Consider the following 60406-nt stretch of genomic DNA (forward strand, 5'->3'; position numbering starts at 1 on the left):
GTTTTAGTAAGTGAATATCTCTGAATATAAAATAAAATATTTATAGGAACAAAGTAATAAATCCATAGGTATTAAATAAAATCAATCTGTTTCATTGTGGAATCACAACTTCTGGGAGTAAGCCTCAGGGCATTCAGGTAAATCTTAATTGTTTTTATTTATTTTTAAAAAATTACCCCACCTGTCTTCTTTAAAAGGACCCAAGATAGCTTGCATCATAAAAAAACAATATTTAAAGCTAAAAACAATAAGTATACAAATATTCAAAATGAACAAGCAAATTAAAAAGGAATAAACAAACACCACACTAAAAAGGTAGACAAAGGGCTTGATTACACTTGCCAAAAAGAACCCCAGGTTTTGCCATTATTTGAAAATTTTTGAAAATTTCCATTCACATGAAGCAAGGCTTACATTGATTCACTTGCCCCAGCTCCATTTACAGTGGGGTCTTGACTTAAGAACGGCTCGAGTTAAGAACATTTTGACTTAAGAACCACTCTCATAGGAAAATATTGACTTGACTTACATACTTAGATTTGAGTTAAGAACTGAAAAAAACCCACGTGGGAGGCAGGGAAAGTGCAAAATTTGAACTTTCAGTTAACTGTTGGCCAGTGAAAAGGGTGCCTGTCTGCTTCCTCACTCCTCCCAGCGTTTAGAGAGTGGATTGGGAGACAGTCTTCAGACTGCCTGGACTGTATTTTCCCTGCCTTCCCTGAACCTTTCTTGACCTAAGAAAAAAAGAAACAAAATATCCCCCCTCTAGTGGTCAAAGGCGGAATAGCAGCTTCCCATTAGTTTCTATGGATGGAAAAGAGCAGATACGGATCAAATGGTTTTCAATGCATTCCTATGGGAAATGCAGATTTGACCTGAGAACTTTTTGACTTGAGAACCGCCTTCCAATATGGATTAAGTTCTCAAGTCAAGACCCCACTGTATTTTCTCTTCGCTGGGTGTGTATTTATTTTAAAATACACCAATCATATATAACTTCATTCCTTATTGTTTCAGCATGTGTGAATATTGCTGTTGATTTATTTCCTTTGCAAAGGGGTTTTGGGGCACTGTGGTCACATCATGGCCATTGTACTTGTACCTTTTTCTGTTTTTTAAAAAAGGGATATTGATAAATAGCTATTAGCAGCTACCACCACTTATCGGCACAAAAACAACATGGATACATTGCTCAGAAGGAGACAGCCTCCCCCCCTTTGTGGGTGAAAGAAGACTTGACTTAAAAAAGGGACATTTCCTCCTTTGAATTTTAAAGACAGAGGTGTTGCATTAACATTTCCTCTCTCTTTTTTAAACCCTGTTCTTCACAATATTTTACAAGTCTTTTGAAACCCGCTTCCTCCTCCTGACACTGTACAAAATGGAAAACAAAAATGAAAGTCAAGAACTGAGAGGGAGAGATATGCTGGAAAATAAGGAAAAGGGGATGAGTGAATAAAGGAGGGGAGGAAAAAGGGGAGAAGGAGAGAAAGCTCAATTCTATCAATATATCAGTTTTGTAATAAAAAAACAGAAAAGGGAGGACCTGATCACCCCAAGAAAAAGTCAAGAAAATGAATCAATACAAATTAAAGAGCAATGTAGCCTGCTATAGCGGTTCAAATAGAAAGAAATGTAGTGATGCAGTTCAGAATTTATTATTTATTTATTTATTTATTTTATTTATATCCCGCCTATCTGGTCGTGTGAGGACCACTCTAGGCGGCTAACAACATAAGAATAAAACAATAAAAATACATATAACCATATTACTTAACAAAAATAAAAAAAATTATTAAACAGGATAGGAGAGCTATAGGGTAGGGAAGAATCGTCAGGAATTATCTGTTGGGAAGGCCTGCCTAAACATCCAAGTTTTTAATTGTTTCTTAAAAATACCCAGCGAGGGAGCCGCGCGAATCTCAGGGGGTAAGTCGTTCCAGAGACGAGGAGCCACCGCCGAGAAGGCCCGATTTCTAGTCTCTTCCTTCCGGGCCTCCCTCGGCGTTAGGCTCCTCAGTCTCACCTCCTGGCTCGCACGAGTGACACGGGTAGATCTTGGTGGGAGGAGGCGTTCCGCCAAGTATCGAGGTCCTAAACCGTTTAGAACAATGTAAATGCTTCCACTGATACATATATCATGTGACCACCAAAAAAAAGTATTGCTATAACAGAGGGATGAAAAGAATCGGTATACAGGCGTACCTTGGTTTACGAAATTAATGTGTTCTCCAGGACGTTTCATAATGCGAAAAATTTGCAAAACAAAATGCGTTTTCCCATAGGAATGCATGCACAGGGGCAGCGTTATAAATCTCCCAGGCGCAATGCGAACTTACTTTGTATTATGGGGGAAATGCGTAAACCGAGGCATTATTTCCAACAGATTTTAGTTTGTAAACCAAAAATTACATTAACCGAGGCATTCATAAACTGAGGTAACACTGTAAATGGGGTTCTTTTCACACATGTGATTGAGCCCTAAAGCAGCATCGAAAACACATTCAAAGCCATCGGCACAACGATCCATTTAAAAACCTCACTTAGGCAGCCAGTCACTGAGGGAAAGCTTGCCAGAAGAGAAAGGTCTTCATTTGCTTGCAGAAGGACAGCAAAGATTAGGCCAGCTTGTCCTACTGTGTGAGGGAGTTCCAAAGTCTGGGAGCAGCAACAGAGAAGGCCCTCTCCCGTGTCCCCACCTGTGAAGGTGGAGGGACCAAGAGAAAGGTCTCTCCTGATGATCTTAACACCCGAGCATAAAAGGAGACACAGCCCTTCTGGACCCTTCTCTGGCGCTTGGCTGCACCAAGTTGTTGAGTTTGTTTTAAGAAAAAACTTTCCCTTAACCATGAAATGGTCCAATATTTTGTTTTTTTATTTTGGTTCAGAATGCATTGTGACAGCACTTAGCAGATGGAAGACTGACTATTATGCCATGCAAAGTTCAATTGTCATGGGAGTTCAAGCTAGTTAGACCAAAAGTAGAACAATCTATATGTAATCATAAAATGAGCCCGTGTAAACTATTTACAGGAGTCAGGGCTGTCAATAATGTGCTTGGCTCTTTTACAGCCAAGAAGTCTGCACTTCTGTTTAAACTGAGGACACGGAAAAGAAAGGAAGTTTGTAAGATCACCTACATTGCCTCTTAAAGTGGATTCAGATGAAAACACTAGGTAATATTAGGGCTTCAGCGGCAGTACAGTGGTGCCTCACATAACGAGTGCACCGTTTAATGACGAATCCGCATAGCGCTCTATTTTTTGGGATCGCTAATGCAATCGCATTGCGATGTTTTAATAGCCTAAACATCACATTGCGATGATCGGTAAGCATTGCGATGTTTGTGGAACAGCTGATTGGCGGTTCCAAAATGGCCACCGGGTCCCCAAAATGGCCACCGCGTTTCTATGGGGCTCCCCCCCCTGCATTGCAATGTTTCCGGATAGCAACGATTAATCCGGAACGGATTAACATCGCTATGCGGAGCACCACTGTATTTGCAAGACTTGTGTCCATCAGAAATTAGCAAATTGCAAATCAACTAGATATGGTCTTCACTGGCTGGGATCTCAGCCCAAAAAAGAGAGACCAATGGGAATCCTCATGCAACTGGATACTTCAGCAACAAATAATAATGAAGAATCAAGACCACTGGCCAAGATCACCAGTTGCCATCAGCTGAGCCAAGCCTCAGAATAAGCAGCATTTTTTAATGACGACGACGACAATCAATTGCATTTATTTCTGGCAGTTCTTCCAAGGATTGAAAGATGGCCTACATGGTTCTTCTCTTCCTTCTCGTTATACCCTATGCGGCAGGGTAGCTTGATCAGCTGGGATGAAGAACACATTCTCTACCACCCTTCCCAAGTATCCCTGTTCCTGGATAATAAAAAATAAAACCATGTAACTCTCAGTGGCTTCTCCCTGCTAATGAAGGATCTCTGTTTAGATTCTTAGGCATATGTTGTCCAAGGGAAGACTTGTTAATTGTCAGCAGGAAGCAATTTACCTTCAGGAAGGGGTAACTATGCAATAAGGCTTGCTATCCAGTAGTAAGTCACAAATAAAGGAGGCCCATTGAATCAGTGAGGATTTGATGAATCTACTCCTCTATAAGTTCCATTGATTCAATGAGCCTACTCTAGTTGTGACTTAGTAGAGGATGTCATCCCTTATTTCCTGTTGCAGATAAAAACTCCTGGAGAAGATTTTCTAAGAGACCTCAAAACTGTTTGCACTTGCGGACTGCCTTTGGAGACAAAGTTATGGTTATTTTTTACGACGGATGACTGTACGATGACTGGCCAGTCTCCGTGGCCGGCATCTTCAGAGGACAGGAATCAGAACTCTGTCTGTGCTGTTCTGACTCCTGTCCTCTGAAGATGCCGGCCACAGAGACTGGTGAAACGTTAGGAAGAACAACCTTCAGAACGCAGCCAAAGAGCCCGAAAAACTCATAACAACCATCAGATCCTGGCCGTGAAAGCCTTCGAGAATACAATGTCTAGTAATATTTTACCAAGGAGCAATCCATTCCTTACTCTGTTGGAAAGGCTGGGATTGTTTACTGGTGATTGTTCGCAGGAAAGGGTATAATTAAGAAGGCTTCAAAATACTGGCGGATCTGGTAGAGCCAGCAAACCGCCAGAATAGCTCCCCTGCTTTGTTCCCTTGTGCCCATAGTCAACTCTTTCTGTGGGCTGACACACAAGGCCAGGAGAATATAATGGGTGAATAGCCCTGTTGCTAAGGATACCTCTGAGCAGTTTAACAGATTGCAGCTCATTAAACATTCTTCTAGAAGGGGGAGAGCAGCTGGGGGTTACTTTAGGCAGTCAGATGCCTCCCTCTCTGCTTTTACGCCCTTCGACTGACACCTGTCTGATCCTGTCATTCCTTTTGTGAGCTAAGAACTTTTCTCAGCATTTTCAGGGCACAGAAGCAATGGCCATGAATGGCTTATTCCACCTCCCTCTGCGGCCTGCCCTCTCATAATCTGGGGCATGCAGTTCTGGATTTTTAATTTTAATTTTCCTCAGTGCACATACAGGTACTCTGTCTGGGTCATTAACAAGTAAAAGGGGTTGCGCTGCATAATTCATCACAAGTTGTCTTGTAGTGTAGAAGACAATTACAGCAATTTCTTTTTTTAAAGGATATGGGGCAATGGAAGTAGCTTCTTCATTCTCCCCCAAGGGAGGGTGCCAGTAGCAAGGCCAGCCTGCCCTAATTTCAGGGATCAGGTGCACAAGTGGGACTTCCAACAAAATGTTGCAATACCAGTCCACTGTGCTCCTTTCTATATTTTCCATTTAATTTTGCAGCCTCTCGAGTCAGTCAGAATAACAGAGCCACTGAGCTTTCTCTCCCTCACTCCTCCCCTCTCTCATTTATAGACCACCTTTCTCCCAACAGGGGGAATTACTCAAGTTTCATGAGAATTGGGAGGAGGGCTCATTTTTCCTCTTTAATTTTTGTTTCTACTTCTGTCTTTGGGTTACCCTGAAGTTGTTGAAACCTTCTACTAATGGGTAGTCATTTTAGCAACTCTCTGGCTGCTATCCATGGGAAATACTGTACCCTTGCTTAGTGATGGACATGGAGGTAGCTGGTACCTCAGGAAGTACAGGTGCTGATCAGCTTTTGCCTATACTGTATAACAGGGGTCAGGGAACTTTTTTACCTTTTACCCCCTAAAAAATTTATATACGCCAACATTTGAAAGGAAGGATCTTGGTTACATGCGGCCAGTTGAGCACCGCTGCTGAAGCCTCGCCACCTGGGCCTCCTCCTCCTCCTTTACTGCCTGGCGGGGCCATGCTCAGTCCTTGGCCCCGCAGGGGCAGCTCCCTTTCTCCGCCAGCGGATGGCTCCTGGGCGGCTGTCGAAGACCAGCAGGTGGCTTGCCCTCTGGGGGCATCTGCCACCGCCTCCCACTCTGGCACCAGCTGTGGCGGCTACTTGCTGGGGCGGCCGCAGGCCTCGCCATCGAAGCACCACGACAGCTGCCGCATGGAGGGCAAGACGCTCCTCCAGGCCCGGCCAGCCAACGTGGAGGCGCCGCCGAAGGAAGCCATGCGGATGGGTGAGCATTCCTGCCGCCTGACGGGCTCCTCCAGGGACAGGGCATGGGGTGGCGGCCCAGTGCCAAAAAGATGAGCCTAGTCCATGCCGCTATCACGGCTGTGCCCTTCCCCCTCTGCCGCGATCCACCTCTCCAGGCACTGGAAGGAGAGGCTCCTTCTGGCTGGGGCGCTCCAGCCACTCACCCCGCCCTTGCCCTCTGCCATGGCAAGCCCCACTGCCACCTCGGCTGCTGTACGCCGCCAGCCAGGCCCAGTCGCCAGCCACCATCCGCTGTGGTTTGGTTGCAGCCGGGCCGGAGAAGGGGGTGGAAAGGGGGGTGATCAGGCTTCCGGGGAACCCCCCTGGGCAGAAGAGGTGGAGGAGGAGGAAGAAGAAGAAGGAAAGGGGTTAGGGTTGTGTCCTCATTAACCCCAGGATTTTCATTTTTATCCCATTTGGGGTAATTTACCCCTGTTCCCTGACCACTGCTGTATAAGAAGAATGGGCTCCGAGGTTGTCAAGGTGACTGACTGATCAGCAACCAGCTTGATAGAAGCGAGAATTCCCACTGGCCTCCAGCAGTGGTTGGCAATTCTTATAAACAATCAATTTCACTAGCCACTGCTCTACTTGGCAAACACCATTCTTTCATCTTTCCCCATTATTCATTGGTGTGGCTGCTCTCTGACATAGACACCAATGCTGGGTCCAGCAGGCTTTGCTTCTAATGGGCAGCTGCCCTGTTATTCCATGTATCTGAATCCAGTATGGATTATCATGGTTCAGATAAGGGCTTCCCAGCTAAGGAAGGTTAGGAAATAAAATTGAGATGAAAAGATTACTCACACAGACGTCACATATCTACATGCATGCACAAATATTGCAGCAGGTCTCAAACGCCTAAAAATGTTATTAGTCTGTACAACAGGGCAATGTCATTAAATCATTATAAATAAACAAAATTAAGGAAAGAATTCAGATAATAATGGGTTGTTGTCAATACATATAATAATAGATAGCAACAGAATAAGCAGTCATTTTCAGTGTTTAAAGAAATGATTCCAAAGAATGAGTGAACACACACAGAGGGGGGTCCTTCAGAAATAGATGCTTCATCTGGAAACAAAGACATCTCTCAGATATTAAAATCCGGTGTCCTCACTCTGCTATTATAACTTATTCACCATCTGGGAACCCTTCAGTTTTTCTCTTCAGTTTATGAAGAAATTATTTCTTTCATCTGTGATTTTTCTCCTCTTTCCAGTTCTCTTCATGTTCTAGACAACAACTCTCCCCCGCCTTGGTTGTCCTGGTAATCTGCTACTTTCCCTCACACTCTTCTCTACTTGCCTTTCACATCTCGCTGTAGTATATGCTACCGATTTCTGATTTTAAACAGTTTAGGTTGGTCTTCATTCATGTAAACTACAACTATTCCTTTCTCTCATTATGTTTGCTGGTCCTGTGGTCGGTTCATCACCTGCGGGCCTACTGTCTGATCATGAGCTTCTCTGGACCTAGTGAGACTTGTCCTCAAATGGCAGATGTACAACCTCCCTCCAAAAATGTCCTCAAAATCTTCACAGCTTGGTGAAATGTACCAGGACTTGCCTTCTGCTGGAATAGCATTGAGAGGTCACTTAGCAGACTAGGACATTGTGAAGGACAAACATATAAATTGTAAAAATAATATTAATGGTTGACAAGCTTGTATTTAAAATGTTGTTATGTACCATCAAATCATTTCCAGTTTATGGCCACTCTGTAAATTTGTGACCTCCCAAAGATCCAATCATTAATAGTCCTGCTCAGGCTTCCTTTATTGAATCAAACCATCCCATCTTCAGTCTTCATCTTGTTCTACTGCTTTCAGCTTTCCCAAGCATTAGCCTAACATTTCATTCTCCAAAATGTTTTGTACTTTCATAATGCCCAAAGTACAGTAACCTCAGTCCATCCATTTTAGCTTCTAGTGAGAACTCGAGCTTGATTTTTTTTTCTTTTTCTTTTCCTAGAACCGGCTTGTTTGTCTTTCTGGTCATCCGTAGCATTTGCAAAACTCTCCTTCAATGCTGCATTTCAAGTGAATTGATAATGAAATACATACAATGAGAAGGGTTAGGTATTTATATTATTAAAAAATGAGATAGACGGATAAATAAACTTGTTATTTGTCCATTGTTGTCAGGTAGCAAAAGCAAAATCAGATTATAAAGGGACTGCTTTACTGAGTTTTTCTTTTCTTCCTGGATCCCTAAATCATGAATTTAGGGTGCAACTACACAGAGAGGGAAAATGAGAATTAACTTGCATTTTCTCACTGTGAAGTCACACTGGGGCATTCAGGGTTTTTTTCCGTATCAGTGGTCACCCAAGCAGAGCAGGGGGGAAAACCCTTCTAATTGCAGTACTATTTGACAGGCCTGTAGGTGGTGCAGTTCAAAGGAACTACCTTAAGAAGGCTTTTCTTCCTCAGCCACTCATTTTCATGTCTTATCTTGCTGGCCAGTAGAGCTCCTTAAGATGTTAACAACCGACCAATCAGACAAACAGACAGGACTGCCCACCCAAGGAAAGATGTTTAAAAGAGAGAAAAGGAAGTGTCTTGAGATGGGAATGGCTTTGCTGAAAGAGGTGAGTACTGGTCCTGTTCTGATGTGTGTGTGTACATACATACATACATGCATGCACACTCACTCACATGCTTAGTCTTTGCTCGCCCTCCAGAAGCAATAAGTGAGGAGGGAGGTTCTTTGTCAAAATACTACTTTGTGTGTGGACGCATGCATGCATGCTTGCATGTGCATGAATGAGCTTGGTTATTCTGCATTGGTTCAAAATGATCACATGCTTTGAACCAAAGAAAAAGACTTGATTTTTTAAAAGCAGAAAGGTCTCCAATGGGAAGATAAAACTACAGATTGATGCTGTGAGACTGTGGGCTAATTTGCATTTTTTGTGTTGTGTCATCTGATCACTGGGGAAAAATGTGAATGAGCCTGACCCAAACCCACAGTAATTCCTGCATTTTTCTCTGTGTAGTCAGTGTCTTGGTTTTGGGTTGCAGTCTCCATTTACAATACAGGAGTAGGCAATACCTTTATAGACCATTAAAATAATCATACAACCTGCTAGGTTTCATGATCAGGGCCAGCTTCATCAGGCTTGCACTAGTGTCTTATCATTAGTGCAAAGAACTTAGATTTCTTTCATAGTCTATAAAGGTATTGACTGTCCTTGCATTTCTACTGTGTGATGACCACACAGCTCTCTTTTATGTCAACAGAATTATGAGAACTCTCCATTTATTATACTTCCAGCTGTGCATTAGGCTGGCTTTACAACAGCTGTGGTTCTAGTATGATTAGACTGTGCAGTCTCCTCTCCGGTGGTGGGAAAAATGGTTTGGGGGTTGATTAATGTGACCAGAGTGTTGTGATTCATGGCCAGTTTACTGAAATAATGCCAGTGAAAACACATCCTCTCTTTGTTGCATTTGTAGAGAGACAAGCAATTAACATTCAAGGTGAGAGAGAGAGGATAATTACAGTCCCAGGCCTCTCTGTACGTAGATGTGTAAGACCAGGAATCAAGTACTGTACAGGAACAGGAGCTCAGAGTGTGAGAAAAGCCTGCAGGTTCAGACCAGAGACCTATCAGATCCATCTTAGGGATTCCTACTGCAGCTTACCAGATGCCCAAGGGAAGCTTACAAGCCAGATATGAGAGCAATAACCTCCTTGCCCTCAGGAACTAACAGACAGCCATGCTGTATCTGATGCAGAACATGGAAGAGTTACTTTCTTGGACCACAGCTTCCCGACTCTCTCAGCCTGCATGGCTACTTGCCCAAAAAAGTAACTTTTCCGAGCTATGAACACGATGCAGCTGTGACCAACTTTGACTCTTTCCACTCTGAGACCCCACTGACATGCATGCAACAAGCTAATGATGATGGGGACAGGCTCTGTGGCACAGTAGTTAAACTGCAGTACTGCAGTCAAGCCTCGGTGCTGCAGCCGCCATTTTTGCAAAGGGCAGCCAGTCTCCCTTTTTACATGTCGTGGCTGTGGAGGCCAGATGGAGACCTCGGCCACAGCAATTATGGTAAGGGGGTGTCAGCACGGGGGGGGGCTAAAGTAGGGAGATGAAGGGTTGGGGGTAGGCTGTGGGGGTGGTGGCTGCCTATTGGCCTGCTGATAAGTTGATCGGCAGCCGGTAGGCAGAATGTTTTTTTTTTTTTTTCAAATTTACAAAAGACAAATAAAAATGGGAAAATATTCATCAACTCGTATTCATCAGGACTTAAAATTTGATGAATACGAATCGACGACTATATAAAGTATCAGCTATTTTCGTCAAAAAAAGCCGATCCGTTTTTATATTCATCCCCATCCCTAATTAAAACTCATACTAAGAGCAATATTAAAAACACAAATAAAACAACATAAAATAATTCCTTTTAAAAATCCCATTGGTCAACCAGTCATTTAAACGAAAGCGCCTAAAATGAAAGGTTTTTGTCTGCTTGTGGAAGAATAGCAGAGATGGGGGCCCACCTGGCCTCCTGGCGGAAGGAGGTCCGAAGTCTAGAAGCAGCCACAGAGGAGGTCCTCTTCTGTCTTCCCGCCAAGCGCACCTGTGAAGGTAGTGGGACCGAGAGAAAGGCCTCTCTTGATTATCTTAATACCAAGAAGGCTCACAAAGGGAGACAAGGTCCTTAAGACATCTTGGGCCCAAGCCATTTAAGGCTTTATAGGTTTGAACTGTGCCTGGAAATGAATCAGCAGCCAGTGACTGCTGTAACAGAGGAGTTACGTGTTGTCTGAAACTAGTTTTAAGTACGATGGGGCAGTATATAAGGAACATGCTTTGTTTTGATATCGCCTCTTCCTTTATCCCCATCCTCTTCCTCTTCACTTCCCTGCATTCCTCCAGCTTCTTGTTTCACCAGCATAACTGGGTTGCTGGGAGTCCACCTGTCCAGCGGCAAGCACTGGTCACCTCGTCCTTGTCTGACATCACAGTCGGGAGACTCGCTTTCCAGGCAAGCTGCAGTGGGAAGGGCAAGAGGTATGTGTGGTCCATGGGGTCACGAAGAGTCGGACGCGATTTAACGACTAAACAAGTGTGACTGACTTACTATGCTAAGCAACAGGATTTCAGCAACTGAGTATTTTCCAATCTTCTACTGGCCAACTGCAGGAAATGTTTTTGTTTTTATTAGAAAATCAGCTACTTCACATCTAGGTTATTTAAGAACTCTTAGATGGATACCATCTACAGTAAACCTGGTGATTGGTTGTTCCTACTTAGTCATTTGCGGTGAACCTCATTCACAGAATTTCATGAAAGGCTCAGTTGTTTCTCACCCACAGAATTATCATCAAAGGATTTGGAGGAAACTAAAATACAAAAAAGGGCAGTGATCATTGATTTAACAACGGCCATTAACAAACAGTATTCAACTAGTAACATTATCATGCTTGCATAGATCAGCTACTTGGTACAAAAAAGAGTCTCTGTTGAGAATTAAGCCACAAGAGCTAAGAGTGGAATCCCATGATGAATCCTTATTCTGTGATTTCACACAGATCTCTGATTCATTCCTTTCTCATCTTTCTGTCCAGCTTGCTTTCTAGCCACAATATTCATAGCATACATGGAATGCAAAAATGAATGCATGTTGAGAATGTGAGTATTGTAATGCTATAAATCAGTTTGCTAGTCTCAAGTCAAGTAGACCCATTGAATGAATGAGATTTATCCAACCGAGTTCAGCTGTTCATTCAGGTGATTCTTCTCTAATTGGAACAAGCAATTGGATTTAGGCCACCAAACTACAAATTAGTGCCTTGCCAATCTTGTCCTTGATTTTATGGTATCTTGACTGATATGGCAAATGGATGGTATCTTGACAGGTTAGTCTTGACCGATCTTGCATATTGGAATGAAAGTTTCAAAGGAGCCGTATTGAGTAGCCAATGAAATAATTATAATTGGAAGTAAACCTTGTTGCTTTTAACAACCTAAGATAACCACGGCTCCCCCCAAACGACCTATGTTCTCATCTCTGGTGCCACTTGAACATTATTCCCTTTTGCCTTGTCACTTGAGTGGCAAAGTCCGGAGGCTTTTGTTAACCTCAGAAAGGCTCTTGGTAGGAGCTGACATGATTTATGTTTACAAAAGGTTACTCGTCTCCTGGAAAGCGGAGTCACGCCAGCTCTCAGGCTGCTTCGATAGTCTTGCTCATTGTACTCCACCTCGGAGGTTACATGGCCCATCTTTTTAAACAAAAAGGCAGCTGTACGCTTGGCCAGCTCTGGATGGGACCCTTTGTCTGCCATTGGTACCCTGCTCACATTATTCATAGCACTTGAATAAAAATTACCCTCTGCAGGACAAAAGTGAGGGGCGGGGAAATGGAAGGGGGGAAAAAAAGAAGAAAGCCTCTTTATATTCTCTGGCCTTTGAATGGGAGCAGTCACAATGAAGCAGTCCTCAGAAGCCAGAAACAGTGCAAAAGTAAATAAACAAACCGGGATGTTTTCCTCCACAAATAAGCAACTTCCGATGTGCGGAAGACCTGAAACTTGTAGATGTTTGGGGTGGGTGGGTGGGAAGAGCCGCAAGGTTTAAACAGCAAAGCTAGAGGGCAGCAAGTCAGAGAAGCAAGAGAAAAATAAAAGAGCATGTGTGAGCCTGCCATCTCTCTTCCTCCCACCACTAGCTCCTGCTTGCCAAGCTCTGCACGTACAGCCGAAAAACTGCTTTGTCACAGGAAGTTATGCCGTGGAAGGATGCAGAATCAGAGGAAGCATTCGTTCTGCTGAAAGCTCACGAGTGCCCGCCGCCTCCTCTTTACCTTTGGAACATCTAGATTCTTAATGGCCGATTAAAGGTCTCACCTGCTCCTGCATCTGCCTTGGAGGGTGCTGGACTCTCTGAGGGTACATGACCACCTTCTAGGAATGCTTTTGCTGTGGATTTGCTGCTTTGGGAATACAGTATTGCAGGGGCCATCAACCCCTGGTCTGCGGCCCAGTGCTGGTCCGTGGGCTTGGATAAGGATCTCCGCCCCCTGCACGCACGCGTGGGGGGGGGTATCATGCCCACATTGGGCATGTTACACCCCCCGTGAGCGTGACATACCCACCACGCTTGCACGGGGTGCCTCCACCCACACACACAAGGAGCTCACTCCCCCCCCCAGCCAGTCCACAGCCCCAAAAAGGTTGGGGACAACTGCAGTATTGGACCTGATGACTCTTTGGATTTCACCTAAGTCTACAATTCCATGCTTCTGTGACCTCTTAAAACCAGACGGGGCCCTGCTTTACTACACTTGTCCTCCCTCAAACCTAGGGCAATGTTACCCTTTCCTCCAGCTTTGGGGAGCTTATATTCCCACGGAGACCCTGCATTCTAAAACCCCAATATTTTTGCCCCCTAAGTGGCACACTACATGTCCCAGGAGCCTTTGTGAGGAATGCTATGCCACGTAAACTTAATTTTGCCTCTCCCCCTGTCTCGTACCCTGTTTTAGGCTTTACTTTTTAAAGAAACAATAATTGAGCATCCACTCTCTGGTAATGCTTAAAGAAAGTGGGAATTATGTTTAAACAGCCAGTCAGGTGTTTTGAGGCTTCTAGCAGTGCAATGTGCCATATGGGCACACACAGCAATTGAAACCGTTGGGAAACAGATCAGACCAAATAGCTAATCCAGAGAGGGGTCTGCATGTGATTCATAGGCCACGATTTACCCACCAAGGAATCATCTGTGAGGGCCTGTAATTGGGCTCCTTCCTCAGGTTAGCTTGTCTGGTTTATATGTGAACCCTTGGCTACTATCAAAAGAAGAGGAAGACATTGGTTCCTGAGCAACAGCAGCTTTTTCCGTAGCAATTTATGACATAATTAAAGCAATAATAAACCCATAAAATCTGCATCATTGATTTCAGGAGTTCAATATGCTCTGCCACTGTCTCAGCAGGAAATCCAATTCAGCTCCCCCCAACACCTACTGCATTGAATCTGGGCCATTTTTATAAACATCCCTATGTTCTAAACAGTTCTCTTTTCCTGTCCACATTTAAGAGACAATAGTTTACACTTAAAATAATGTTGGCAATTGGCTTAACCACCACTAGGAAGCCTTTCTCTGCTATCCAATTTTACGGTAACTGTATTATATCTGGTGCAGATAATAGACGATGCTTGGCGTTAGGGCCTTGAATAGCTATGGTCAAATTCAGATGGTGGCCAGTCCACATGGCCAGTCCTCCACCACAGGTCAGTGGCTGGTATGGCAGTCTTGTCTCCAGAATCCCAAAGCCTGAGTCCTGTAAGGTAAGGCACAGCAATTTTGGAAGATTCTTCATCAATTATATCAGATTTTTGTCTCTCAAAATTCAGGCACCTAGGCAGGACCTCAAGAATCTGGCCTGATAGTAAAAAAGATGAAATTAGAAAATGGAAGGGCAGCCACATTAGCAACAGTATTTCTCTCCTAAGCTGTCTATTGCATTCCTTGCCCTCTCTAGTTACACGACTGATTGTGTGCTTGGGTGCACAACCAAGAGCATGAAAAATACAAAATCCACTTGTACAATTGATCTGCTATGCACAGTTTTTTTGCAGCAGGATTTCTTCTGCCGTCCCTCTTGGGCTCACTACCATTCATGCTTGTCAAAAAAAAAAAGCCCTGAGCTTTGTGTTTGGGTGAGAAGTGGTTAGCTGGTGAAAGGAGGAGTCGGCTTCTGGGATTTTCCCTTGCTTGGTGTCCCTGTCTGAATGGTAGTGATCACAAGAGGGTATCCTTAATCCAGCTGGCAATGCAAGCATGATGACAAGCAGGCCATTTCCTGGCTTTTTGGATCGTAGATAGAGTAGCACAAGATCCCACATTCATAAACTGGAGGAGTTAGGAATTTTACAGGACACCACCAAAGAAGCCACCAAACCTGGAAAACCTATTTAGCCACCTAAAAATATTCCAAAATATTTCAGCACTACCGGGCCCCTGAAACTGTTACCTTTTTGGACTACAAATCCCCTAGTCAGTATGGAGTTGTGGTCCAATGTGTTGTTTCCAAGCTTTTCAACATACTTTGAATTACTTCATACATAATCCAAAGGACAAGAAACTTGTTGTTTAAAAGCACCACAGTGGATAGTCTGGCTAAATTCTGCTATACACTGCAGCGGCCGTATAGACGCAGTCTGAATTGTAACAGCAGAACTAGGCCTTGGGGGGGGTTGTTTTTGTTTTTTGTTTGTTTAGGGGTGTGTTTTGGGATGGCAGTTGAGAATTTGTCCTGGAGTTGGCAAAGAAGAGGGCTGTACTTCAAGCCTCCTCTTTTTCCATCTCAAGCATAAATAAAAGAGGCCAACCAGGCACTGATTAAAAGCATTTATAGTGGGGTTTTTTTCTTCCTTTTTTGTAAAGCAGTCCCTACATGCAAAGATTCGGTTCAAGGAGCATTCAAATCACAGCTGTCATCTCAGAAACAAGAGTCTGGTGTGGCATGAGAGGGGGGGAGTAGGACACTAGCATTGTGTGAAGGTTGCTATAGCAATTCCAACAGAAAGGGTTGCTTAATAGGCTTTATTCCCAGGAAACCCACGAAGGGAGCGCTCCAGAGGGAGAGAGGAATGGAGAATCAGCCCTAAGCAAAAGCATCACCAGCACGGCCTTTTCATGAATGGCATCTCTATGGAGAATTTTCTGGGCCTGCTTTTCTTTAGCAGGAGACCAAAGAAGTGAAAGCTGAGGTGCTGGAATAGCATCGAGTGGCCATTCAGTTTCCAAGGAAGAGACACAAACACAGAACGGGGTCCGACACAAAAAGCTTCAGGGAGGCGGAGGGAAGAATTCTAGGGGGTACCAAAATCATCAGGAAAATCCACCAGTGCCCGCTATCTGGAGTGGTCTCCTCTGAGGGGTGAAGTGGGTTCCTACTGCTGTTTGGCAGTGCTAACTGAAGACCTGTCTTAAGGGCATGCAAAATTGGCAGACGTAGGGACTAATTTTCTTCCCCAAGACCACAGAGACTGCATAAAAATGAAGAAGGAACAAAAAATCAAAAACAAAACAGGAGCAAAACTGTCTCCAGTTCTGGCACTGTGTGTTCAATGTGGGGGGAGAGAATATGCACAATCTTTTAAAAAGGTGAACCACATCTTCTGCAGGCTTCCAGGAATGGCAACTCACCTTTCTTCTGGGGGGAAAAAGAATCCAAGATCTTGAGGAATCTGGGGACAGGCCCCACAAAATCCCCAGGCAATACTTGGCCTACCCCTGACCTCCCTTGTTTCCAGGTACAATTTGGATGTAATGGTTGACCTGTTTTGCTATACCTGAACTTTCACTGTGCTGCAGATCATATCCTGACAGGTAGGTACAGTATTTCCCACAATACATAAGGCATACTCATGCGCTATGTTGGTTTGTTCACCAATAGATGTTTGGATGGCAGCAGAACTAAAAGACCACAGCTTTTGAAAACTGACTGTTCATGTTTAACCACATGTGCACTGAAGGAGACAGATTCTATATCAAGAAAGTCTTGACTAACTAACAGCAATATGTGCCTCTTGGATTACCACAAGAGCATACTGGAATTTATTTATTTTTCCTCTTGAAGTAGAAAAGAAGGCTGGGACATTTAGTAAACCATATTCTGATGGGGAGAATAGCAGAAAGGATGCAAATGTTTTGTTTCCCTCTTCAAGTGGACAATGAGGTGACGCACCTATGATGATAATAATTATTATGTGCTAGGACGAGCCTCGTGGCATAGTAGTTAAACTGCAGTACTAAATTCAAAACTCTCTTCATAACCTGGATTCAAAGCCAGGTAGCCGGCTTGAGGTTCACTCAGCCTTCCATTCTTCTCAGTTTGGTAAAGTAAGTACCCAGCTTACTGGGGGAGGGAGCGCAATGTGTAGCCTGCATAATTAAATTATAAACCCCCTACAGCAGCGATGGCGAACCTATGGCACGCGTGCCACAGCTGGCACGCAGAGCCCTCTTTGTGGGCACGTAAGCCATAAGTAGCTGGATCGCTACCCCCAGCAGCCAAACTTGAGGAGGCGGCTGCAGCCACAGTGGTAGCATCCTGACAGGTGGCGGGCCAGGATCCAGAGTAGCTGGCGCTGGCGGCAGCAGGCCAACTGAGCTATAGGCAGTGGCGGGGTTGGGCACTACTGGAGGCCAATCCAGAGTGGGGTCTGGAGGCACCTCCATGCCCGGGATTCCCCCTTCCACCACCACTTTCACTGTCACCTGCTGGGTTGTTGTTGTTGTTTTCAGTTTGGGCACTTGAGCTCAAAAAGGTTTGCCATCGCTGCCCTAGAGAGTGCATTAAGCACTGTGGGGTGGTATACATATTCATTCCCTTCTTCTGAGGCCACCCTGGGGCTGTGTAGGCTGCCTCTTTCTGTCAGGAGACATAGCAGAGAATCAAACTCTCAACTTCTAGCTCCACAGCTAAATAACTTCTTGAGCTATCCAGCTGGCCTTAGTAATCTGGTAGCAGATCCCAAAAATTCAGTAGCAAATCCCAAAATCCCCCCCCCCCAAAAGCAAGTGTTACAGAGGGAATTCTTTTAGAAGGGATGAGATCCTTAAATGTAGACCTTTCTCTCAGCATTACAAGAGCTCCTTAAATTGAATTGTTCACTTTCAAATTGAAAATGGTCAAGTTGAAAAGGACAGATGGCATAACTTACTTTTCTAAAACAAACACAAAAAAAACACAAAACCTGTAACTCCCAGAATTTCTCAAGCTACACAGCCACTGCCACACTGTTGGCTGCAGAATTCCGAGAGCTTAAAAAGTAACTCTTTTCATCTGTGTTAAAAAGAGGCTTTCTCACTTTTTCCCTGTGCTTGGACTGCTGTGTGGTACATAGAATAATGAATTCCTGAAGATCTGTAAGAAAGGTTTGAATGCACGCTTTGTACCTCTGGAAAATTGCCTGCCTCTAAAGTCCATTTACCACAAGGCTGTACACTAGAGATGGGGAGAAACTGCTGATTCGCTTACTTATCAGCGGCTGATCATATTGTGACATCAATTGCTTTAAGAAAATGACAGATGGTTTGCAAAAGCCCAAATATTCACTGGCCCACATATTGAAAGATGAGTAAGAGTGTCATGTTGAGTGGATCCTGGGGAGCTGAGCTTTTTGCAAGCCAGCCATCAATATTTTTGCAACACCTGATTCTGCAAGGCAGGTGATTTTCTCGGCAAGAAATGTATCTATTTCTGGCTCCCATGTAGACCAATTACTCTCGGTATTGTTGTTTTGTGACTCAGAGCAAGAATGTTATGGATAGGATCTCCTTAGAAAGGGAAACACATTCAGACTGGCTACCATACTGTGCTAAATCTGTGTAGAGCAGCAGTAATATTCTAGGTATGAGACAGCAGAATTCATGCAGCTGTTTGGAGAATTTATATAGCAATCGCAAGCGCACAGGGGTTGAAAGAGGTAGCAAAATATGGGCTGAGGTGGAACTCCTATGCAAAAAGCACTTCCACAGGTGTGCTGAACAACTAGGTGCACCATGAACAGCAGACTCAGTGGTGCACCCAGGCACGCAGTATGGGCTGCCTGGGTGTAACTTCCTGCCAACCTCTGCTGGGGTGGCTTTACACCAGGCTTGTCCAACCTGCGGCCCGAGGGCCGCATGCGGCCCAGGTTGGCTCATAATGCGGCCCAGTGCAATTTTTTATTTTTAAAGAAATTCCAAAGTTTCAAGTTACACTGCCGGCGCTTGCGGCTGGAATGCGGCTGGGGCATGTCACAACGGTAGGGGGGGAGAGGGAAGGAAGGAAGGAGTAGGAGGGGAGGGGAGAGGGGGGTTGCGTGACTGCATTGCACCGTCCCCGTCAATAGGTGGACCCCCTCCCGGCTCCATAAAGCCGCCGGAGTCAAAGCTGGCAGCCTCTGCTGTCTGAGATTGCAGCTGCCGGTAAACGCGCTTGGAGCGGGGCTGCGGAGGACGGCTAGGGCTGCCCCCCCATGTGGCCCAAACCAAATTTTCATCTTCTAATGTGGCCCAGGGAAGGTGAAAGGTTGGACACCCCTGCTTTACGCTATGCTAAGTGCAACAGAATTTCAGCCATGTTTTAATTCAACTTCTGAAATAGAGAGCTGCTCTTTGGTATTTTGCAAATCTTTTTCAAATAGTGCTATACAAAGATGAGCATGAACTTCCATTTCAGTGGTCCATGCTGGTTCAGCAGGCAGCTGAACAGGGAGGGGTTCAGGAGAGCGCCCACTCACAGGCAACGCCGAGAGGAGGCAGGGCAGAGAACCACGGCCATTGCTTCCCAGTGGGTGCCCGCCGGAGAGGGCGGGGCTCCGAACCACAGAACACCTGTTCAGCCATTCGCCTAACTGGCAGGAACCGCCAAACGGGTGGCCTAGACACAGGGGCGACTATAAAAATGAATTGTGATATTCGTTGGAGATTGCTAATTCGGCAGATATTTGTCACTTCAGATTTGTCAGTTCCAGAGACCACGACGAATAAGAAGGGGTGAATATAACCATTTTCTATTCACCCATTCATTATGGATTCAATCTTTGCCTACGCTACCACGTAGCAGCTGTTCCTTGGGGGCATAGACAGAGACGGAAGGCTAGGCTGCTAGAAAGGAAGTACGGCTGCTGTTTGCAAAGATGATGGGGGCTTCCCTTCAGGCAGCCAGGTTTACCTTGTCTGTCTATGGCCCACCGAACAGCTGATTGGGGGGCACAGAGACAGACAGGGCAAGCCTGGCTGCCCGAAGGGAAGCCCCCCTCCCCCCGGCTATCACACAAGCTCCTTGGGCAGTGGAAAATAGGCAGCCACGGGATAATCTTTACATTGTTCAGGCTGGAGACAATTTTAAAAGGGTGATTAGATAAAGGAAATCAACATAGCCACATGGTATACTTCTGCCTGTTTTGCTTGGTATATATTTGGTCTCTGATTAGATAAACCTCTGCCCTGTCAGTTCTGCTGCTTAAATGGCTAAATAAAAGGACACATCAAGTCTCACAGAGATGTACCACCCATCTTGTGTACAGTTTTTCTGCACTATCCATGGAAGGGTTGTGCAAAGCCTGAAGAAGTGGGATTTCCTCCACGAAAGCTTGCAATCTGTTTGATTTTTAGTGATCCAATAAAAGGTATCACCCAGTCTTACGTTTGGCTAAATAAGGTATCTATAAGGTCACAAACACAGGAACAGTCACATTGGCACAAAGCAAATTCCAAAATCCATAGTAGAAGTTTTTAGAAAACTAACCAAAAAGGTGCAAAACTTCAATGAATTTTGAAATTTGTTTTGTATCGACACAGCTCTTCCTTCCTTCCTTACCTTGCATTTTTTTTATGCATGCCTCTGGCAGGGTTTTGCTCTCCAGTCTTAAGAGAAGAGCAGACTCAGTTTCCCGACTTTGCCCTTCCTCCTGATTTTGCTTCCTTGAGGTCTCACGAACAGAGACTGATGTCCTTTGCAGCAAGGATGGGAGACCTTTTCCAGCACACAAGATGGATTCAGTTTCAAAGAGCTTCTGCATTGCAGAAGTGGGCAGCACCAAAATCTCAAGCCAATTTTGGACTGAAATTCTTGTGCCAGCTATGCAGCCTTAGAGGCATCTGAGCCAAAAATGGAAAACTCAATAGGAACTGGTTAATAGCCAGTTAATTGTCAGCAAATTCTTCCTGAAGCAGATATTGTAGCCACTAATAATTAAACTGTTCACCCTTTAATATTAACTTTCTATTTCTTATTTCAACCTTTTATTTTGCAGGGGGAGGTATACAAAAGCCGGGAAATCAGAAAATGATACATCAATTTGGAAGTATGTGTCCATCTAGGCAATACAAAAGTGGTGGATTGGGACCATGGGAAGACCAGATGCAGCCTGATTCACATTTTACCACTCCACATAACCATAGGTTTGGTCAAAGAGTGGTTCAGCCCAGGAATGATTTATCATATTGGAAGTCTGGATTTGCCGTTTCAGGATTTCATGGGGTTTTATTAATATTATGTACGCATTTGCTCTGGCTGGCTGAGTAGCTCAGTGAATTAATTGGTCGGAAGTTCAGTTGCCCTCTGTGACTTCCAAAAAGAGCATCTCCAAAAGAAGGAGCTGCTTTTGGTATTTTGCAAATCTTTTTCAAATAATGCTGGTTTTTATTTTTATGTCACTCTGCTCAGTCCTTTAGGATAGGATTTTAGGATAGGGTTGGACTAGTGCTCTCTCTCTCTCTCTCTCTCTGTCTCTCTCTCTCTCTCTCACACACACACACACACACAGAGAGAGAGAGAGAGAGAGAGAGAGAGAGAGAGAGGATAAAGTTGGACTGGTCTTGGAAGAATTTCCCTAAACAGGATTTTCTGTTCTATTATATGCAGAGGGTGCCATCTGGTGATGGACGTGATATTCTCCACACCTGATATTTGTCCTCCCTTCCCTTTATTTCTGATATAACCTCTTTCTTATTGTCCTCACAGAAAAGCAGCAGCTTTTACTTAGATGATACACAAAGAGAGTTGGGCTCATTTACCCCCTGGAGATTCGCCCTGGTATCATGCCACATAGAGCTGTGTGTGATTTTAAGATTTCAGACATGAAACTGTTACCTTTTTAGGATGAAGACATTTTCACAATAATATGACAGAACCCAATTTCCCAAATAATTTTAACATCGCAGTAGCCCATAGATCAGGGTGCAACATCTTGAGAGGGGGGGTAGGGCCAATTTTCTGGGCTGCTTAGGGGTCACACATCCCAGAAACTGGCCTCACAGTACTGTAGTTGTTACTTGCTGTCCAGTTGCCGCTGACTTTATGCCAACCCTATGAACCAGAGGTCTCCAAAATGTCCTGCCTTCAATGGCCCTGCTCAGATCTTGTAAATGCAAACCTGTGGCTTCCTTTAGGGAGTCAACCCATCCCATATTTTGTCTTCCTCTTTTCCTGCTGCCTTCAGCTTTTCCCAGGATTATTGTATTTTCCAGACAATCTTGCCTTCTCATGATGTGCCCAAAGTAGGACTGCCTCAGTTTCATCATTTCTGCCTCCAGATATGGTTCAGGTTTGATTTGCTTTAGGAGCCACTTATTTGTCTTTCTGGCCGTCTTGGGTATCGACAAAGCTCTCCTCCAGCACTATATTTCAAATCAATCTCTTTTTTCCTGTCAGTTTTCTTTACTCTTTCAGCTTTCACAACCATATTTGTTCATTGGGAATACAAGTGCGGATGATCTTGGTCTTGGTCTCCAGTGACATATCCTTGCATGGGAATTTTTAAGAGATCCCTGAAAACAGGCATTCCCAGTTATTACTTCAATGAAGTGAAATAGTTCTTTCAGGGCTTCAGTTATCTCTTCCACCACCTTGTTTTTTTTTAATTAATCCTTTTTATGTTGTCATTTTCTTAGTTTAAGTGGATGGATATGTTTAATTTTAATTTTTGTATTGTTATTATGTTTTGTGGATTTCTTTTTTTTTAAGTGTTATTTGTTGTTTTATTATGTTGTGAACTGCCCGGAGTGTCCTTGGTAGTCAGATGGGCGATATAGAAATTGAATGAATAAATACATTTTTTAAAAATACACTCACAGTATACCACTGAAAATCAGCAACGTGGCTTCCCAGATAACTTTTTCAGATTTGCAGCAGTTGTTTAATTTTTATTTTACTTCAGGCCTTGCAGGAAGATTATAAGGTCCTAATAAGAAACTAGTTCCTTTTAATAATTATAGTAACCACCCAACCTATTGTGAATGTTATTATTATCACAATATATCAGCAAAGTGACTTTAAAAAGCTAATATACCCCTTACCCAGAAATTTCAAAAGTGTATTGTAAGAAAGGACATTGTCTTGTTATCTCTTTATGGTTAATATAAAATGTTCAAAGTGCTTCAATTCTATGTTGATGCACTAACCTCTTTCACAAAGTTTTAAGTCCACTAAGCATTCAATATATTTATTAAGTTAGAATAATCACATCCTGCTTTACAACCCTAAGATGCTCTTGAAATAGCTTGCAGAATAATAAAAACACCAGGCAAATCTGGGTACTGTACAGACAGAATTACTTATGAAAATAGTGTATATTACTGAGTTTTTATCACTGATCCTATATCTGAAAGCTATTCTAGAAAAGAAAAATTATAGAACAATAATCTAAAGGAAAACAACTGAGATAAAATATATACACATGCTTAGTACCCATCGATTAAATATTAGCCAAGGTTTCTTTAGTCATTACCAAATGTGAAATACTACAATAATTATGTTATCTGATGTCATTTTCCTTCCCTACTAAACACAGATGCCTTTGCAGAACAAGTTTGAAAGATACAACAGACAACTCATTGATACATATTGTTTCTGATGTTTTTTTGTGCTTCAAAGTGTATTTTGTTGTTTCCTTTAGCTGCTTATCTGTTGCTGTTTATAGAACAAAGCTTCAAAAGAGAGAAACAGAATCTCAAATAGGGTCCTAAATCATCACTAGAATCTATCAACCACCACATCCCTTTATCTCAGAGCCCCGTACGGATGTTTTGCTATGCAGTCTCTGTATTTTCACGCTTATGTCTACAAATGGACTTGTTCATGAAAGCTCACGTTAAAATATAGCAATTAATCTTTAGGGTGCCACAATGTCTTTGTCTTCTTTACCTTTTACACTTTTGTTCTGTTTTGTGCTCCTTGTTGATACACTTGCACAGCCTAATATGGCTACCATTTTGACAACTGCGTATCCTGTAGTATTCCTAACCACAATGTGTTTCTTAAATAGGATTTCTTCCATATATCACCAGACTAAATAGGAGACAATGGCTGAAATCCTGTTGCTTAGCACTCTAAATCACACTAGAATATGCCCATGGAATCAGTGGAGATTTGGTGATTCAACTCTTCCATAAGTTCCATTAATTCAAATGGGCTTACTCTAGTTGTGACATACACAGGACATTATTAAATATTATTGATCATATTAACCTAATCTCTTCTGTGTTTTACTAACCGTGATTCTATAATATGCATTCAGTAAGAAGGAGTAGCTCTATAGAACTCAGATTTCCAAACTAAGGGAGCATGCTTAATGTTTTCACTAACAATGGTTTTAAAATTAGACAAATTTATGTCATAGATATTTTTACTAGAATGTAGAATTCCTCTATACTTCTTTTAACAAATTTATTTGTATTACATTTATTTTTAACTTTAATTTAGGAATTCAATTTTTTTGTTAAGAGGCAGTTTGATGATGGCAATCCAGTTGTGGGAAACTGTGAGGTTTTCTCAAAAAAACCCAAAGATGTGATGCTAAGAAATTTGTGGACTGCTACTGTAGTACGAAAGCAGAAGAAGCCCCATGTCTTACAAATGATTACTTTTTTTAAAAAAAAAGTAGCCACTTTTTAATGGCTATTCCAAGCAGTCACTGCCTCAGCAGCAAAACTGGTGTGACCCCATTGTCATGGTCAGACCACTTCCTGGTCAAGTTCAGTCTATTAGCTTCTTCTTCCCTCTGCAAGGGTGGGGGATCGATTAAGATGATCTGCCCCCGGAGACTAATGGATCCGGATGGTTTCCTGAATGCTCTGGGGGATTATCCGTCTGATATGGTCGGCGCTCCTGTCGAAGCTCAGGTCACCCTATGGAATAGGGAGATGACCCGGGCGGTTGACACGATTGCGCCTAAGCGCCCTCTCCCTGCTCGCCGAGCCCAGACAGCTCCTTGGTATACTTCTGAACTGCGGGCGATGAAGCGAGAGGGGAGACGGCTAGAGCGCAGATGGAGGAAGTCCCGCTGGGAATCCGATCGAACACGACTTAGAGCCCATTATCGGGCCTATTTCGTGGCAATACGGCTGGCGAAACAGCAATATTTCTCCAGCCGCATTGCTTCCTCAGAATGTCGTCCAGCAGAGCTGTTTCGGGTGGTCCGGGATCTTCTTCAACCGGGAAACCCGGTGGAGGTCCCGGACTGCTCATCAGCTCGCTGTGATGAGTTTGCTATTCATTTTGAGGAAAAAATCGCTCAGATTCACAGTGGGCTGGACTCCACTGTTACTGCAAAATCGGAAGATGTGTCCAGTGTGCCGTGCTTAGGTCAAACTTTAATGGATGAGTTTCAATTGTTGAGACCCGAGGATGTGGACAGGGTGCTTGGATCTGTCCGTTCTACCACCACGCCGCTCGACCCTTGCCCATCTTGGCTAATTGGAAGATCTGCCAGGGGGGGTTCGCACTTGGGTCCAGGAGGCCGTGAACGCCTCTCTGAGAGAGGGAGTGGTCCCTACCGCCTTGAAAGAGGCGGTAATTCGACCACTCCTTAAAAAGCCTAACCTGGACCCGAGGCTGGTGGTCAACTACCGACCAGTGGCGAACCTCCCTTATTTGGGCAAGGTGTTGGAGCGGGTTGTGGCCGGGCAACTCCAGGCGCTGCTGGATGAAACGGATTTTCTGGATCCATTTCAATCGGGTTTCAGGCCGGGTTTTGGTACAGAGACAGCCTTGGTCGCCCTGTATGATGACCTTTGCCGGGAGAGAGACAGGGGGAGTGTGACCCTGTTGATACTCCTGGACCTCTCAGCGGCTTTCGACACCATCGACCATGGTGTCCTTCTGGATAGGCTGGCTGGGTTGGGAGTTGGGGGCACTGTTTTACGGTGGTTCCGCTCCTTCCTAGCTGACCGTATCCAGAGGGTGGTGCTGGGGGACAGTTGCTCTGCCCCATGGCATTTATGTCATGGGGTTCCTCAGGGCTCGATACTGTCCCCCATGCTGTTTAACATCTACATGAAACTGCTGGGAGAGGTCATCAGGAGGTTTGGGCTGAGGAGTCAGCAATATGCTGACGACACTCAGCTCTACCTCTCGTTTTCCACCAATCCAGGTGAGGCGGTTTCTGTGCTGAACTCGTGTCTGGACCTGATAATGGACTGGATGAGGGTTAATAAATTGAAACTCAATCCAGACAAGACGGAAGTGCTGTTAGTGGGTGCTTCGCCGGACAGGTTGGAGGGCCATTTCCCTGCCCTGAATGGGGTTACACTCCTCCTAAGGGACAGGGTCCGCAGCCTGGGGGTGCTCCTGGACCCCAGTCTAACTTTGGAAGCCCAGGTGGACTCGGTGGCCAGAGGCGCCTTCCTTCAGCTGCGGAAATTATACCAGCTGCGGCCCTACCTGGACGAGCGGAGTCTCATGACAGTTACACACGCACTGGTAACATCTCGTATAGATTATTGCAATGCGCTCTACGTGGGGCTGCCTTTGAAGACGGTCCGGCGACTGAAACTGGTCCAGAATCGAGCTGCGCGGCTGGTGAGTGGTGGAGCCGCTAGAGATCACATCAAGCCGATTCTGTTCAATTTACATTGGTTACCAGTTGCTGCCCGAGCCCAATTCAAAGTGCTTGTTTTGACATATAAAGCTCTAAACAGCTTGGGCCCTGGATACTTGAAGGACCGCCTCCTTCCATATGAGCCTACCCGGCAGTTAAGATCTAGCCAGGGGGCCCTTTTGAAAGAGCCATCCCTCAAAGAGGTAAGAGGGATGGCTTGTAGACAAAGGGCCTTTTCGGCAGCTGCCCCCAGACTATGGAACGCCCTCCCAACTGAAATCCGTCTGGCGCCGACGTTGATGACATTTCGGCGCCAGGTCAAAACCTTCCTGTTCCAGAAGGCTTTTAATTGAAATAACAACTGTGGGTCCTGATGATGGCAATTTTAATTGTATTTTAATTGTATTTTAATTGTATTTTAATCATCTTATTGTATTGAATTTTAATTATTGTAAGCCGCCCAGAGACCTCTGGGTAGAGTGGGCGGCATATAAATTAAATAAATAAATAAATAAATAAATAAATAAATAAATAAATAAATAAATAAATAAATAAATAAATAAAACAAGTAGGCCATGACATAGCTGTCTTATTTGAGAGGCTATATTTTAATATTTTAACTCAAGAGCTTATAGCTAAGAGACATTTCTGCATAGAATCGATATGTAGTCAACTAGAACCTTATAATACATCATCTTTACCATTCATATCATGTTTAAGCTCATCATTCATGTGTTTTATCATTCATTCATTACTTTTTATTGGGATTTCTCTTCTCCAGAGCAATAATTCAATATAACTAAACCGTAGATAAATTTCAGCCATAATTTTAGATCTCTTAAACCTCATGAATGAGTGGCTGCCCTAGTTCTTTCTCTTTCCTATGTAGAGATAGGATCATCCTGACTGGTTTTAACCTTGAGAAACTGTGAAGGATGATTATAGCCCAGGGTAGTATAAACAGTCCGCATGTGTTATTCGGCTAGGGAAGATGAAAGACCAAAACGAACCTGTCTGGATATGAAGGAGGATAGCCAGGTGCCAGGGAGTCTAAACCTTCGGAAAGGCAGCTTATGCTGTTTTATCCCCAACTTGGATTCAGTTACAAAGATTCAAGTCCACCTCATGCTAGTTATTTCAAATGATGGGCTGTAAAAACCATCTGTAAAGGAGGACCCGGCAGCTTCCAAAGCTCCATAAAATGCTGGATATTTATGGGTTTTGTCTACCTTTGCCACTTGGAAATTTTATGTCTCCTTCCCCCCCCCCCCCCCGTTGTTCCAAGGAGTTCTCTGTAAGGAATTTATGGAGCAATCTTCCTATGTCCCCCACCACTGCCCATTTCAGCTGTATGGGTAATCTTGTTTCTAGAAATGTCTACAAGCAAGGGGCACATACACGTACCCACATACCATATGGGGTCTACAGGCCATATTTTGCCCATTCTTGAGGTAGAATACACATTCAGCCAGTCTACTATCATATTATGCAGTGCTGATAAGACTAGGCAAAAACTTGTACTGTACAACTTCAGGGGATGCTCTGTTGATGGCTTCAGTGTCCATACATTTTTGTTTGACTGCAACACATCCATAGGCCTTCCCTGAGGTAACATTCACCCCATATAATAATTTTTGCCTCAGTACTGACATGGTTCAGGCAATTACTGGCAACTTTGCTTTTCTTCAAGCAGCAATTTGTTTGGAACTTCCCTCTTATCTTCTACGATAGTGCTTTTCTTGGGTTGTTTTCTGGTGTTGGTATAAACCGCTTCAGGATTTGTGCAAATAAGACATGGTTCAGAAATATTTCTGATACTTATGACTAATACACTGTATAAAGTTTACAGTGCACCCTATTATTTCAAAAGCCTATTACGTTGGGTCATCAACTTCTCACATGGATGAAGGAAAACAAGGAGCAGATGTTTATTGTGTGAAAACACTGGTACATCTAGCCAAGTAATGTCAACTCTGACTGGCAACAGTTCTCTACAGATTCAGATAGGAGTCTTTGACAACACCGCCTAGGGTGGCCATATATTCTTCTTTAGGGAGGATGGTCCTCCATTTTAAGAGATGTCCTCCTTTCTGGTGACATGCAGGTTGCCACTTTACCCCCATGAGAGTTTCCCTGGCTGAGCAGGAGAAGTAGAAGCTTTGATTAGTTATTAAATGCTGTGCCTTATTTATTCATTTGATTTCTATCACAGCTTTATCACCGTGCTGTCTCCCAAGGTGTTCACCTGGTCATGATTGTATGGTGAGTAGTAGAGCATTTCCACTTAAATTATTGTAATTATATCTAAAAATAATTATATCTGCACATATTACTTTAAATTGGCACATGCAAATTTAATGCAAAACTGATCTACTATGTTTGGGTAGACTGTCCTCCTTTTTGGTGTTGCTTGACCTCCATGTTCTCCTTTTTGGTGATGGGGCAGTGGCCACCCTAAACACAAAGTTTAACCAGGCTTCTCATTCATGCAAAGTATGTGTTGTATTACTGAGCCCCTTCTACAACTGTCCCACAGCAGAAAGAAGATGCGATCCAATGGTATTATCTTTGACACAGATGGATTCAAAATGACTAAGGGCGCAGTTACACGATGAAAAGGAAACAATAGCTAGATTGTTGTTTCTGTAATAGGGTTAGGATTATGTGATTGTCACATAGTATTTGGCTCAATGTGTCATCAGGAAAACATTTAATCTATTTTATATAACGCATTAAATACTGTATCTTGTTTATCAGTTGAGGGGCTTGCAATGGCTTTTAAAAATCATTCTGAGTGAGGCTTTGTCCTATCCCTGCCTGCCTGCCCGCCCTCAAGCTGGCCACTTGCCACTGTTTTTGTGGTGTTATTTGTTTTATTTTCATTTTTTATTTCTTTCAAACTGGCATATCAGTATTACAGATAGGAAAAAATTAAAACAGATCAGAGTGTAAAGCGTCCTGCAGCCTGTGGAAGGCAGACAGAGGTTCCTCTTTCAATACATTTTCAAAGTGACTGCTACCTCCTCTCCTCACCCAAAAACATCTGAGTGAGGATGGGGGGGGGAGAGTGTTTGTGTGTGTGTGTGAGAGAGAGAGATCGACCAGAGACATTGACAAAGCCCAGAAGCCTCTAGGCTTATGAAGGGGGGAGCACTTTTCTCCTTGCACTAGCTGCTGATTTTTAAAATTTCTTTCAAACTGGCACACCGCTATGTCAGTATTGCAGGTAGGGGGAACCATAAAGGTAAAGGTAAAGGTTCCCCTTGACAATTTTTGTCCAGTCGTGTTCGACTCTAGGGGGTGGTGCTCATCCCCGTTTCCAAGCCATAGAGCCAGCGTTTGTCCGAAGACAATCTTCCGTGGTCACATGGCCAGTGCGACTTAGAAACGGAATGCTGTTACCTTCCCACTGAGGTGGTCCCTATTTATCTACTCGCATTTGCATGAATTTCTTGTAGCCTGAAACCTATGTTCCCAGTGTCCATTACTTGACAAATTCCACAGGTACAAATTACTCCAACAGAAGCATTCACATATACTGAAACAATTCAAAAGCAATTGAGTTCACATTAAAGTTCAAATAAAAAAGACCCTTTATTTATAATTCATTATAAATAAGAGACTGATGAGGGCAAAGGTTTGGATTTTTGCAGATGTTGGATTTTTGCCCAGACAAGAGGGAAGTGAACTGGAGCAACAAGTCCAAATGTAACTAAAATTGGAGAAAGCAGGCTTAAGTAAGAGGAAGCAGGCTAGCTGAAGTCTGTGGCAGATGGAACAAACTGAACACGTAAAAGGAAGCATTCCTGCATGACAACAGATTGTATCTGCCCAGAAAGCTGAGGTCTGCCCTGTTAGAATATAGAAATTTTGTAGGCCTGAACCTGAATAAATGTATTATTTACGAGCTGCCATTGTGCACAGATGTGACTATGCTGAGTCACTTTGAAGATGATGCAATGTCTGGAAATAAGAAGACACCAGGTGCAGAATATGAAGTCATGTGTCTTCTGATTAGACTAGAGATGCCATGTATATGTATAAAAGTGAACAGTGTCTATGTATCATTCTCTTCTCTCTCCACCATTTGCTGCAATCCACTATGTCCGTTTGTGTAATGATGTCCTGCCATGCTGATGTGATGCCTGCCTGTAAATACTGTAAATACAACCGTCTTGCAAAAGAAGAAGAACTTGTAAGTGTCTTCAATAACTCTGCGCATTTTCCTGTCGCCAAATCCTTGACATGCCCCCGTATGCTTGTGACAGCCCAGGTTTAGCCCATTAACACAGCCCACAAGGAAAAGACCTATAAGAAGGATGACCCAGGAAGAGACAGGTGGGCTTCAGAACAGCGCTGGAATGACCCCCATCACCCTTTCTGAGGACTCATCACCCCCAGAGAAGGACCATCTGGATGAGTGAGTATCTTGTTTGAATGTGAAGTAAAAATGAAAGGCCTCTTGGTACCTTTTGTCTTATAGCCTATGTCTTACGTCGCATCGATAAATGTTACGTGAATAGTGCTTAACCCAAAATTATTGGTGTATGGTCTTCTTGTCAGTAGTCTCTCTCTCTCTCTCTCTCCTCTCATGGTCCCTCCTCCCCAGAATATAAAGAACAGGGACCCAATTGGGGTAACACTGTACCTCCATGCTTCATGTAGACTGCCGACTTTTTCGTTCCATGCTGCATTAAAGTTTATTGGTTTGTATAACAGGATTCACTTCTCTCATTTCTCTTTAAAACAGTTGCCAAGTTGCTCCAGGGACTTGGACTGGAGGAGTGTCCTGATGATGTAATGGATGCTAACCAGTTGACATCTTTTACAGTTCAGTTTTTCATCATTTACCATTCAGTTATTGTGACGGACAGGCCAGAAACCACACCTGTCCATCACGATGGAATACTGATTCAGTAGCCAATGGTTGTGCCGGAGGGCGGAACCAGGGAATATAAGAAGAGAACGGAGGACAGTTAAGAGTTTCAGTAAGAGTTAGGATTTCAGTTAGCCAGGAGTTAAGGGTGTCAGTTAGTGATGAGATGGGACAGTTAGTCAGGAGTTAGGGAAAGGGTTAGGTAGTTGGAAGAATTGTTTTGGAAAGAAACACTTGGAAAGAAACGTCCTGTCCCTCCAGCGCTGCCTGGGGGCCGTACTGCAGTGGATGCAGGAAAATGGGCTGAGGCTGGACAAGACAGAAGTTCTGAGGGTGGATGCCCTTGGAGTTGGTGCCCTGGGTGGGTCTCTCACATTTGGGGTGTTGACCCTGGCTGCTAAGAGTGGGGTTCGCAGCCTGGGGGTACACCTGGATCCGAAGCTCACCACGGAAACCCAGGTGGTGTTGGTAGTTCGCACCGCCTTTTTCCACCTTTGGCGGATTGCCCAGCTGCTGAGGCCGAAGGAGGCCCGGAGGGAAAAGACTCGAAGCCGGGCCTTCTTGGTGGTGGCTCCTCGCCTTTGGAACAACCTTCCTCTGGAGATTCGCAAGGCCCCTACGCTGGGTACTTTCAAATGCCAGCTGAAAACATGGATGTACATCCAAGCCTTCCCTCCTGTCAACTACTGATTTCTTTTGCTTTGCTATTTATTTATTCCTGCACTATTTGTTATTGTTGTATGCTAATGTTTTTATGTTTTTTAATTGTTTTGATATTCTGTAAGCCGCCCAGAGTGGAAGAATATACCAGATGGGCGGGATATAAATCGAACAAACAAACGAACAAACGAACAAACGAACAAACAAACAAACAAATAAACAAACAAACAAATAAATAAATAAATAAATAAATAAATAAATAAATAAATAAATAAATAAATAAATAAATAAATAAAAGAGAACTGAATGCAACCGTTACAAAGTGACTGAAACTAAATACAAAGTAACCAGCATATTTCTAATTTAAATGAAGTTTCATGAATTCGTTCGTTTAGTCGTTTAGTCGTGTCCGACTCTTCGTGACCCCATGGACCAGAGCACGCCAGGCCCTCCTATCTTCTACTGTCTCCCGGAGTTGTGTCAAATTCATGTTGGTTGCTTCGCAGACACTGTCCAGCCATCTCATCCTCTGTCGTCCCCTTCTCCTCTTGCCATCACACTTTCCCAACATCAGGGTCTTTTCCAGGGAGTCTTTTCTTCTCATTAGATGGCCAGAGTACTAGAGCCTCAGCTTCAGGATCTGTGAGCACTCAGGGTTGATTTCCTTTAGAATTGATAGGTTTGTTCTCCTTGCAGTCCAGGGGATTCTCAAGAGCCTCCTCCAGCACCACAATTCAAAGGCATCAATTCTTCGGTGGTCTGCTTTCTTTATGGTCCAGCTCTCACGTCCATACATCACAACAGGAAAAACCATAGCTTTGACTATTCAGACTTTTGTTGGCAAGGTGATGTCTCTGCTTTTTAAGGTGCTGTCAAGATTTGTCATCGCTTTCCTCCCAAGAAGCAGGGGTCTTTTAATTTCGTGGCTGCTGTCTCCATCTGCAGTGATCATGGACCCCAGGAAAATAAAATCTGTCACTGCCTCCATATCTTCCCCTTCTATTTCCCAGGAGGTGATGGGACCAGTGGCCATGATCTTAGTTTTTTTGATGCTGAGTTTCAGACCGTTTTTTGCACTCTCCTCTTTCACCCTCATTACAAGGTTCTTTAATTCCTCCTCACTTTCTGCCATCAGAGTGGTGTCATCTGCATATCGGAGGTTGTTGATATTTCTTCCGGCAATCTTAATTCCGGCTTGGGATTCCTCCAGTCCAGCCTTCCGCATGATGTATTCTGCATATAAGTTGAATAAGCAGGGTGACAATATACAGCCTTGTCGTACTCCTTTCCTAATTTTGAACCAATTAGTTGTTCCATATCCAGTTCTAACTGTTGCTTCCTGTCCCACATATAGGTTTCTCAGTAGATAGATAAGGTGGTGAGGCACTCCCATTTCTTTAAGACCTTGCCATAGTTTGTTGTGGTCCACACAGTCAAAGGCTTTTGCATACTCAATGAAGCAGAAGTAGATGTTTTTCTGGAACTCTCTGGCTTTCTCCATAATCCAGTGCAAGTTAGCAATTTGGTCTCGATTGCCTCTGCCTCTTCGGAATCCAGCTTGTACTTCTGGGAGTTCTCGGTCCACATACTGCTGAAGCCTACCTTGCAGGATTTTGAGCATAACCTTGATAGCGTGTGAAATGAGTGCAATTGTGCGGTAGTTGGAGCATTCTTTGGCACTGCCTTTCTTTGGGATTGGGATACAGACTGATCTTTTCCAATCCTCTGGCCACTGTTGGGTTTTCCAAACTTGCTGGCATATTGAATGTAGCACCTTAACAGCATCATCTTTCAAGATTTTAAATAGTTCAACTGGAATGCCATCACCTCCACTGGCCTTGTTGTTAGACATGCTTTCTAAGGCCCACTTGACTTCACTCTCCAGGATGTCTGGCTCAAGGTCAGCAACTACATTGTCTGGGTTGTCCGGGATATCCACATCTTTCTGATATACAGTGGTGCCTCGCTTAACGAGCGCACCGTATAACGATGAAATTGCATAGCGATCCGTTTTTTCGGATCGCTAATGCGATCGCTGAACGTTTTTGTAATGGGGAAAAATTCGCTTTGCGAAGACCGGTAAGCCTTTCGCTTACCGATCTTCGCAAAACGAACCCCGACGATCAGCTGTTCGGCAGCCAAAATGGCTGCCGGAAGCCGGGAAATGGCCCGAAATGGCCGCGCGTAGCGTTTTCGCGCCCTCATTAAGCGAGGCGAGGGCGCGAAAATGGCTGCCGGCCATCCTGAAGCTTCGCTGAACGGTGAGTATTTGGCCTATTTGGAACGCATTACATGATGTTTAATGCATTCCAATGGAAATCGCTGCCCCGTTCAGCGATGCTTCAGCATAGCGAAGGTTAATCCGGAACGGATTAACCTCGCTATGCGAGGCACCACTGTAATTCCTCTGTGTATTCTTGCCACCTCTTCTTGATGTCTTCTGCTTCTGTTAGATCCCTCCCATTTTTGTCCTTTATCATGTCCATCTTTGCGCGAAATGTTCCTCTAATATCTCCAATTTTCCTGAACAGATCTCTGGTTTTTCCTTTTCTGTTATTTTCCTCTATTTCTTTGCATTGTTCATTTAAGAAGGCTCTCTTGTCTCTCCTTGTTATTCTTTGGAAGTCTGCATTCAACTTTCTGTAACTTTCCCTATCTCCCTTGCATTTTGCTTCCCTTCTCCTCTCTGCTATTTCTAAGGCCTCGTTTGACAGCCATTTTGCTTTCTTGCATTTCCTTTTCTTTGGGATGGTTTTTGTTGCTGCCTCCTGGACAATGTTATGAGCCTCTATCCAAAGTTCTTCAGGCACTCTGTCCACCAAATCTAGTTCCTTAAATCTGTTCTTTACTTCCACTGTGTACTCATAGGGGATTTGGTTTAGATTATACCTGAGTGGCCTAGTGGTTTTTCCTACTCTCTTCAGTCTAAGCTTGAATTTTGCTATGAGCCACAATCAGCTCCAGGTCTTGTTTTTGCTGACTGTATAGAGCTTCTCCATCTTTGGCTGCAGAGAATATAATCAATCTGATTTCGATATTGCCCATCTGGTGATTTCCATGTATAGAGTCGCCTCTTGTGTTGTTGGAAAAGAGTGTTTGTGATGACCAGCTTATTCATGAATACCAAATGCAATTCCATCTATGATTTCCTTGATTCTTAAATACTGTATGTTAATCTATTAATAACCAATATTATATTTTACAGGATTGATTCTGTGGTCCTAATTGGTAATTGAGAAAGGATTTCTTCTGGTGGCAGTGGAAGTGAAGAGAAAGTGTCATGCCCGAAAGCAAATCCTCCTGTTGCAACCCCCAGCCCCCAAGGAAGACCCTTGGGAAAAGGGGAATCACGTCACTCCCCATGTAGCCACCATGGAGGAGCCACCTGTGACATGGCCTTCCGGCTCCGCTCCGCAGACATGTGCTCCAGCCGTTCTGTGTAGAAGCCATTGAAGTCCAACCTGTAGATGATGTTGATCATGCTGTGCTCACAGTCATTGGTGCTGTAGATGCTCAGCTTATGCAGAAGGTCCAGGAGATGGGCTGAGAAATTGCTGTCAAACTTGTTGATTGTTGCCTCAAAGCCAGAGGTCATATGCAGGGAGTCTGCATGCTCTGCTAAGAGCTTACTAGCCAGAAGCTTCCTCATGGATTCCTCCTCAAGCTCCTGCTCGGTAGGTGGACCCCCTCATGGTCCCATGCTCCACTGACAACCATCCCAGTTCATTATCCAGCTTCATGCTGTGACAGAATCGCTGCATACAGGTGGTGAACATGACACAGACAGACAATCATTTTGGAGATCTTCAGCAGCTCTGGGTTGGTGAGCATGCAGTCCTTCAAGCAGTTGTCAAGGAAGCTGGTGTGATGACTCAAGATGACGTCAATATTGGAGGCCGATTTGAGATTCTTTTCCAGCAGGTGCCAGGTGGGCTCCATCACTTCAAACATTATGCAGTACTGGATGTTCTGCACAAAGTTCAGCATCCTCTAGCGGAGAGTGAACGGCCCCGCAAACTGCCTTTTCTTTAACACTATGCAACTCAAGGTCTTCGACAGTGCACCATAAAAGGATTGGCAGCAGAAGAAAAGCAGGCAGTGGGGCAAAATGCAGAGAGCACCGTATCTGTGTGTGGACACTGGTTCTCAATCGATCTGCGGTCCCTGTGTGATCATTAACTGTGATCTTGAGGACGGCGATGGGATGGGTCTTTGCGACAAGGGGCTCTTTGTGCCCCACGACGTGCCTTTCCAGCTGAAGGATGAGGACATGGCAGACGGTGGGGCGAGGTGGGCCCGTCCCGCGTCCCTCAGGATTCCCAAGGCAGCGGCACCTTCTTGCTCCGGCGACCGTGGCCACCTCCTGCCCGCCTCATGGAGGGGGCTGCCATCTTGTCAACAACCGTCGCCGCGCAAGCTGAGGTGAGGTAAGAGCGTGTGGGGCATGTCGGGTAGGAGAGGACCAATGAGTGGGGCTTCTTGTTGTCCTACCCCTCCTTTATATACTGATGTCAAAACTCCTTTTGTCTTGTCACTTGGCTATTTGGGTAATAGTCTCTTCCTTTTGTACTGCCACAAACTTTTCATCAACCCCATCATGCATGTATTTGCCCCTTGGGCCTTTATAACACTTTCCACACAGCCAGCCCTCAAGCATTGTTTTCCACACCACTCACCTTGAATAAAGTTAATAAGATTTTGTTAATATAACAGTGCCCAAAGGATGTTATTTATTCCTAAGCTGTAAATAGATAATTCTTCACTCTCTCTTATCAACTTTCTGCCCCTGAAACTCCTAGTTAGTTAGGTATGTGACAAGTCAGAATCTACTTTTAGCAACCCTGATAAGAGCTTTCAACGTGGGATATTTAAGGAGTGGTTTTACCACTTCCACTCTTCCAGTGAGTTTCCATGGCCAAGTTGGGATTCGAAATCTAGTGTATCACTCTGTTCATTACACCACACTGGCTAGTCCTCAGGCTCCTAGCAATCATATATTCAAACCACCTTCCACTTGATTTCTCTTATCATAGAATAATTGTAGAATGGAGTTAGAAGGTACCTATAAGGCCATCTAGTCCAACACCCAGCTCAGCGCAGGATTTAAGCCAAACTGTCTCACATTCGGTTTCCTATATAAGAGTTTTACACAGCAATCAGATGAGTAACTATGCCCACATGGCAGCAAACTATGCTCATAATTTAAGTAGTATTTTCTTAATGGTTCCTTTTACATAGCATTGATGTGTTAAATAGCTGAGTGTTGAATTTTGGCTAAAAACCTCTAGATATACAGCAGACATGCAAGGACCTACAGAGCAGAATTAGATTGAAGTCTTCCTAGAGTAGGCAACCTCTTTTGCTTGGATGTCTCATCAATTGGCAGTTACAGTCTCAATAACTCGCTCTAAAATATTGGTAAGAGAAAGAGTAAAAGATTCAATTTACTCACAGTTCCGAACAGATTAAAAACAGCATACTGTACAGAAATGACTGGTTACAGGAACAGGCTTTAACTGACTCATAGCCTGCTTCAAGCAGACACCTACTGACTACATTCTGACTGCATAAACTGCTAACTAGCCCACTGACTATATAACAGCTAACTCTAACACTGGCAGCAGACAACCACATAACTGACTATAAAAAGAAGGGGGAAATATTCTTGAGCAGAGAGGCATGACTCTTTCCAAAATCAGAGGCAGGGAAGGAACAATTGGTTACCCTATCTCAGAAAAGTCCCTTCCAAACAAACCTCTTGAAGGCAGCATATGAAGGTTGCTAAAATTCCAACAAAATATATCCATGGTCAAGAGTTTTATGCTGTTTTGAATAAAGCCATCTGAGTCAAGTGGCACTGGCTGGAAAGTAACCCCAAATATTTAGAAAGGTTTTGGGACAGCTATTTTTGGTAAAACACCAGAACCAATAGCACGAGTAAATGGCTGGTTGTGTTGCTGGTTGTGCAGAGCATGAGTGACACATAGGGAATGTGAATCTCACTAAAGTGTTCTGGACTGTTTCAAAAAAAAAAAAAACTAATCACTTTCAACTGTCCTAGTTTCTCCTAGCCAGTCACAACCATTCTTTCTAACATCCCCTGTCCACATAACATACTTACTAAACCAATGCATTTCAAAACAACACACTTATCATTAGCATATTAACATCCCATTTAAACGTGCCCAGGCATCCCAGTTGTCTCCAGCTATTGGTAAGTTCAGCCATTCATATTGCTGTTTTGTAGACGGCCACCTTAAATGTCTTTCCGAACAATCAGTACACAAGGAACTGCACAATCCTGATGCCTTAGATTGCACTTCCTTTCAGACAGTACCTTATTCTGGACCTATGACTCACTCTGCCCAGAATTAAATATAATTAGATATGTGGAAAACACTGAAGCAAAAAAGACAGACCTGGATAATTTTTAACTTGGAAAACAGATGAAGTGTACCGTGTACTTGATGCAAATACACAGTCGCATTGTTAAATGACTTTATGACTTCTGCAATCACACCCAACAGTACAGACCTGCAGTTTTAACCTTGCAGCTACTGCATACAATTCCCTTTTGAAAAACTGAGAACATTAAGGCCATCAAAAGTTAGAAGACTCCACCTAAAAAGAGAGTGTGAAACAAACATCTCTTAATTGAGGTGACACAAGGCACAAAACTCTTTGTGGGATGATACAAGGAAATTGCTACAGGCAAGAGCAAGAGATAAAACAGTCCTGACAGGGAGACATATTTTTGTTCCATAGACAAGTGTAGTACATGGCACAAACATGATTACAAGAGACACACCTCACAGTAGCTGGCAGACTTGTGGCAACTAGAAGGGAGAAAGCCAATAAATGGCTTCATGCTGTAGTGTGACTTTAACGTTATCCTTGAAGATTTTTCTTCTAAAGAGGAACAGAATTTCACAGCCCATACTGTGATGATCAAATAACACTACTAAGAGATCCAAAAACTGTAGTGGCTTTCTACTATTGCACGGAGACACAATTCCAGGGGCTACTTTTGTTAACTTTTAACACCAAAAGCCAAGCCACGTTACATCATATAACCACAGAGATCTAATGCTTGCCAAGAATACCACTGTGGTAGTTCCAGCAGGAATATGGCCGTAAAAGGGCATGTGCAGAAGCATTTTCAATGAGTCTGTTTGAGGTTGGTGGAGGGCACAGAATCAACAAATATTCTTTTTTTGTTGTTGTTCTAGTGCTGTCAGACATCCCATCTTGCTCCAGTGTGCATCCCTCTCATGAGTTCCAGCTCTTCTTGAAAAGTGACCTGCCACATAACAGCATATTAACCATGATTCTTGCTATGTCAAGAAATACCTGTACAAATTAGCATCCTAGTAAAGAGTAGCTTGATCACCTTGCTTCTTTGTCACATTTTGCACTTGGCTGGTGAAGCTGTAAATAATTAAAGCACGGATATAGGGAAAACTTTAATGAAGACAACTGTGAGATATGCCTTGACTTCTTGGTAAGTCTTTGGAGTTTCTGTTGTTGGTGGTGTTTTTTTTTTTAAAGACAAAGGTTTTTTAGGAACTTCCACAAATATAGAAGTATGTCTGCCAAAACTGGAGAGGCCGGATGTGACCCACAGGCCATACTTTGGAAACCCCTGCTCTGGATGACCAAGTTGCCATGTTCTAAGATCCTCTAAGACAGTGGGTCCCAACCTTTTTGACACCAGAGACCGGTTTAGTTGAAGACCATTCTCCCAAGGACTGGGGGGGGGGATGCAGCCATGTGGGATGGGCCTTGCATCATTGCGTGCGGGGGCGTGCATGCATGTGTGCAGCGGGCAGGGGGTGCATGCATGTAGGCATCCGTGCACGGGGCAGGTTTGTGTGAGTGCATGTGGGAGGCAAGCAGGAGTGAGTGTGTACATGTGGGAGGCAGGCGGAGTGCTTGTGCGTGCATGCAGGAGGCAGGCAGGTGTCCATGCGTGTGTGGGGCAGTGATATGTGCGTGTGCATGCGGGAGGTGGGCAGGGGATGCCTGTGTGCATGCAGGCATCTGTGGGGGGTGTCCATGCACGTGCGCATGCGTGTGGGCGGGAGTGCGTGCACATATGCATACACACACATTCCTTCCAAGGCCATGGACCAAGACCAGTCTGTGGTCTGAGGGTTGGGGATCCCTGCTCTAAGATAGTTGCTAGTCATAATATAAGTTGTTAAATGTTTCCACTGAGCTGTGATATTCAACTCTAATCACCTATTAGTGATGTTGGAGTTATTACTGTTCTATTTCTTATCAAAAAGTGAATCATACACATGTTTATACTCCTCATGTAAACTAACATTATTCCATGTAAAACGGTGGAAGGACAAAGAGCTTGACGTTAAAATGAATTACCAAGAAAAAGCAGCAAAATGCTTTATTAAGGATGTTTGACTGTACACACCAAATAAATGCTATACATAAAATGGGCCGATACAGAAATTTTTAAAAAGCAGTCTAAATGTCAGGTATATTTTTTTTAAAAAAAACCACAAACACACAATCTGCATAATTCTGAATTCTGGCACTTAAAGGAAACTTAAGTGCAGAGACCTAATTTAATAGTTTGCTGATTATCACAAAAACATAGCTGAATCCAAACTAACCAAACAGAAAAGATACTTGTATCATGGTTGTCGGTAACAATATCAGAATAAGACTGCCTGGATCAACCTTGCTCCTAAAACAATACAATCATAATCAGAAAAGTATGAAATAGCATGATGCTTAAAGATTCAGCAGAATTACATCCATTTGTTTCTTGTGCTATGTTATAGCACTGCATATAGAAAAGCTTTTAAATTAACAAAATGCAGACTATAAATTGGTCCTGTATTGAGTCATTCAACAGCAGAAAGCACTTTTAGCCCATTGCATTGAAAACACATCTCCTAGTCTGCTTGCATATTAAATACAAAAAGTACATTCTTAAAAGCACAAAACAAGGATTTCTTACAATCCACAGACTGGACTCTTTTTGGTTTAGCTTACTTAGCTCACTATTTTTGCTCATGCAGAAAACTGATTTATAATACTGTATCAAAGATTGTACCATATATTTAACAACTGCACATTTAAATTCATGAGCTGGAGATTTTAGTTGCAAAAGGGAGCTGGGGAATCAGACTTTTATGGCATATTGGTACAGCAATATCTAAGTTTTTTTATAACTTTATACATACTTTCCATTAAATCTACAGTGTTAATAGGCTACAAAATCCTAAGAAGCAAATCTTAAGGATGCCCCCTAATAGAGGGGGACTTTATTTACACCTTTACAAACATTAGCATTCCAATGGCATGTAAAATATGAACATTTAAACAGCTTTATAAAACATTAAAACACAAAAATTCAATGTCATGGCTTAAGCCTTAGACTTTATCTCTGCCTCCTTACTTTTCTTGCCAGTCAACCCCTAAGCAAAACTCAAATAGATACTCCTTGGGAAACATTAGAACTCAGCTCTAATGGCTCTTCAAGGCTACAGATCTGTTACTGAAATGTTAACAGCATATATACTGTTATTCAATTGTGTCACTCTGTTCCCAATGGCTCTTCCTTCTAGTAAAAGCTTCCAGAACCAGAACAGTGACAGTAGTACAATATATTTCCTTTTCTCCTAGTCTCCCCATGCCCTTTTAAAACAAAATCCGAAGGGTAAAGGAGAATCTGTGCAAATCACAGCTTCCGTCTTCCTATCACTAGATTCAATCCTACTTTAAACTGTAAGGCCTTCTAGGAGTTGAGACACACAATCAGGTATTATTTCAACCTCACCTGCCTCCAAATGTGCATTACATTTGCAGTCTGATCAAGGCTATTTCAAAATATTATACCAACTCCAAAATGCATGTTATGCTTTCATATAAGCAATGGCTTCCCTGCTGAATTTAAAGTTAGGACAACATTGCGTGCAAAGGGAGTTAGAATACACAATACACACATATATAGATGCATACACTGTATATGTGTATGTATAATCACAGACACTATATGTTTGTGCATGTATGTCTCTCTCTGTATGTATATACTCCCAATTTCTAATTCAGCAAAAAAGTCATTTATGAAAGTTCCATATGCATATTTGTACGCACACACATACATATTTGCAGACCGGCCTTGCAAGTTAAATCTATTGGAAATTCAAAAACACCAGAGAGCTCTAGATGAAAGCCTTTATGACTAAAACAAGAGTAGGTATTTGCTGAAAACAAAAATATTTTAATTAGATATATTAAACAACTCACTAAAGATACAAAGGCTTGTGTAATACAAGCAGGAAGAGTAATATTTTCAAATCAGCAGAAATGACCTTTACAGCAAAGCAGTCTTTTGTACCATTGCATTATGCTGGGCAAAACTGGAACCACAAATTTTCTTGACAAAAGATTTGCTGAGCGTTTACACGTAATAACTTTTTAAAAACACCAATCTTTGAACATGTTTTTTCTCAAGCAACCTCAACAGATGTTTAAGGTACAGACTGAGTTACCATTGCCACTTTCTTCAAAATGGTAGAAGAGACCAAAGTCATTGGATAAGGGTAACACATTGAGTCACTGTACTCAGGACCAGCAATGGAACTCAACACCTGGAGTCTGTTTCTTAACTATAACTATCTGGTTCTCGGTTGTTCATATGCTTCCTCCAGAAAATATGCTAGCCTTTTTAAAAAGAAAACTGTATTATAGTTGAAGGTTAACAGTGATCCAAAAGATATAAAAGTCACTGGGAAACATCATGAAACCAGCTAGAAACTGTGATAGCTACAAGATGTTCTAAATTCAACTGTCACATAAAAGGCACTGATTTGCTAAGAACAGTCTGAATTCTTTTACCTTAGCACTAAGACATTATTTATAGATACAAATGTAGAATCTAGAATTGACACCATTATAAAGCCATTCCAAAGAAACAATCCTGTTCAAGCCAGTAATTTTTTATTATAAAAGCCGTGTGAGAAAATGTGAGTTAATCTGCCATTTTGTTTCTAGGTACTGTACTAAAAATGTCTTTGTTTTCTATCAGTGCATCTTGAAAACTATGATAGATTCTGGTTTCTACAGGCCTTAACCAACATGCAGCAGAAAAAAAATTAAACTGGCTGATACTAGTTTCTTGTATTTAGGATTACTGTGTAGTCAGACACAGTAAATTAGCTGTCTTGCTGCCCTATATGTGAGGGAAAAGGAAATATGAAAACAAAGAAATGCTTCTCTTATATTGAGAAATGGTACATGCCACCTACTCAAAATAACAAATACAGCTGATTGCGATGTTTCAGTTAAAGGCAAAAGCTCTCTAAGAGTCTGCTATGCTGTGTACCTAAACAATTTGTACATATCAGTAGGAGTTACAGGTCATTAACACATGTTAAAAAAAACTAAGCCTGGAAGAAATTGTAGTGTATGAACACAACGACATTTTGAAAAGAATAAGCAGTTCCAGGCCAAACAGGTGAAAAAGCCTGTGCCCAATTTTCTATTAGAGAAGCAAACACTAATATTCTACTTAAAAATATAAAGAAATAAATGACAAGCTGTTCAAAGCAAGTGATTCTGGACACAGAAAATTACACTATAACATATTTTGCAGCCATTAGGGGCCCAATCCAGGACTTTGTCACTACTGAAGATTTCAGTACAGTTCTTCAGTAATAAATTTCTCGCAACATGTTCACTTTTTTTTCACATCCCAATTTATTCTAGTGGGATCCTGCTTTATAAAATGACCAGTTTGAATGAGTAGAGTTGCAGCCTATTGACTCTGAAGTAATTCTATAGAAATAAGCAGAGTATTTCAGGGAATGAGGCTGCAATGCAGGTGTATTGATCAATGTTGTGATTACAGTGCCCTGTAACCATCAATCCAAGCTCTTAAAATTATATGTAATGAAACCAAACCACAGATGAGAAAAATTAGCATAATGAAATCAAGTGTACAAATAAAAGCTATAAGTAATTTGAATTTAATCCTGCAGATTGCAGGTGTGCTGTGTCAGACAAATGCAACATCTAGATTGGTTTATAGCCAACAGACATTAGTGCAAGCTCTCCTTTCATTGGTTTTGTCCTGTCTAATTTAAGAAAACCTTTTTTGCAGACCGCATTCTCTCCTAGTGCAGAAGCACTGAATACCACATTCTTTGGCCAAATGTTGGCTTGGGCTGTCCTGCAAATTTTCATCACTAATTTTGTGGCCTATAGATTTTGGAAAGAATACAGCTCTGCCAAAAATTGAAACACAAATACTACACAGACTGCCAGCATTGCTGGATTGTGGAAACATGAGGCAGCTGCTGCATAATCCAGTTGAACACTTCCTCAAACTTGACGAAATAATTAGAAGCAGCAGCCTTGGGTCTTGTACTTGTGGAGACTGATTGGTATAAACTGCAGGAGAAAACGCATGATCTAGCACAAGTTCTATTATTTTAGTACTCCCACTCATCTGTTTTCATGTCCAAGTAGTAAAGAATATTTTGTGCAAGCTTCACAGCCTGTTTTCTGGCAACCTTTGAGCGCTCATCTCCTTGGGGGTCTACAGCATCAAGCGCTAGAAGTTGTTTCGTGAGGAGTTCCTCCAGTCTCATGTAGTTCTTATCAGTTCTGTTCCCGTCAAAAGAAAGTACCTCTTGTTGAATTTGAGACACGTTTCCAAGAATATTCCAAACTGCTTTGTGTGATGGGGGCTCTGCTTCCGTTTGTTCCACAAAGGCTTGTCGTTTGACCAGTGCCTCTTTTAAGTCAATAAATGTTATGAGGGTCTGTACTTCTATCACTGCTCGCCTCCTGGCTTCTCGGATGCATGGATTCTTGCCTGGACTTACTTCATCCAACTGGGCAATTAACCCTTGTAGTTCTGTCTTTGACCTCAAGTATAAATCTGAAGCTTTTTCTCCTTTTAGAAAGGAAGCATGGATTTCTTTCATTTTCTTGCGGATATCTTCTATTTTTATAATGCACCTATTCTGAGCCAAGTCATAAGCATAAGTGGTATCAGCTTCTTCATCTAGATCCAGATATTTCTGCAATCTGTTGATCTCTTCCACAACTTCTTTGCGATAGTTTCTTATTTCTGGTCGGCCACATACATCTAAGGCATCCAGATCAGCCATCAGGCCTGTGAGCACACATGATAAATGTCTACACGTCTCATTGTTGTTCACCCCCATTAAAACGGCAATAAGGGTCCCTTTTGCTTTATTTACATCAACCATGACAGAATTAATCTTGGAGACCGATGGATGTACATCACTAGACAACGGAAGGGAAGGCTGCTGTTTTGTACAACTGTCTATGATCTCCTGAACAGCACATACTTTGGTCAAAGTGCGATACCTGGCTTTCCGCAGAGAGATTTTCCCTCCAGTTTTCACCTGAGTGAGTCTAAAGATAATATCCTGAATGCCCTCTTCAAATTCCTCAGTCACACAATTGCTTCCTCTGTAAAAAGATGAGATTTCTTGTTCTACCAATATTTGTGCTTCATTAAATATGGACTCTATCTCTAACCTTTGTGGATGGTTTGCACTTTGCTCTAGTTCCTTAAGCAGTCTTTCAGTTTCCTGGGCAGCCCTCTTTCTCGCTTGCTGAATGTCACCTCTGCCTTCAGCATCCACAGAATCTATTTCAAAAAGTTGCTTGGTCAAAGCCCTCTCTATTTTTTTGTAAGCTCTGTCACTGGACAACCCACTGAATGTTACTACTTGTGATTCCAACTCTTTAACTTCTTTCTGTATTTCTTGCAGCCTTTTGATGGAAGGATGTTGGTTACCCATATCCATTCTTTTTCTTCATCCAGTTCCAACAGAGCTATAAATAATGCAAAAAAAAAAGGTAAAATGTAACTGATGTCTGATTATTGAACAACATCCTGAAATGTGGCTTTTAAACTCTATTTTATTTATTTATTTAAATAAATAAATATAGTCTGCCTTGTATCAGATTTCAGGACAAGGGACAATCAGTGAGGCACATTAAAACAATTTGATACCTCAAATAAAAATAAAACTCCCACCCCACACAATCCAATAGCTTAGAAACCAAGCATCACTGCATTCCAATTGCTTGAGTGAACAGCCAGGTTTCAAACTGACTGCATATGAACAATGACAGTGCCTGTTGGGAATTTAAGCACGGCACACTCTGAAACCAGCATGCTATTAACTGAGAATACCCTCTCCCATGTTTTATATAGTGTGTTCTCCAAATAGTCCTGGGGTTGTCCTTCTGGGAAAAAAATGTTATCATTTTAATTTTTTTAATGTAAAATTTTAGAAACATCTCTATATTGTTGCAGAGGCTAATAACAATAACAATAATAACGTAATCTTAGAAAAACTAACAAAATACAGAGATCTGGCAATTGAAACATGTCGCTTGTGGTGAAACACACTCCAGTGGCCCCCGCAGTCATTGGGGCTTTCGGAACAATATCAAGAAATTTCACATAGCACTATAAGCAGTTGCAGATCTCAGATACAATACCATCAGAGCTACAAAAAAACCCAGCAATATTAGAAACAACATAAATACTGTGCCAATATTTGACAGGTACTTAGGTTTTTGGTTAAAACTTTGTTATACAACACCAATCAGTGTGTTTATACTTTTAATTGGCTGTGCCTGGTATTTTTGAACAATAGAATCTTAGAACTGTAGAGCTGGAAGGATCATTGAGTCCAGCCCCTGTCAAAGAGGGGCTCTGAGACCTAAACCACTGAGCTATTTTAAAGATGTCTGTTGTTTTTCTGTTACAGTTTTCCTAATGATGCCTCTGATGTTTTTTTGGGACAGTGGCTTGAAAAGTTTATCAGGTCAAAACAAATTAAAAATAAAGAAGACAAAAATGTTGTGGCACCTTAAAGATTAACTATTGTACTATATTTGAATGTGAGCTTTTGTGGACAAGTCCGCTTCCTCCTTGTCTGAGGAAGTGGACTTGTTCACAAAAGCTCACATTCAAATATAGCAGTTAGTCTTTAAGGTTTCACAACTTTTTTCTTTATCTTTTGTTTTGGGATGATGTGCTAGCCCAGACTAATAGCCTCTTCAACTACATTTTGGAAAAGTACTGCCATCAATGTTTTTGTTTTGCTTTTTTAATTACCTGCATTTAGGCATAATTCCACACATGTTAATAGTGAGCTCAAATTGCACTCTGAAGCTTTAAGTACAATAAGAAAAGAGTTCCTTTCTTAGAGATCACAAGTGAGGCATAACAAATTGGCTGATTCACTGACAGAGAAAATTAAAGATGATGTTACCATCTGCTTTGCAAACCAGTACACTTCTGGTGCCAGGAAAAAAAAGGCAAGAACTGAGCAAAGAAAAGCATTAATTCCTTTACATACTACCCTGATCATACTAGCAAGGAGATCTATAACTACTACAGTACTAAGGAGTCCTGCCCCAAAAAGCAATCAGGTAGGTTTACAGATCTATCATTCCATATTGCAACAACCAGCATTCCCGCCGCTCAATATAACAAGGCACCCTCAGAGCATTCACACATCCAGAGCCCCTTCCCGTGTCCCCTCCCACACACCCCCGGGGAAGGTACAAGGCAGTGCTCCAGCTCCATACCCATTGCACACAAAGCCCTGGGCGTCTACCCCCCTCCTTACCCCAACAAGAAGCCCCTTGGGGGAAGCGAGTCCCCGTCCACAGAGCTTGATCCCTCGCTCCCTATTCTCAGCCCTACATTCCTGCAGGAAGGAAGCCAGGAATCAGCCCCGGGCTAGGGCCGCTTCCCCCACGTGGAGAGCGCAAGGAGCCGCCTTCCGTACTGGCCTCTCCGCCCGGAGTGACTTCACAATGCGGGACGATCTAATTCCCCCTCCCCTTTGACCACCCAAGCGGCTTCTGCGGACAGAGCAGCGGGGAAGGGGGCAGGGGAGAAAAGGAGGAGCGATCCAGGAGGAGGATCGAGAAAAGGAAAACCCGCTTCCCAGGCAGCCCTCCTGTCTCCTACCCCTTAAAGCCCTTCCTCGTGTCCTTTTCGCACCGAAGACCACCTCGGGGAGGGGGGGGTCTTAACCTGCTTGCCCTAAGAAGCCTTGCCTTTGCTTCAGAGCCTGCTCCAAAAGACTCTCCCCTGAGTTCCCAGTCCGTAATTGTTCCTATCCGATCTTCCAGTTCAACCATCGGTTCTCCCCAGACCTGCGACCCCCAACCTCCTCGAAAGCACGGACGACCCTATTAGCTCCCGCCTCCCCACGACTCCGTATGCCCAGGTCGGGAAGGCTCACAGTCCTCTATTATCCCACTTGCAATCAAACAAAAGAAGAAGCCCTTAATGATCTCAACGAATCTTACTCCCAGGAAAAGTGTGAATAAGATTGCTGCCATTCCCTCTACCCCACCCCCAAACCACTTATCCCCATTCACGCCATCTGGCAAAAGCCACTATGCCCAGTTTACGCCCCATAACTCTCCCCAAACACAGATTAGGCCCTCCCAGTGACCTCTCTGGACCCAGTCGGTCCTTTGCTCGTTCACCCTTTTCTACCCAGCCACCACCCTCACGTAATTTCACCTAGGGGCTGGGCTGGGCTGTTTGTAATCCTATAGCACAAATCCTTTAGGAATGAGAACATGTGCTACAAACAAGAAGCGAGGAATTAAAAAGAGGAGCAGGTAGGAATCATCAAATTAATAGGAGCGTGTTTCATTGCCACCCAGGTACGACGAAGGGAGAGAGAGACGTCTTTCTGACGTACTTCCAAACCCCTATCAGGCGTATACATGTTTATGCAAATATAAAATTATATCTTTATAATTAAAGCCCCCCCCTTTCCCCTCCTGCCACCCCATTTATAATCTGCAACGCCTTTTTTGGGACAGTGTATTGATTGATCCTCTTAGCATTGCATACTCATCGTTACTAATCTTAAATACTGTATTTTCATTGTTGCAGACCGCCTTCGGTCCTTCCTAAATAGAAAGGCGGATTAAAAATAATCTAAGCAAATTAAACAAAGCCTTTTACTAGGCCGGCCAAAAGAACGTAGAAGTGGCCACTGGCAGAGAATGCCAAATGGCATTACTAGCAATTGAGGATTATTGTTGTTGTTGTTGACAGCCGATGCTTTTGCTAACCCCTTTCCCTCGCCCTCTTTCTCGGCTGCAGCTGTTCTCCCCCCCCGCTCCGTTTTTGTTGCAACCCTGGCGTCACTCCCTCTTTCACCTCACCCTTTTCCTACTCCTCCCCCCCCCCGACCCAAAACCGGACCCCAGACATGCAACGTTTTCAGTTAAGGTCCCTGTCACGAAGTGGAAGGGGGGGCTGTCAGTTCATTTCCTCGTCCCCTCACCCGGCCAAACCCCAACCCTTCTCTCCTCACCTTGCCAGTCCCCGCACCGGTTTCAGGAATGAGAAAATAGAGACGCCCGACCGGCTCCCTCAGCAGCCGGGAAGGCAGGACGGCGGACCGCCGGCCTCTCCAACCATCGTCGCTCCTCCTTCTCTCTACTTTCTCCTCTAGTCTTCACCGACACGAACCGCGCAGGCGCGGCATTTGACCGAAGACGGGAGAAGATGCGCGAGGGAAGGCGCGCGGCGATGAGTGTAGCCCCTCCTCCTTTTGCCCCGCCCCCTTCTCGACGACGCTGCCGTAAAGCAACAGCAACTACGGCAAGGTAGTTGGGGGCCTCTGCGGGTTTTCCCCGCAGGCGGTGGCGCGCCTCTTCTTGCGCATGCGTGAGCGAGCGCCGTCGAGGATGGTGGTGGCGACGACGGTTGGAGGGAGCCTCGTCTGTTTAGGGCGCGCGGGTCTGGCCTTGCGCCGCCGCTCGCCGTCCTTCGGCTGCTGCTGCTCCTCCTCCTCCTCATCGCGTGTTGGGGTTTTTTCGCGGGCTGATGGGCCGCAGGGGACCGCGGCACCTTTGCCCTCACAAAGCCGGGTAACCGCGGGGAAAGAAGAGGGGCTTGTGGGACTTGTCGTGCAGAGGGATTGAAGGGACCTGAGGGGGACACATCCCCACTTGGGCAAGAACCTCGCTTAGGGACCTTAGGGCCGGTCAGGTCTACCTCACGGGTTGTTGTGAGAACCAAAATGCGGCCGTGAAGGACCCTTTTAGCTGTTTGCGGGAAAGCGATGGTGTCAGTGTTAAAAGAATAAATAAATACAAGTTAAAAGTCGGTGATAAAAATTCCTTGGGGCTCATGGTTGTCATGAAGTAGCCCAAACACCTTTCCTTCCATCATGTAACCAGCTCCCGTGTGTGCTTTTTAGATAAATTGTTAAACATTACTGCTTTGACTGGATTTTTGACTACTTGTGTGTTTTCGGTTTTGGTGTTTTCCGTTTCTCAGAGTGACATTTTTGTATACTTACTGATATTTCCCTCAATATTGCCAGTTAATGATGTAAAATACCTCCTTATTCATACTGTACTGGCTTTAATTGTGTTAGCCACCATTGAATACTCATTGTTTTCAACTTTAAATTTTGTCTTTCATTGTTGTAAGCCGCCTTGAGTCCTTTTCAAGGCTGGGGAAAAATATTTTGAATAAATACTACAAATAAACCCTGCTAAATGCAGTTAACTTTACTTCTGAATCTGGCTTGTTTGAAACAAAGGTGTTTGTTTTCTCTCATTTGCACCCAGCCTTTCTTAAAGAAGCTTAAAGCAGCTTTTGCAAGTCTTTAAGCACAAGACACAACAGTTGTCCTCTATCCTTCCCTACAACCTGTGTAACTGGGTGAGCTAAGACATAGGAAGGTAGGAACCTTCCTTCTAATGGACAGACTCCTGTTGATTAGTTGCACTCGTGTAAGTGCAGTGATATAAACTGGTAATGAAGAATTGCTACTAGTTTATTAGTTATTGCTTGTATTGCTTCTGCACATCAACTCAGGTGACTGATGTACAATAAAGGATAAAAGCGGCATCTTGTTAACATGCCAACAAAATACCATTGCAACTTAAATCATTGCCCTTATGCCTGGTAACCAACCAACAGGATTCTTGCCTGTGAATCTAGCCGCCTAGAGTGGTCGAAATGACTAGATAGGCGGGGTATAAATACAATTAATAATAATAATAATAATAATAATAATAATAATAATAATAATAATAATAATAATAATAATAATAATAATAATAATAATAATAATAATCAGATTGTTGACCTATTTATAGCTTAGAAAGAACAAAGAAAAGACTGTGTGGCCCCCAAAGTTTACACAAATGTAAGAATGGGTAATGTCATTTATTAGAACACTAAAAAGCAAACACAATGCAACCTTTTTTGGAGAAAATCTCACTTCTTTAGGCTTAGTACAGCCCTTTCAAGAACAGTGTGGAAAATTTGTACACAGGAGTTCAAACATTGGTGGTACATCTCTGAGGCTGTGGTTTCAAGCCCTATTGTAGCATGGTTTAGAATTTTTATACCCTTATGACCAATCCTGCCAACCTAGCAGTTCGAAAGCATGCCCTAGAGTCGGACACGACTAAACTACAATGTATTCATACTTAAAACTCATTTGGTATAAAGACTTAAATAGTTTACCTTATAGTAAATCCCGTATACAGTTCAGAGTTCTATTAAAAAGTCTCACTGGTTAAGAATGTTTAAAATTTGGATCCAATCTGCAAAATATTTTTATGAAGGAGTACCGTATGTTGTTAGTCTATGCCACTTAATTAACCATGTATTATGAGTAGGGGGAGGATTTCTATGGCATGTATTTTTTTTCTGCAACCTATGTTTAGCTTATGGGTGGGTTTGAACATGTTTATGAGTAATCTGGTGAAAAAGGCCAGATTACTCATAAACATATTTGAACTTGCTTATGGGTTCAAATGTGAGTTGCAGAGAAAATGTGAAATGTCATAGAAATCCTCCCCCTATTTATGAGTTTTCAAGAAAGCCATGCCCTTTACTTTGCAAGATTGGAGTGGGATTGCTAATGATAAAACCACAAATTAGAAATAAGTTGATGGCAGATAAAAACAATGGTGGGGTTTCACATAAATTGCCATTGAAATTGTTTGTAATGCTTTTGAATTAAAAATAAATAAAATTGCATCTTTTTTCTTTTTTTCTAAAGCCTTCTAGTTTTTGTCCTCCTTCAAGTTCTTGCCATGATTGGATTGGTCCTCCTGATCGATGTTCAAACCTCCGACCAATAATATTTTATATTCCTAAACAAGAATCCCTTTTGGAACAAAGACTAAGAGAGTTTAGACAAGAAACTCAGATTTGGAACCAACAGTTCTGGGCCAACCAAAATATTTCATTTAGAAAGGTGAGCTTGTAGGTGATGTATAAAACCACTTGGTGGTGCTGGAAACCTTTTAACAGCTTTCAGGGAGAAGAGCCTCAAAATATTTTTTTGCTGTTCCAATTTTAGGCCTAGTTGTACAGTATGTTGTTCTTCACACTAAAAGAGAATTGTAATATTCTTTCATAATCTCTCATAAAATATAGTTTATTGATTAAAAATGAAAGGAAAACCTTAATGATCCACCTAGCATACAAAGGTCTAACAAACTTTTCTCATTTACTGAGGAAAGTATTGCTGTGCAGGTTTGATTTGTTGGTCATTAATCCCAGTTTTGTAGTTGTAGATAAGTAGGACAAAGTGATGTCTTCTGTTTCAATTGCTTAAGTAACTTCTATCCTGAAAAGCATTTTATTAGCCAGTGTATATGTATGAAGGATGATTATTAAGTCTTACACCTACTAGCAAGAAGGGGTGGGATGAAATCATATCATTAATATACTAATAACCTATATGTTATATTTCCCAATCCTGTTTCAGGAAAAAGAAGAATTTGTTCACTCCAGATTAAAAGCCAAAGGTCTACAGCCAAGAGATGAAAATGGTTAGATCATTGATTCTACACTTTCTTGAAAGAAAGGTCCAAATTAACTGTATTTTTTATAGTTTAGAAAATGTAGGTCAAGGAATGGTGCCACGCCTTTTAGAGCCAGACAGGAAAACATATGTCTGTATTTTCAGCTTTTAAAAGTGTGGTTTGGGATGATATTTGGCATGGGTTTGCTAATGTACCACATAATTTCAGTCTCCGATCTTCAGATTCCATTTGTACAGAGTAATTGATGTCAGCACCTCGTGTTTTAAAGTATGTGCTGGCATAACAACATGTCCATTTGACTTAACGAGATTTTGTTTGTTTGCTTCCCTTGCAGGCCAGAAAGCCACACTGAATGCAGAAGAAATGGCTGAATTTTACAAAGCATTTCTAAGTAAAAATGTGAAAAAACATAAACGTTACAACAGGTGAGGGTGTGACATACATTTCAGAAACATCTTTCTCTCCTTAATTTTCAAATCAATTTAATCTGTTTCCTCCATATCACCTTTTAAAACCCACTACTATAAAAAAACAGTTTATTGATCTGGCCAGTAATTAAACCACTTGTTTCTCTTCTTCCATCTGTTTTCTTATCATGTTTAGTGTATTCCTAACCCTTTCCTACTTACATTTTGTCAAGATAAGAAGCCCTTGAAGAAGAGACCATGAGGCCTTCAGGAACATTGCATCTGGCACATTGTTCACACAATATAGATGGTAGATTATATACCAGTGTGTCAGATGGTTAATATGAAAATAAAGAGTGATAGCATTAATCATTCTTCATTTACCTTATCCTTTTCAGCAGTGGCATCTCAAATACTAAAGATAATTAGGGAAAAATGTTAATTCATTTATTTTGCAAATTAGTTGGCAGGAGAGCTCACTGAGTTGGAGTATCTGGATCCAGGGATGAGGAGTTGGATTCTCCAGTGATTTCACAACGATTTGGAGGCATTAAAAAGTGAGAGTTCACTCCTCTGTTTCACAGATCCCAAGGACTTCCCAGGTCAGATGGAATCCCTAGGATTCACTGAACCTAGAGGAGGGGAGAGCAAGTTTTTAATGCTCACAAAATGGCCATGGCTCAAGCACAGATGCACCACATTATGTGGCATAACTTGTGAAACAGAATTCCAGTTATTCTTTTTCTCCATATTCTGTCCTTATAGTAGGCTCTTGTCTAGAGTATAGGTTATACATAAGGACAATGAAATAAGATGACCTCTTTGTTTTAAAATGATTGGTAGCTTTTCATGATCCATGCAGATAAAGGCATTATTGTAATCTATAAAGTACAAAAACATTCTTGTCTGCAAGTCTTTGGAATACTGTAGTAACCAATGTACAGTTGCAATATGCGTTTTCTATAGCTTGAACATCTGGAATTTTTTACTATATGTAGTAAAAATATTGAACATCACTTTGCTTTCATGGAAGATTAATGTAATAATCTTATAGTTGCCATAGTCTTTGGTGTTTCATTTCTTTGGGATTGGAATAAAAATTGAACATTTTTAATCTGCAGACAATTGTTCCATTTTCCATATTTTATGCAGTATTCTCAGGATTTTGAAAGATCCAGCTATTGTAAATTGAAATAGTTCTACTGGTATCTTCTCTATTTCTGGTGATTAATTTCTTCCAATTACTTTGAGAAAAGCTTTCATTTTACTTTCTAAAATTGTGAGTTCTCTATCTCTGTATTGACTTAAATCCTGTTGTGGGTTAAATCCGCATGTGGAGTGGGAATGACATCAGCATGAGTAGGAAATTGCTGCTGATTAAAGGCTTCCTGTGGCAATTTTGCAGTGCATGTAGTCTTGTCGCTTTGTGTACAAATCCCATGAACTCTGAAATTACCAAAGGAATCCTTTAATCAGTGATATTTTGCTGCTGCTGTTATTTGTGTTGCACACATGGAGCTGTGCAGCAGCATTTCAGCTACTGTTTTTATATTGTCTTTATCTTCCTGATCTGGTAATATATTCCCCATTAATTTGTTTGATTGTATGAAACATATTTTTATTTATTTGTTTGTTTATTTATTTATTTTATTTTATTTTATTTATATCCCGCCCACTCTACCCAAAGGTCTCCTTCTGTCTTTTGGCCTCATTATTATCGCTGTGATTTTTTTAAATTCAGACATGCCAGTTGCTGAAAATTTGCATTAAAATTCTCCTCCTATTTATGTCACCTTTTACTTTTATTTGTTGCTTGTTGTTAAAAAGAGTTTCATTACTACCTAGGTAGGCTTTTCTTTTCTTTTGACTACAGGAATTGACTAATCTCTCTGGGTTTAATCCTCAGCTCTTCTGGTTGATGATTAAATGAATTTAGTATTTAAATCTGTTCTTTATGTGGTCTTTAAGCGCTTTAAGCACTTTGGGAATGTAATTTAAGTTATGTTTTGGTACTATGATACTTCTACTGTTATTCCTCAGCTTTATGTTAAGTTTTGATATTAACAATTCATGGTCTGTATACAGTCCATTCCTGGTCTTCGTTTTTGAAGAAAAAATAGAGCATTTCCGTCTTCCACTTCAAATTTTATATCCATTTGTCTCTGTTAGCCATCTGGAGATATTCACATGTACTACTGTCAATTTAGTTACTTGAAACATAGATTTGTAATATAAAGAGCACTTCTCAAATTTCTGTGGGTTGCTCTCTTTTCTTTCTAACTCTTAGCCAAATTCTCTAGTGGCAGTTTCTTGTTTATTATCAGCCCTTGCATTCTAGTTACCTTTGGTTGCCAGTGCATCCTGTTTTAAATTCCTTCTGGGCACTTTTGTGAAAGTTTCCATTTTTTCTTCTTCAGCACCTGTAGACTTGAGCATCAGTTACATGATGATTATAATGATAGGCTTTTCATCAACCTTGACTGGTAATAATTAGTCGGATTTCACATATAATCCTTAACTACTTTTGCTACATCATGTATTAGAACCACCCTGTTTTTTCTGAGTTTATAATTTCCAGAGTAAAATACTTTGTAATTATTTGAGTGAAAACATCCTACTCCAGTCCATTTCACACAAAGTATTCTAACATTTGTTTATTGTTTCTTTTGCTTTATGGAGTCTCTTCTTAAATATCTTTTTGTTTTACTTTGGATTGTCTCATCATAGACTAGACAGAGTACAAAAGCATTTCAAAGTGGTTGTTTACCATTGCTTCCTTCTGTACAATACTAAAAAGAGTTAGCTGGAGTGTCAGTACAATTCTCTTTAAAAAATCATCCACCAGTGTCACCTTCCATGACTGCTGCTGCCCATTAGCTGCTGTTCCAGAATTTCTCTGCCCTCATCACCATTGGAATGATTGATTCTCATCTCTATCCATTAATTCCTGGATGAATGCATTTTTGTCTGGTGACTGATCTTTGACCATTTTGCTGTAAGTGACCCTGCTTGGACTCTAGATTCATATCAGAGTCCAGCTTCCTGAGAGAATATTGATCTATTTATCAGACAGTGCAACCCCCCACTTTCCATGTTAAGTGGAGGACATTTCTCTTTTCTAGAGCATATATTCACAGTTTTACTTCCTTAAACCTATGGCTAGAAAAAGGTAGAAGCAAGCCCTCTGATAAATAAAATGTATTGTTTGGACAGACACAGTATTGCTTCTCCTCTTGTTTCTCTGCTTGTTCTTCCATAAACTAGAATTTCCTGAATTTCTTAAAGTTTCCAGTTTTTTCCAAAAAATTAAATTTTTTACTTGGAGGGAATTTTTCCATAATTTTTTCCTGCACTTTTTATCTACTTGGCAGTAAACCCTCAGAACCTGGTGGAAATTACTTCTGAATAGAGATTTATAGGGTTTACAGTAAGAATATTTAGGAGAATAGCCTAAATAATTATAGACCTATATATCAAATTCCCACTTGAATCCAGTTTTTTTAAACCACTGTGTTGTGCAAAGTCATCATTCCATTAAGAATCAGGATCTTTGCTATATCATCATTTATTATTTATAGTTTTTCCTGGTATATTAAGCACCAATGAAAAATTTAAAGCCATAACTCTCTACACAGATTTACAATTTTGTAGAACAAATATACAAAGAAAGGAACAGTAGTAACATTAAATATCATCAAGAAGCAAAATAACTTCCTTAGGAAGAGTAACACAGAATTAGCTTTGAATGCAGTCTGTCCACACCTGGGATTAAATCATAATGAGGTCAACGTGTCTTGAATAGATAGATGTAGAACAGATGTTCTAGACTTTTGAAAATTGCATCTATGAAAAAGATCTTTCCCAAAATGGCTCACAAAAGGACAAAGCAAAACAATAATAAAGCAGCAGTAAAAATCATACAATATTAGAAGATTTATAAAGCCCTAAACAGTTTAGGACCTCAATACTTGGCGGAACGCTTACTCCCAACTAGCTCTACCCGTGTCACCCGCATGAGCCAGGAGGTGAGGCTGAGGAGCCTGACGCCGAGGGAGGCCCAGAAGGAAAGAGCTAGAAACCGGGCCTTCTTGGCGGTGGCTCCTCGCCTCTGGAATAACCTACCTCCGGAGATTCGCGCTACACCCTCTCTGGGAACTTTTAAGAACCAACTAAAAACGTGGATGTATAGGCAGGCCTTCCCTTCCAGTTAATTCCTGTCCTCTTTCCTTTTTTTCCTCTTTATTTGATTTATTTTGTGTTTTGCCCATTGCAAAATCATTTAATTAATTAATTGTTATAAATTTTTCTTGAACTTGTTATGTTTTATGTTGTAAGCCGCCTAGAGTGGTTGAAATGACTAGATAGGCGGGGTATAAATACAATTAATAATAATAATAATAATAATAATAATAATAATAATAATAATAATAATAATAATAATAATAATAATAATAATAATAATAATAATAATAATAATTTAAAAACTCATCATCAGCAAAAATGTATTATTCTACCATATTTTGAATACCTCACAGATCAACCAATGATCTTCTTGTTACGTATCATCACATTTCATACAGTATATTGATCCTGATACGATTGTAACAGTGAAATAATTTGCTTTTAATCACACAAAATCCAAAGGTAGAAATAAAGTATTTTAAAATGTTGTTTAGCTCTGCCATTGTAGTGGGGATTTTATTTATTTATTTATTTATTTATTTATTTGATTTATACCCCGCCTATCTGGGCGATTCGTCCACTCTAGAAAAGGATCATGTGACAATAACTTTAATAAATATAAATGGTGAATAATAAATATAAATTCGCAAGGAGCCTTCCAGTTGTCACTATTGTAGAATTTTATTGCTTAATATCATAAACTTTATATATGCTATAGTTAAGAATATTTTTTGGAGTACCTGATATCGGGTGGTATCCCAAACTTTCCTCCTGTAAATGGAAAGCTGCCACCTCATCACAGATGACTTTTGACCTAGGAGGCAAATTCCCTGGTTGGAAAAAGTGATTTGTACCAAATCTTTCTCCTCTGCCACTCTCAAACACAACTCTTACACTATTTTAGATTATTATGCTCTCCATCCTTCCAGAGCAGAGGGCATAAGGGAGGAAAGAAGAGTTCTGCCAGTGGGAATGACCCTTAATAGAACTCTGACTGGGGTGTTCCCAGAAGCAAATACAGAATCTGGATCAAGCAATTCTTAATAAAAAGTCTGTTCTGAGGATAGATGTTCAATTAGATTAAAGGAGTTGCCTGTTCGACCAAATTGTTGATTCCTTTGTTATTGTGTAATGAGTGTTAAAGCTTATATAACTACAGAGATATCTAATCATCAGGTTTGTTTAATGCCTGTGTCTGTAATATGTAGATGCTTGCCTGGAGCCATACATTGTAGACATGCAGTGGAACATCTTTATAGATGCTTTAAAGCATAAAAGTCAAAATGTTCTTAATTTTGCTTTAATTGGGGAAGAAAAGTGAAAAGAAGTAACTATTTCACAATATCTAATTTTATGTTGCAACTGTTGTTTATGTTTTGAATTTGTAATGCAGGGATTGGTACAAACGGAATTTTACCATAACATTCCTCATGGGACAAGTAGCATTGGAGAAAGCTTGGAAGAGCCTTGGATTGAAAAAAAAGTGAAGCTTAAAAGTAGCCCATCACATTATTGGGCATATTTATTACAAGGTCTGACAATCACTGGACTCTAAATTGCAACTATTCAACTATGACTGTTTCTTGGATTCGTATGTTTGAAGCTGAGTTTGTGGGGGTTGTGTGACGCTTCTTCTACAAAATATTCTGCTAGTTGAGAGCTAGCTAGTGTACCTGTACCTCATAATGATGCCTTTGATATGAAACATCAGTTAGTTTGCTACAGTGTGTAAGTTGTCATCTTGCAAGCAGTCAGATGTGGCTCTGTGCCAAATTGAAGCCCCCTGTGTTTTTCTTGTTATCAAATGACAGTAATCTCACTTCACACATTAATATCAAGATACAAAGAATACCCCTTAACTTTGTTTAAGGCCACTTTTTTATCAGTATTTTCAACCCTCTGCCTACTTAAAGAGAACAAAATTTCATAGTCCTTCTGAGTTTTTGATACTTACTTGCATTCTGATTTTTACAATAATTCGGTATAAATTGACAGAATACTTCAAATATACAGAATACTTGTGCTTTCTAAAGAACACTCCCCATTAAAGAACAAATCCTGCCTCCCATGGAAAGACCGTGCAAATAAATGTGTTAGTTGTCTTGTAGGATTTTCTGGGAAAGAATACAGAGTCTGTGCAATAATGTAATTAAATTAGTGAAGATAATATTAAGTTCCTGTGACTTCATAGGAAATGTAATTCCACCCCCCAACTTGTCCTCTATATTAGGACAGTCATGTGTATTGACTATATAAATTAAAGACACGCTGGTGCATTGGAGTGTATTTGTCTGCTTTAATTGCATAAGAGATGAGTTCACAAGCAAATCTGCATTCTCAAGTTAATTACTCTAATTTGGGCCTTAGGGTGTTTTTTTCCTCTCTTTAGTTTTTAAGCAAAGATTAAATCCAATGTTGGCCCGCCCTGCTAAATTATATCCAAACATTCTTATATATACACTGTATTTTGTGCAGATAATTATTGGCAAAACATCCTGTAGGCTTCTTGCATGCACTCCCCTTTCTTTCATGTGTTGATAATAAATTATTCCTAACAACTTGGAGTTGGTACTTCATGAATTTTATGGATAAATAACCTTCTCATTTGTTGGTATGTCTGCATATGATACATTTGGGTGTAAGAATGGGTGGCATTACATGCATTTTCAGTATGTATGCTGATCTCTGCAAGATTATGCTTATGAACTAAGGTGAAACAAATTATTAATGCAGCTTGGCAATTCCTACATTATGACTTGAAAAGATTTAACATTATCAAATTATTTGTCAGTATAAACTGTAAGTGATGATGGAAACAAGGAATCTATTTTCCAATGGAACTATTAGGTGAAAGACTTAATGAGTACAACAGTGCTGAGAAACTGAAAGAAATTAATTCCTGCTGTTTTCAATATTTTTTTTCTTTTAATCTTGTGCTTTCTCCTTGTAAATGATGGAACAGG

The 60406-nt window shown here is 41.9% G+C and overlaps 2 protein-coding genes across 3 annotated transcripts; one reads left to right on the forward strand and one right to left on the reverse strand.

Moving 5' to 3' along the window:
* Positions 1–40381: 40381 nt before the first annotated feature.
* On the reverse strand, positions 40382–49591 carry BAG5 (BAG cochaperone 5). Of its 2 annotated transcripts, none has more exons than XM_020808940.3 (2): positions 49368–49591; positions 40382–45834 (listed from the first exon to the last, which is right to left on the reverse strand). In XM_020808940.3, exon 2 carries the CDS (start codon positions 45804–45806, stop codon positions 44454–44456), a length of 1353 nt encoding a protein of 450 aa, XP_020664599.2. In that variant the 5' UTR covers positions 45807–45834; positions 49368–49591; the 3' UTR covers positions 40382–44453. The 2 variants fall into 2 exon arrangements, with proteins under 2 accessions (XP_020664599.2, XP_078239952.1); XM_078383826.1 differs by lacking the exon at positions 49368–49591 and adding an exon at positions 47649–47761.
* A 52-nt stretch (positions 49592–49643) lies between these two features.
* COA8 (cytochrome c oxidase assembly factor 8) lies at positions 49644–60001 on the forward strand. The gene is made up of 5 exons (XM_072986710.2): positions 49644–49926; positions 52083–52280; positions 52797–52860; positions 53189–53279; positions 58837–60001. The coding sequence occupies exons 1-5, from the start codon at positions 49720–49722 to the stop codon at positions 58928–58930; spliced, it is 654 nt and encodes a 217-aa protein (XP_072842811.2). The 5' UTR covers positions 49644–49719; the 3' UTR covers positions 58931–60001.
* Positions 60002–60406: the final 405 nt, after the last annotated feature.

The sequence above is a fragment of the Pogona vitticeps genome, chromosome 1, assembly GCF_051106095.1.
Source record: "Pogona vitticeps strain Pit_001003342236 chromosome 1, PviZW2.1, whole genome shotgun sequence".
In the NCBI taxonomy this organism is placed as follows: domain Eukaryota; kingdom Metazoa; phylum Chordata; class Lepidosauria; order Squamata; family Agamidae; genus Pogona; species Pogona vitticeps.

Coding starts and splice junctions, on each gene's coding strand:
- BAG5 (XM_020808940.3), bottom strand. CDS start 45,806: ATGGATATGGGTAACCAACATCCTTCCATCAAAAGGCTGCAAGAAATA.
- COA8 (XM_072986710.2), top strand. CDS start 49,720: ATGCGTGAGCGAGCGCCGTCGAGGATGGTGGTGGCGACGACGGTTGGA. Junction 52,281..52,796: donor AAAATATTTCATTTAGAAAG/GTGAGCTTGTAG, acceptor ATCCTGTTTCAG/GAAAAAGAAGAATTTGTTCA. Junction 52,861..53,188: donor ACAGCCAAGAGATGAAAATG/GTTAGATCATTG, acceptor CTTCCCTTGCAG/GCCAGAAAGCCACACTGAAT.